Here is a 72,089-nt window from a genome sequence, read left to right as displayed (position 1 = left end):
TAGGGTCTTGGGATAATACAATACTTATCAAAAGTCCGATGATCAGCGCTGAAAGGGTTTGAGAGGGAGTTGGATTCATGATGTTCGGTCTTCTTGCTTATCTTCTGGAGCTTTCTTGACTCGAGAATAGTGAATCCATGTGGGCCGCTCCTTGATCCGAATCGCGGTGAAGGTGGTCAGCAGCACTTGGAAGGGTCCCTCCCACTTTTCTTGCAGGGGTTTTCCTAAAAGATTCTTAACATACACCCAATCACCGGGATTAAACGGATGTAGTTTACAGTTAGGTTGTTTGGGCTGATGTTCCATTACTGCTGTGGCATTTTTATCAAAATGTTTTCCTACTGCAATTATATAATCATATATATATTGATTACCTATTTGGTCTATAGCATCGCTATTTACAATTTGCATAGCATAAGGTCTACCATACAGGATTTCAAACGGGCTCAACTTTTCTTGTGATCGAGGTTTGACCCTCAATCTAATCAGAGCAATAGGCAAAGCTTGATATCATTGTAAACTAGTTTCTTGGCATATTTTAGCAATTTGTTGTTTGATAAGATGATTCATCTTTTCTACTTGCCCACTGGCTTGTGGTCTGTAGGGCGTATGCAACTGCCATTTAATCTACAATGCTTTGCTTATTGCTCTCACGACCTTTGTACAAAAATGTGAACCTCTGTCTGAAGAGATACTTTTTGGTACCCCAAACCGTGGTATGATTTCATTTAACAAAACTTTAGTTACCTTCCTCTCTTTATTTGTCCTGCAGGGGAATGCTTCAGGCCACCCAGAAAATGTGTCAGTTAATACTAACAAATATCGATACCCCCCTTTTCTTGGGAGTTCAGAGAAGTCAATTTGCCATACTTCACCTGGAAATTTGCCTCGATTTATTGCTCCTTGGTGTATTTTGGTTCCGGTATTTGGATTATTCTTCAAGCATCGTTCGCATTGGGATGTGACTTGCTTTATGGTAGTGAATAATTTTGGTCCTGTTATTCTAGTTTGCAAATACTGATAAAGTGGATCCAAACTCCAATGAGCCTTTTCATGTTCCGTTTTTACAAATTGCCACATTAATTTCCCTGGTATTATTAGCTGTCCCGTTTCTAATTGACCCCATCCATTGTCTAACAATTTGCCTCTGTTCCTTTGAATCCACCTATGATCTGATTCCTGATAGTCTGGTTGAAAATTAGTGTCTAGCTCCCCTGGTACTAAAGCTGTTATATTCACTTCTTCGGTCCTTACAGCAGCTAATTTAGCTTCTGCATCCGCTTTCCTATTTCCTATTTCCGGAACAGTGTTACCTTTCAGGTGTCCCTTGCAATGCATTATGGCCACTTGTGCAGGGAGTTGGACTGCTTCTAACAATTGTAGAATTTCTTCTGCATGCTTGACAGTTTTCCCTTGAGCAATTAGCAGTCCTCTTTCTTTCCAAATTGCTCCATGAGCGTGTACGACTGAGAAGGCATACTTAGAATCTGTCCAAATATTAATTCGTATGCCCTCTGCCAATTCCAAGGCTCGGATAAGAGCGATCAGTTCTGCCTTTTGGGCTGAGGTCCCTGCGGGTAAAGGATTTGATTCAATTACCTCCTCCGTTGTGGTCACCGCATAGTCTGCCATCCTTACTCCTTGTTTCATGAAGCTGCTGCCGTCGGAGAACCAGTTGTCCGCATCTTCAAATGGCTCTTCTTTGAGGTCCGGGCGGCTGGAGTAGACTGCTTCGATAGTTTCCAGGCAGTCGTGTTCGATTGGTTCTGCTGACACTCTTCCCTCTAGAAATGAGGCTGGATTCACAATGTTAATGACTTGAATGGTTATATCGTCTGACTCAACCAAGATTGCTTGGTACTTTAGGAATCTAGAAGGTGACAACCAATGGCCTCCCTTTTGTTGTAGTACTGCGGATACAGTGTGGGACACTAACACAGTCATTTTCTGGCCCAGCGTTAGTTTTCTGGCCTCTTCTATGTTTATGATTACCGTGGCCACTGCTTTTAGACAGCTGGGCCATCCTTTGCTTACTTCATCCAGCTGTTTGGAGAAATAGGCCACGGCTCTTTTGTGTGGTCCCAATTGTTGTGCCAGAACTCCTAAAGCCATCCCTTGCCGTTCATGAGAGAACGGCCAAAATGGTTTAGTTACATCTGGCAGGCCCAAAGCCGGGGCTCTCATGAGTTCTTGTTTCAGTCTCCTAAAAGCTCCCTCTGCTTCGGGAGTCCAGACTAGGATGCTCTTAGTTTCTTTTAGTAAATCATACAGTGGTTTGGCGAGTATTCCATATTGATAGATCCATAATCGGCACCAACCCGTCATCCCCAGGAAGGCTCGAAGATCTCTCACCATTTCTGGTTTAGGCATTTGGCAGATGGCTTCTTTTCTTGTTGTTCCTAAGGATCGTTGTCCTCTGGAAACTTTATATCCCAGGTATACTATTTCTTTTTGCACCAGCTGCGCTTTCTGTAGAGAGACTCGATATCCGCTTAAACCCAGGAAATTTAACAGAGAAATAGTCCATCTAACACACTCCTCTTCTGTCTCAGTTGCTATTAGTAGATCATCTACGTATTGTAGAAGAGTACCATCTCCCTGTGGCCTTTCCCATTGTTCTAATTCCTTGGCTAATTGGTTCCCAAAAATTGTTGGACTATTTTTATAGCCCTGAGGTAACACTGTCCAGGTTAATTGAGTCTTTCTCCCTTTGCTTACAGATTCCCATTCGAAGGCAAAAATCTTTTGGCTTTCCGGGGCTAAGGGAAGGCAGAAGAATGCATCTTTTAGATCTAACACTGTAAACCAAATTAAATTGTCTTTTAATTTAGTTAGGAGTGTATAAGGGTTGGCTACCACTGGATGTAGTGTTTTTGCTATCGCATTCACAGCTCTTAAATCTTGAACTAGCCTGTAAGTCCCATTTGGTTTCTTAACTGGCAAGATTAGTGTATTATAGTCTGATTCGCACTCTATTAATAACCCTAATTCTGAAAATTTCTGAATTATTGGTTCGATTCCTTTTCTATCTTCTAACCTCAGTGGGTATTGTTTTCTCACCACTGGTCTTGCTCCAGGTATAAGTTCAATAGTGATAGGTGTTGCCTGTTTTGATTTCCCAGGTACATCAGTAGCCCATACCAATGGGTATATTTCGCCCATGATTCGCTCGATATTATGACTTTCAGGTTTTGGTTCTACACAACTGATCGTCAAGCTTAAAGCCGTGATCAGTTGTTCTTCATTTATCTGGAATTCAAGTTTGTCTTTGTTGAATTTTATTACAGCTCCTAAATTTTCTAATAAATCTCTTCCCAAAAGTGGTCTACGAGCATCAGGCAGGTAGAGAAATTTATGAATTACTACATTTTATCCAATTTTGAATTCTAATGGTTTCAAAAGAAAGCTTTCTCAACCTGCCCAGCTGCTTCCACAATGTTAACATTTTGTTTGCTTATTGGCAATAAGGTCTGATTCAATACTGAAAATGTGGCACCTGTATCTACTAGAAATTCTACAGTTTTTCTCTCCTTTCCCTAGCTGCATTTTTACCAAGGGTTCTGCTAGGGAAGATTCCCCTCGTTCCAGTCAGTCAGCTCCTGTGTCAGTAACCATTACCGATTTCAGTTTGAGACAATCCTTTTTCCAATGCCCCATCTGTTTACAATACACACACTGATCTTTTCGGGAGGGGTGTATTTCCCCTCGGTGGGGCACTTGCACTTCGTCTCACGGCGTTAGTGTTATTTCCCGGTAACTTCCAAGAGGGTCTCTGGCCCTCTGCGGTGCGCAGAGCAGCCGCTGCAGCACCGGCAGCCGCTCCGCCCTCACTCTCCCTCCGAGTCTCCCTATTCCGATACGCCTGCCATGCAGTCTCCAGCAACCTCTCTAAATCTCTCGCATCCATTCCTTGCACTTTCTGCAGCTTTCTCCTAATATCATCTGCCGATTGTCCCAAAAACAGAGATCCACTGTTCCCAGCAGAATTCCAGCCAGAATCAGAGCCTGCACCTGGGTTCTGACTGCTTTCACAAACACCACATCCAACATTGCATCCACATCCTCCCAGTCAGGATCCTGGGTTTTCACAATTAGTTCAAATCCTTTCGCAACCTTTTCAGGATCATCCCAATAATTCCCCGCAGCATCTCCTTCTCTATCCCCTCCTCTAATCTTTCATTCTGTGCACCAACCTTTAAACGCTTTTGTACAATGCTACAAGCCAAACAACATCCTTTTAACCTCCCTTTTTTCCTTTTTTTTTTTTTTTTTTCCTATCACCAGGACCATAGGGTCCTGGGGTGCTAAATTAATTCCACATTCCTTTTGTCACCCTTTACTCTGGGTGATTCCAGAGAGTAAAGAACATATCTGCATAACCCACTTCATCCCATTTTCTTTCCCTTCTTAAAAATAACATAAGTTGTCAACTGTCGGATGTCGCTGCGAACTATAAAATACATCTTTTACAGAAAATGCAGTCAAGATGTTATGAATACCTCTCTGTGAGTGTGATAGCTGGTAAGGTATTATTCACTCCTTCTATATTGCAATCTCTCCCCATACAAAATTTTAAACATATTACAAGACGACACACAGCAAACAAGGAAGCGAAAGCGAGCTGAATTACACAGAGCAAAGTGCTATCTCACTGTTGAATAACCCAAAGTTTCACATAAAACACAAACAATACGGGCTCGTCTCACAGTTTTAACATACAGAGACTGTATTCTACAATCGTTATCTCTACCGCATTCCAAAGATTCCTCAGTAAAAACCGAGGCTTTCCTGGGTCCTAAAGACCCTTTGCCTTAGACCAAATACAGAAAAGCAAATACAAATATTGACAACACAGAGCAAAGCGCCTTTTACACTGCAGTGGTGGGACTCTAACCCACGGTTCGCAGGACTCTAACCTGCTTCGATGGGGGACTCTAACCCCTTTAGGGGACTAATGCAGAGGGCGTCCCCTCCTGCTTCCCCGGGCAACTGCGTCTGGTCCCCACCTTCTCTTTACCTCATGAGTTTAAACATAAAAATATATAAATACCTCTGAATGTAGCAGAAGGTCCTTGTCCACCGGCGTGTGAAGCCAAGGGGTTGGGGAGACTTTGCCGACAGAAGATCAGTCGGGGGGGCCCCACAAGTGTCCCCAGGCCCCCCGGATTACAGCACAGCGGAGCGGGAGCCTCCTGCCTGGCTCGCCAGAAATGGCGCCGAAATTATGCCCCAAAAGGCTCTATGGAACTGCTCAGAGACAAAGTTTAGTCTTTAAGCAGCGAGGTATTTATTTCAGGCAACGTTGGGGAACCCCCGGCTCGTGCCAGACAAAAGAGTTCCGAAGCAGTCTGTGAAAATCAGACTATTTATACAATTTGCATAAGAGATTACAACATCTTTACATGCATATTCATATTATTGCAACATCTAATTATAATATTCATAGCAGACGGAGTTAAGGCGGAGTTATAGGCGTGGTCTTCAATTTGGGGAGATTTTGAGGGGTCGTTCCGTTCTTCAGCTTCATGAACCCAGTGTCCTTTCATCATCATCTTCATAAACTCTTGAACTTTCCCTAATTTGGATGGTTTCCCTATGTATTTGGCAAGGATTCCTAGTGTCTTGGCAAGAATACTGATTTCTTGGCTCATCCTTTTTCTTATCTCCCCTTTTTATATATGGTAGCATTTTTCAGCTTTCTCTGTTCCTGCTTCATGTCATAGCGTCCTAGGCCATGTCATAGCGTCCTGTTCCTCAGTAAATTATTACCTCTGCTGTTAATACTAAGTTCTCTAAGTTTTTGCTTAAAGCCTACATTTAAACTTTAACTCTCTGATTCCTGTATTGCTACACTGTCTTCGCTTTCCTGGCTTCAGTACTGAGTTCCCTGGAATGGCAACCTAAGTCTGGGGACTGACAGCATTTCCTTAGTTTTTTTAGCCCTTGACCAGCTGCAGGTTGCTGGTTAAACAAAATCCTTTTGTTTTCTATTCCAGTTTCTTAATTACTTTTTTCCATTGTGCATATCCTCCCTATTATTTTCTTAACAATAAAATCTTATCTCCCGCTTTTTCTCACTAATTTTATTCTATTTTACTCTTTACTTACCCAAAATGTTTAAGAATGTGTAATATTTCTTTATGTTGAAGAACAGCAAGAAATGTACTTAGTTCTTTTCAAACAGGAAAGAAAACATACCCTTTTCTTGGTAAATCAAGTACTGAATTTATTTATTGATAGTATGAATGATGACGTTACAGAAATTTGTAATTTTATAACTTCTATTATGATAGCAAATAAAATATGAAGAATTGCCCACAGACATAAGAAACATAGAATCTTTGAACCAAAAGGATTAAAATGCAATACTTTAAATAATATTATTTAATATCAATATTTCCTCAAAAAAGTACTTTGCAAATGTTAAGTCTGGGGAATCAGTTGATGGAAAATATGAAGGAGTGTCACTTCAAAGATTGAGGACATTCTTATAACGTCACTAAATATCACCAAAAGGTAAAATTTTAGGCATAAATCTAAGAGAAATTATTCTCGAGAAATTATTCTCAAGAAATATCTCCATGCAACAGAAATGCAGATCTGTCTTCAAAATGAGTAAAATGAGGGTGAAATCTATAACTGTAACTGGAAACATATTTTCATCCCCTAGCAACTGAAATATCTATTAAATGTATTTAGCACTACACGGCCTTCTAAATCTAAGTTAGTACTGTTGGAAGCTGCATACCTTAGGAAGCAAAATGGGACTCAAATAGTCCAAGAAATCAACTACTTCATGCAATGAAACGTTAACTCATGAAACAAATCCATGCTTTCCCCTCCTCTGTTAGATTTTAAAAGATATCAGAGAGACAGATTTATTAACAGAATTTTTACAACACATTTCCTAGATGTAGTTTTAGGTTAAAAAATGGTGTCTTGGGGCCATTTGCTTCAGAAAACAGTATTTCTAATGCAGCCAGATACTTCAAGTACGTTTGTCTCATCCCCAAGTTTAGACCCAAAACAGGCTTATTTAGGAAACAATGTACAAATAAACAATTTTTAAAAGAATCCCACTTCATAAATCTGATGAAACACTAATACTTTTGTTCAAGCTTTAGCAACGTGGTATTAACATCCTGGTAGACTGATACAATGCCAAGAAAAACTGAAGCTGCAAGGAACACTTTATTGCAGATTATAATATTCTTTCCATGTCATAGGAAATAAAAATAAAAAAATAAAAAAAAAACACGCAACCTTTAAAAAGGGTAGTTTCATTACTATTCCATCCCCTGCTGAATTGGAAAACATTGAATAAACAACTTTATCAGAAACATTTTCTTTCTGCTTTGGTTCTTATTTGCCTCTTCAGTTTATTTTTCCTTTTGAAGCTGTTGCTATTCCACCTAAGCAACAAAAGATGAAAAGCTTAGGATGCCAAAACATAAATATTTTAAACAATTACTTTTATTCAGGAAGAGTATGGTCACAGTTCCTTGGAATCAGATGTGAAGTTATATATCCCTTGCTAAATTTTATCGTTGATATTTGATTTTTTTTAAAAAAAGTTTACAGATTGCATAGCCTGACATGCTAGATCTTGGGAAAAAAATGAGCAATTTAGCATTGTATGTGTTAGTACTGTATGTATTATTTTTGTCAATATGTTTAAGAATGCATTTAAGGACTTCTTATAAAATGTTGTGAAAAGTCTTATCTAAGCACAATTGCTTGGCAGATTTTTAATGTTATAGGGCTTTTCTGAATTGCCACTTGAAAAGCTCGAGACAGTGCTGCTGAAAATTATAATCTAATCGCTGTGCAGTTAGTTTCAATTCAGTGGGAACTGGTCACTTTAATTTTGCCTGAATACAGTAGAAGTGTGAAACTTATAATCATAAAAGGGCCAAAAATTAATTAAAATCTGTATCTTGACTATACAGAGGAATGTTTTCCTGAAACAAGGAATTGGGTAAAACGTTTATCTAAAGAATATGAAATTGTAAAGTGGGTTATTGAGTCTTGCCATGAGCATTAAATTTTCCCAAAATGAGTTTTTTATGTCTCTTCTAAAAATGTTGGTAAAATTTCAAATGAAATCTCTTGAACTAGTATTTTAAATATTAGTGTTAAAAATTGATTGTATCATAACTGCTTAAAGGAAAAATTCCCCCACACGTTCAGCTGAGAAAGTCATTGTTAGGTCCATAAACTATCATGTAATATGTGTTATCTTACTGATTTGATCCCCTTTGGTAAAGAATTATTTTATCAAAGTATTAAATGTTACTGGTGCTGATTAGCATTTATTACTACATTAGAAAAGTATTATCACAGAATCACAGAATCAACCAGGTTGGAAGAGACCTCTGGGATCATCGAGTCCAACCATTGCCCTGACACCACCATGTCAACTAGACCATGGCACTAAGTGCCATGTCCAGTCTTTTCTTAAACACAGCCAGAGATGGTGACTCCACCACCTCCCTGGGCAGCCCATTCCAATGTCTAATAACCCTTTCTGAAAAGAAATTCTTCCTAATGTCTAACCTGAACCTCCCCTGGCGAAGCTTGAGGCTATGTCCTCTTGTCCTATCGCTAGTTGCCTGGGAGGCCGACTCCCACTCTGCTACAACCTCCCTTCAGGTAGTTGTAGACTGCAATAAGGTCACCTCGGAGCCTCCTCTTCTCCAGGCTAAACAACCCCAGCTCCCTCAGCCATTCCTCAAAGGTCAGACCCTCCAGACCCTTCTCCAGCTTGGTCGCCCTCCTCTGGACTCACTCCAACACCTCAACATCTTTCTTGAAGTGCGGGGCCCAGAACGGGACACAGCATTCAAGATGCGGCCTCACCAGTGCCAAGTACAGAGGGACGATCACTTCCCTAGACCGGCTGGCTACACTATTCCTAATAGAGGCCAGGATGCCATTGGCCTTCTTGGCCACCTGGGCACACTGCTGGCTCATGTTTAGCCGGCTGTCGATCAGCACCCCCAGGTCTCTTTCCGCCGAGCCGCTTTCTAACCACTCTTCCCCCAGCCTGTAGCGCTGCATGGGGTTGTTGTGGCCAAAGTATAAGACCTGGCACTTGTTCTTGTTGAACCTCATGCCATTGGTCTCGGCCCATCTATCTAACCTGTCCAGATCCCTCTGTAGGGCCTTCCTACCCTCCAGCAGAGCGACACTCCCACCCAGCTTGGTGTCATCTGCAAATTTGCTGAGGGTGCATTCAATCCCTACGTCTAGATCATCTATAAAGATATTGAACAGCATCAGCCCCAGAACTGAGCCCTGGGGAACACTGCTAGTGACCGGCCGCCAGCTGGACTTTGCCCCATTCACCACCACTCTCTGGGCTCGGCCATCCAGCCAGTTTTTAACCCATTTAAGAATCCACCCATCCAAGCCCCGGGCAGCTAGTTTGTCTAGGAGGATGCTGTGGGAGACAGTGTCAAATGCCTTACTGAAGTCTAGATAGACTACATCCACAGCCCTGCCCTCATCTACTAAGCGAGTCACTTTGTCATAGAAGGAGACCAAGTTGGTCAAGCAGGACCTGCCTTTCATGAATCCATGTTGGCTGGCCCCGATGCCCTGATTGTCCTGCATGTGCCGTGTAATGGCACTCAGGATGATCTGTTCCATCACCTTGCCTGGCACCGAGGTCAGGCTGACAGGCCTATAGTTCCCTGGATCATCCTTCCGACCCTTCTTGTAGGTGGGCGTTACAGTTACGGAAGAAGTTATGTTACGTAAGAAGTTAAAAAATGACCAGAAACTCTGAAATGTAGTTATCACAGTTCTGGAAATTACACATAATATATAATTATATATTATTATATAATTATAAATTATGATATATTATTGGTTTTTAATTTCATCGTTGAGCTTCATTGAATCCACTAGTTTATTATTTATTTATTTTTTATATACTTTTTTCAGTCAAGTCATTGTTACATAACCTTTACATTGATTGGTTTCACCCATCACACGATCACATCAATATTCCAATCTTACTATAATCATTGGTTAGCTCTACTGGCCGATATCCTTGATATTTAAATCAAGATGGGAAGGGTAAGGGGATTTCCAAGTAGCATTACTGGTGTTCATTGTATTCAACTAGTGTCCATGACAGTCTCCTAACAAAACAAAATGTCCAGTAACTTACCTAGTGGGGTGTCTATGGTTACCTGTTTAAAATTTAACAATCCTATAGCTCACTCTATAGATTCTAAAGCAGAACACAGCACTCCTTCTATTATTATACCTATTCTATTAAACTTATCTTCTTATGATTTTATATTAAATTTCATTTAATTTCAAATATTTATAACATTTCCCCCCTTTGAAAGTTTTGAAAATCATTTCAAGACTTTCACCTTTATTTCTAGAGTTTAGCTATTAATACATTTTCAGGGTCAATTTTGAAGTTTCGGCATCCCTTTTAACAATCCTCCACGCTGGCGGAGCTTTCTTCACTCTGGTATAATGTATCCACGCATTCGATTCAGTAATTTTTATGGCGGTGAATGCAGTCAGTAACACCTGGAAAGGTCCTTTCCAACGTTCCTGAAGAGGTTCAGAAGTCCAGGTCTTTATATAAATGTAATCTCCCGGTTGAAAATCATGTACAGGATTTTCTAAAGACAGAGGTCTGTTTCACACAATCACACTCCGAAGCGCAGTTAGAGTTTTTCCTAAAGAAAGCAAATAGTTATATACATCTTGTTTCCCTTTTAAATACATATTTACATTTGGTTCAGGAGATTCATAAGGTTTTCCATACAATAGTTCATAAGGACTAATTGATGTCTCACTTTTTGGTTGTACCTGTATCCTTAAAAGGGCTAATGGAAGAGCTTGAGGCCATTTCAAATTGGTTTCTTGACATATTTTACTGATTTGTCTCTTTATTGTTTGATTCATTCTTTCTACCCTTCCACTAGATTGTGGCCTCCAAAGTGTATGTAAATCCCAAGTAATTCCCGACACCTTACTGATATTTTGCACTACCTCTGCAATAAAATGTGGACCTCTATCTGAGGAAATTCCAATAGGTACTCCAAATCTCAGAATGATTTCTTGTAACAACCATTTAATAACTTCTTTTGCTAGATTTGTCCGACAGGGAAATGCTTTTGGCCATCCTGAAAAAGTATCAACCCCTACCAGATTGTATCGATACTCATTTTGTCTAGGTAATTCTGAAAAATCTATTTGACAATAGTCTCCTGGTTCCATTCCTGATTTTAACATTCCCATTGGAAGTTTCTTTTTCACTAATGGATTGTTCTTTAAACAAACCTCACATTTAGCAATTGTTGTCTTTGTCATTTCTAGCATCTTTACTGATACAATTTGTCTCTTTAAGAAAGTTAGTAATGCTTCTGCTCCCCAATGACATTCCCTATGTTTTGTCTGTATTATTTCCCTCATCAAAAGTGGTGGAATCGCCACTTGACCTGTTGCTGTCACCCACCATCCAGATAAATTTTTCCTTGCATTCAATAAATTTGCTAACTTATCTTCTTGTGAATAGGTTCTTCTCTAGGTAGGGTAATAGTCTTAGTAGGAATTAATGCCATTTGAAAAGCATCTTTCTTTGCTACTCTTTTAGCTATCCTGTCAGCTAGTTTATTTCCTATTATTTCTTTTGAATTTCTTGTCTGGTGGGCTTTACAGTGCATGATTGCTACATTAGCTGGCTTCTGAACTGCTTGTATTAATTTCAAAATTTCTTCTTTGTATTTTACACTTGCTTCCTGGGAAGATAGTAATCCTCTTTCTTTCCACAGAATTCCATGGACATGTACTACACCAAAAGCATATTTTGAATCACTCTTTTTTCTTTGCTCAATTCTAACACCCTTGTCAAGGCTATCAATTCTGCCTTTTGAGCTGAGGTTGTGCAAGGTAAAGAATTTGCTTCTATGATAGAGTTTTCAGTTGTCACCGCATATCCTGCATATCGAATTCCATTTTCCACAAAGCTGCTGCCATCTGTATACAGTTCCCAGTCAGGATCCTCCAACGGTGTATCCTTTAGATCTTCCCGACTGGAGTATACATGTTCTATGGTCATTAGACAGTCATGTTTTAGTTGCCCTTCTTCCTGTACAGAATTCAAAAAGACTGCAGGATTGACAAGGTTAGTAGTTTTCAGAATCACATCATCCTGTTCTGTTAAAATCACTTGATACTTTATCATTCTGCTAGGGGATAGCCAGTGACCCCCCTTTTGTTCTGAAACGGTGATTATCATATGTGGTACATATACTGTTATCATTCTCCCCAAAGTCAATTTTCGCGCCTCTTGTATTAGCATTACTGTGGCTGCAACTGCTCGAAGGCAACTTGGCCATCCTTTACTTACAGTGTCCAGTTGTCTGGAGAAGTATCCTAGCGGTCTCTTCCAGCTTCCCATCCTCTGAGTTAACACTCCAAGTGCAAGGTGTTGTCTCTCATGAACAAACAGTTGGAAGTCCTTAGTCAAATCTGGAAGTCCTAGTGCTGATGCAGTCATCAGGGCCCGTTTTAAACCCCGAAAGGCTCTTTGTTGTTCTGGGCCCCACACAAATGGTACAATTTTCTGAGCTTCATATAACGGTTTTGCTAACAGACCGTAATTCATTATCCAAAGTCGACATCACCCCGTCATTCCTAGGAAAACTATCAGCTCATGCACATTTCTAGGTTCAGGGATACCACAAATTGCCTCTTTACGGTCTGTTTCCAATTGCCTCTGTCCTTGAGTGATCTCAAATCCTAAATAGATTACAGTCTGGCTCGTTATTTGAGCCTTATTTCTAGATACTTTGTACCCACTTAGTCCAAGAAAGTTTAAAAGGTCTATTGTTACCTTTACACAGGTGGATCTTGTCTCTGTAGCAATCAGGATGTCATCCACATATTGTAGAAGTAAATGTCCAGGTTTTAGTTCTGAATCATTTTGTTTCCACTGTTCAAGTTCCTTTGCTAACTGGTTACTAAAGATTGTCGGACTGTTTTTAAATCCTTGGGGTAACCTTGTCCATGTCAGCTGCATCTTCTGTCCTGTCTGTGGATTTTCCCATTCAAAAAACAGTTTTCGACTTTCCTTCTCCAAGGGTATGCAAAAGAAAGCATCTTTTAAATCAAGCACTGTAAACCACCGATAATTTTCTCTTAATGCCGTTAAGAGTGTGTACGGGTTTGCAACAACAGAATGTATGTCTTTAACTAACTGGTTTATAGCTCTCAAATCCTGAACTAACCTGTATTCACCTGAAGGTTTCTTTACTGGTAAGATTGGAGTGTTATATTCTGATTCACATTCTTCTAGAATCCCATATTTTAAAAACTTTTCAATTATTCTTTTAACTCCCTGTCTCAACTCTGGTTTAATTGGATATTGTTTAATCCTTACTGGTTTTGCTTGATCCTTTAATTCTATTTTTACAGGCTGTGCTACCTTAGACTTCCCAGGTATGTCTGTATTCCCAGACTGTCGGTATAACAGCCTCATCTGTTTCCTGGGGTATTTCTGATTCTTTTACCCTTTCTTGTATCATCAATATTTCTCCTGTCTTTGATTCTGGAATTTTCAGAAAGACTTCACCTTCCTCAAAAACTATTTGTGCATTTAATTTAGATAACAAATCTCGTCCTAGTAAAGTTATCGGACAATCTGGTATGTACAAGAATTCGTGTGTGACTATTTTACTTCCGAATTTTAAGTCTAGGGGTTGTAGGAATGGCCTGTTTTCTTCTTTCCCTGTGGCTCCAATTATTTTAGCAGATTTATTTCCCAACTTTCCTTTACAAACATTTAGAACAGAATATGTTTCCGCAGTATCAACCAGAAATTTGACTCCTTCATTTCCCAGCTTAATTGTAACCAGAGGTTCAGCTGGGTTCCCCTCCTGTCCTCCTCATTCATCTAAAGTCATCATTCTCCTTGCCTCTCTTTGATTTGCTCCTTGATCTTGTCTGGGACATTCTCTTTTCCAGTGCCCCTCCTCTTTGCAATATGCACACTGATTAATCCCGAGGGTATTTGACCCTCGTTCTCCAAAGTTCTAAAGCCTCCTCTTCCCCTAGCTCGATCTCTGCCTCTTGTAACATTTCCTGTTAATGCAGCTAACAGTCTGCTCTCTTTAATCCTTTCTTTCTTTTCCTTTCTCTGTTCTTCCTCTTTTTTCTCAGTTATTATATACCTTCCAAGCTGTTTCAAGCATTTTATTTAAATTCCTTGAATCCTCTCCCTCTAATTTTTGCAGTTTCCTCTTTATATCTGGCACTGATTGTCCCATGAATATTAAAGCCAATTGTTGTTGTTCTGCTTCTGTCTCTAATTTCAAATCAGTATATTTCCTGGCCGTTTCTTTCAGTCTCTCTAAAAACACTGAGGGTGATTCATTTTTGTCCTGTTTCACCTCATATAATTTAGACCAACTTAAAGCTCTTGGCATTGCATGTTTCGCCCCATACAGCACCTACTTTTGGTACTGACTTAACTTCCTCCTGTTCTCTGTTACATTTGGATCCCATTGAGGGTCTCCTGTAGGAAAATTTTGCTCCAGTGTTCCGGTAAGTAAACCGTTTGTGTGTGCAACTTCTGCCTGTGTCTTTCCAGTTTTTAACACCATCTGTTTTTCTGTACTATCCAATAAATTATCCAATATCACTTGTATATCATTCCAATCAGGATCCTGTGTCTTAATAATTGTTTCTACAACCCTGTCTACCCTTTCTGGATCCTCCCTATACATTCCTGCTGCCTGTTTCCATGCCATCAAATCCATAACAGAAAACGGTACCTTTACATACACTGGCCCCTGCTGCCCTACTCCCTGTCTTAAAGGAGCTATTTCTAATTCTAATTCCACTTCATCTTCTCTCAGTACAGTACACCTAATACATCCCTTGCCAATATTACAAGCAGAACAACAACTTTTAATTTTCCCTTTTTTTCTTAGGCTAATGTCATTACTAGATTGTCCCGATTAATTAATTTACGTTCATTTTGCCAATCAGTTCGTTGTCTCAAATAAAAGAACAAAACTACATATGGTACTTCACTTTCCTTCCCTCCTGCAAAACAGCATTAATTGTAGTATGGTGTTATATTTCAATGTTCCATTCATCGGCCACTTTTCCTGATCTTCCAAGACATACAATGGCCACGAATTATTACGATATTTTATCATTTGGCTTTTACGCAAGTCTTCATGTAACTCTCCCCAATGTGTTAGCAAACATCCTAACGGCGAGGTTTTTGGTATCTTTTCATCCAATGTTAAATTCCCTGCACTTTTACTCTTAAATAATTTTACAAATCCTGATGCCATTTTACCAATTTTTTCTTATTTTTTCTTTTTTTTCTTTTCTTTTTTTTGTAAACACCCAAATCAAACGCTTCGTCCTTCTCCGACCAAGCCCCTCGCGGGACGTTGGAACTGCGGATTGGGACTCTGCACTTGCTTCGTGCTTATATGCACGTCTCAGTCACACACTCACACACTCAATAAAATTCACAGTTACACAATCACCCAACAGAAAAAACAGAACTCGAGTTTCCCAAATTCCAAATGCCTAGGCAACCAAAACCAAAACCAAATGTCCAACCCTGCAATAGCTTTCGCTTGTGACTGACGGGCAGACTACCAATGTCTAATTCAGCAACAGCTGATTAGACCCAAAGCAGGCGCCCTGAGCCCCAACCCTGCGAAGCTTTCGCCGCGCCTTACAGGCAGGCTATCCAAAACCAAAACCAAACCAGAGTTTGTAAAGGTGTGCCTTACCTTTACAGGGGACGTTGCGAGGAGCTATCGTGAGTTGAGGGCAATGCTTCTCCTCTGAGAATTCCTTGGTGCCGGCTGGAGCTGGATCAGCACTCGAACTCCTTCAGTCTCACTCACAAGGTCCCGTCTGGGTCACCAAAACTGTCACCGAAATCGGGAATAAAACCTCTTAACACCAATGTAGTATTAAGAAGCAGGCACACCTTTATTGCAGCGCTGGGGACACGGGGGATAGCTCCACCTTACTTGTCCACCTTAGCATCAAAATTTAAGGATTTTTATACACATTTTCAGTCAAGTTATTGTTACATAACCTCTACATTGATTGGTTTCACCCATCATACGATCACATCAATATTCCAATCTTACTATAATCATTGGTTAGCTCTCCATCACACGATCACATCAATATTTTAATTTTATTATAATCATTGGTTAGCTCTACTGGCCAATATCCTTAATATTTAAATCAAGATAGGAAGGGTAAGGGGATTTCCAAGTAGCATTACTGGTGTTCATTGTATTTAACTAGCATCCATGTCGGTCTCCTAACAAAACAAAAAGTCCAGTAACTCCATTGTATTCAACTAGTGTCCATGACGGTCTCCTAACAAAACAAAAAGTCCAGTAACTTACCTAGTGGGGTGTCTATGGTTACCTGTTTAAAATTTAACAATCCTATAGCTCACTCTATAGATTCTAAAGCAGAACACAGCACTCCTTCTATTATTATACCTATTCTATTAAACTTATCTTCTTATGATTTTATATTAAATTTCATTTAATTTCAAATATTTATAACATTTCCCCCCTTTGAAAGTTTTGAAAATCATTTCAAGACTTTCACCTTTATTTCTAGAGTTTAGCTATTAATACATTTTCAGGGTCAATTTTGAAGTTTCGGCATCCCTTTTAACAATCCTCCACGCTGGCGGAGCTTTCTTCACTCTGGTATAATGTATCCACGCATTCGATTCAGTAATTTTTATGGCGGTGAATGCAGTCAGTAACACCTGGAAAGGTCCTTTCCAACGTTCCTGAAGAGGTTCAGAAGTCCAGGTCTTTATATAAATGTAATCTCCCGGTTGAAAATCATGTACAGGATTTTCTAAAGACAGAGGTCTGTTTCACACAATCACACTCCGAAGCGCAGTTAGAGTTTTTCCTAAAGAAAGCAAATAGTTATATACATCTTGTTTCCCTTTTAAATACATATTTACATTTGGTTCAGGAGATTCATAAGGTTTTCCATACAATAGTTCATAAGGACTAATTGATGTCTCACTTTTTGGTTGTACCTGTATCCGTAAAAGGGCTAATGGAAGAGCCTGAGGCCATTTCAAATTGGTTTCTTGACATATTTTACTGATTTGTCTCTTTATTGTTTGATTCATTCTTTCTACCCTTCCACTAGATTGTGGCCTCCAAAGTATATGTAAATCCCAAGTAATTCCCAACACAGGAAGAGGAGGAGGAGGAGGAGGAGGTTGTTTTTTTGATGCCAGGCAAAATCCCAAACATGTTATAGTCTACCTTTTCTCCACAGCCCTGTAGAGAAGGTAAAGCTGATATGAATGGAGCATAGCTGAATTTCCAGTGTGCATAGTTAAGGCGTACTTTGTAATGAAAAAGAAAAAAAAAATATTCTTAATGAATACTATGCCCTTTCATGTCGATATTTTTCAGTTTCTGAAAAGGTGTATATTTTCTCACGATTCTCAACTACTTTTGAATGCTCGTGTCAACATCATTTTCTAAAGAACAGAGCAGAAGTCTTTCCGTAAGTCATGGATACTTTTTTTTAATTAACCTAAATATGGGCTGCTAGCAAGCACCATTCTGTTAACTCCTCCTTGTAGACTCACATGCCATCTTCACGACATTCTCAGTACACCCAGGTTTGGGGGGGGGGGGGGGGAGAACTGATAATGGAAACCAGTTTTATTAGATAAGTTTGTGAGTAAAATAATCACTATTTTAGCCTCACTTATTAAATTGAAGACAACATACTTAAACAGAATTATCTTAAATCATATGCTTTTTTTCACTTTAAGCTTCTTCCCACAGAAGGAATATAAAATTGTATCATACTACAGTAACTGGAATAAATTGAATTTCTCTGTTGTTTTTTTTTTTTCCAAAGTATGAACAAGAAAAATTTCATTCCATCTAGTCATTTAAGATTCAAGTGCTCTGAACTATGTTATATTTGAAATAGAGTATGACTAGAAATAATGCACGATAATCTCCATATAGAATAGGTTGTGATTATTCACTGGAAGTGTATTTAATCTGACTTTGGTTTGTTATCACTGTATACATAAAAATTTGTTATCATTTTCTCAATGTTTCAGTTTTACAGTTCTGAAAAAAGAAAATTGGTTTTCTTAACATCTGCCAAACTGTTTTGGGGAATTTCAGTCATACCTAATATTTTCACTGAGGTGAAATTTTTAGATTTTGTGGTTACTGGATGCAAGTCACTTGCTGTTTCATAGCAGGTACACATCCAAACTGCTAATGTAGTGTCAGCCACATATTATGTAGCAATGACTTGAATAACATAGCTCCTTACAGAGAGCTCAAGCTCTGCTTCAGACAATAAATAAGATAGCTAGAACATAGGAGGCAAAATGACTTGATAATATGAGCTAAAACTAATGTCCATTTTAATGTTAAATCTATATTCTGTCAGCAAACTAGACTGGTTGCTTTTCTCTTTTCCCCTTCCTGCTTTTTTTAAGGAAAAGGAGTACTTGTGGGTCAGTAGGCAAGCAGGGAAAGGGGTCAAATGGGAAAAGAGAGAACAATGATCTGCAGTTTGTATTTACATTTCTTTAAAAGTTTATGTTTACATTTGTGGAATGATCTTTAAGGCATCTGAACCCTGCCTTATGCAATAGGGAAGACATGAGTCTGAGTGTAACCAGTGCTGCCTAATTCAGGGAGATAGGTTGCTATGCAAGACAGTTATTTTTCTTCAGGCATGACCAAACATAGAATTGTCTTGGTTGGAAAGGACCTTTAAGATCACCAAGTCCAACCATTAACCTAACACTGCCAAGTCCACCACTAAACCATGTCCCTAAGCACCACATGTACATGTCTTTTAAATACCTCCAGGGATGGTGACTCAACCACTTCCCTGGGCAGCCTGTTCCAATGCTTGATAACCCTTTCAGTGAAGAAATTTTTCCTGATATCCAATCTAAACCTCCCCTGGTGCAACTTCAGGCAGTTTCCTCTTGTCCTATCATTTCTTACTTGGGAGAAGAGACTAACACCTGCCTTGCTACAACCTCCTTTCAGGTAGTTGTAGAGAGCAATAAGGTCTCCCCTCAGCCTCCTTTTCTCCAGGCCAAACAGCCCCAGTTTCCTCAGCTGCTCCTCATAAGACTTCTTCTCCAGACCCTTCACCAGCTTCATTGCCCTTCTTTGGACTTGCTCAGCACCTCAATATCTTTCTTGTAGTGAGGGGCCTAAAACTGCACACACAGTTTTTGAGGTGCGGCCTCACCAGTGCCGAGTACAGGGGGACAATCACTTCCCTAGTCCTGCTGGCCACACTATTTCTGATACAAGCCAGGATGCTGTTGGCCTTCTTGGCCACCTGGGCACACTGCTGGCTCATATTCAGCTGGCCATTGACCGACACCCCAGGTCCTTTTCCACCAGGCAGCTTTCCAGCCACTCTTCCCCAAGCCTGTAGCGTTGCATGGGCTTGTTGTGACCCAAGTGCAGGACCTGACACTAAGCCTTGTTGAACCTCATACAGTTGGTCTCGGCCCATCAATCCAACCTGTCGAGATCCCTCTGCAGAGCCTTCCTACCCTCAGGCAGATCAACACTCCCGCCCAACTTGGTGTCGTCTGTGAACTTACTGAGGGTTCACTCGATCCCTTTGACCAGATCATTGATAAAAATATTAAAGAGAACTGGACCCAATACTGAGCCCTGGGGAACACCACTTGTGACTGGCCGCCAACTGGATTTAACTCCATTCACCACAACTCTTTGGGCCCAGCCATCCAGCTAGTTTTTTACCCATCCAAGCATACATCCATCCAAGCCATGAGCAGCTAGTTTCTCCAGGAGAATGCTGTGGGAGATGGTGTCAAAGGCTTTACTAAATTCCAGGTAGACAACATCCACAGCCTTTCCCTCATCCAGTAAGCGGGTCACCTTGTCATAGAAGGAGATCAGGTTAGTCAAGCAGGACCTGCCTTTCATAAACCCATGCTGACTGGGCCTGATCACCTGGTTGTCCTGTACGTGGCACGTGATGGCACTCAAGACGATCTGCTCCATAACCTCCCCTGGCACCGGCATTAGACTGACAGGCCTGTAGTTCCCCGGGATCCTCCTTCTGGCCCTTCTTGTAGATGGGTGTCACATTTGCTAATTTCCAGTCACCTGGGACCTCCCCAGTTAGCCAGGACTGCTGATAAATGATGGAAAGTGGCTTGGTGAGCACTTCTGCCAGCTCCCTCAGTACCCCTGGGTGGATCCCATCTGGCCTCATAGACTTGTGTGTGTCTAAGTGGTGTAGCAGGTCGCTAACCATTTCCCCTTGGATTGTGGGGGCTTCATTCTGCTCCCCGTCCCTGTCCTCCAGATCAGGAGGCTGGGTACCCAGAGAACAAGTGGTCTTACTACTAAAGACTGAGGCAAAGAAGGCATTAAGCACCTCAGCCTTTTTCTCATCCTTTGTTCCTATGTTTCCCCCTGCATCCAGTAAAGGATGGAGATTCTCCTTGGCCCTCCTCTTGTGGCTAATGTATTTATAAAAACATTTTTTATTGCCTTTTATGGCAGTGGCCAGATTAAGTTCTAGTTGGGCTTTGGCCCTTCTAATTTTTTCCCTGCTGTCCTGGTTTCGTGGGGATAAAATTTATAGAATCAAGTTTCTGTTACATTTTGTTTCAGTTTGTGGCCAGCTGTGGTATGGTGATCAAGGCCATTAGCAGTTAAATCCAGGGCAGCTGACCCAGGCTGGTCCACAGGTGTATTCTATAATATTAATGTCAGGTTCATTATAAAAGGGAAAGCTTGCTGGAGAGGGGTGGGGCTCTTTTTGCTCTGTTTGTTTCTCTGTCTTTCATCTTCTTCTCAACAACTGGTATCCCTGGAGTGACTTCCCAGCACTCTGTGGGCTAGGTATAATTTTGTGTGTTTTGTATTACCATTGATATTGGTTTTCTTATTTTATTAAATCTGTTTAAATTTTAACTTATGAGTCTCCCTCCTTTTCCCAATTCCCTTTTTTTGGTTGGGGAAGGGACATTGGGTGATAGAACAACTACTTATTATTTAGTCCTGGGTGCGGGCTGAATGAAGACACTTGTGTAGCCTCATGACATCTTTGTAGTCCTCCTGAGTTGCCTGTCCCTTCTTCCAAAGGTCGTAAACTCTCCTTTTTTTCCTGAGTTCTAGCCAAAGCTCTCTGTTCAGCCAGGCCGGTGGTCTTCCCTGCTGGCTCGTCTTTCAGCACATGGGGATGGCCTGCTCCTGTGCCTTTAAGATTTCTTTCTTGAAGAGTGTCTGCCTGCCTTGGACCCCTTTGCCCTTCAGGACTGCCTCCCAAGGGACTCTGTCAATCAGTCTCCTAAACAGGCTAAAGTCTGCCCTCTGGAAGTCCAAGGTGGTAGTTCTGCTGACTGTAGTATCAAGGAGAGCAGGACTCTTTCTCTTCAAATGAGTCAATGAATTTAGTCTTTCTGGGATGTACTGGCATTCCTTTCCACGCCACTCCATCTATCCCAGTTTAAATCTATGCAACTTTAATGATCTTTTTACATTAATTATAAGAAATAAACGGCATAGCAGAAGTCTAGCGAGAACTGAAGTTTACTGAGATGCAGAACAATAATTTTTTTATACAACTGAGCAGTCTTACATTTTAGAATGAGATTACCTAAAACCATCTCTTGCTCTAATTGAAAAGAGAGAGAGAACAAGCTAAGAAGTTAATAGAAGACACATAAAATATCAATTTTTCAAAGTTCTTGATCTGAAGTTTCTTTGGACTTCAAAAAGGGCTGAGGCTTGAATGAAGAATGTTCTGCTCAAATTACATTTGGAGTTGAACACATAATTTTCAGAACAAGAATATACTTGATAACTATGCTTTTTTTTTTCTTCTTAAGGGATAGACCCAAGCTCTTAGCAACATTACCTAATTCACGATTGTTGTTCAAATGTGAACTATATATTTTTTGAAATTTTCTATTTTAGTATTAATTTCAATGAGGTAATTATGGCTCTAAGATCTCAAGCCCTGAGGGCAAGTTATGTAGAGTGGGTTATATCCACACTGCATAGCACTCATTTAAACCTCATCTGGGTACAGAGAAACAATTTTTCTCGGTCATTTTTCAGTTCAAAGTGTCTGAAATCATGTGAGACTGTCAGAGCCCACCAGAATGGTGTTTCTATAGCATGACACCAAAATTCATGTTGCTTGCCTTATGATTTTTCATGAAGATACATGAAGACATTTGAGGGTGGAAGGCCTGCAGGGTTGCAAGAAAACTGTATAGAAAGAATAGAGACAAATAAACCTACCGTTATCTGGACTGCTTGTAGCAAAGTATAACAAAGATATAACATCCCTTAGACTTGATCTCAATGAACCCTCCTTGTCACTGACGGCGTATTTCAGGCTCCACAACCATTCATTTCTTGGAGGGCATTTTGAGACTTTTTATACAATTACCGAGTTTGATAAGGTTTTTTTTTTTTTTTGCCGATACTTGCCCATAATCTACTGGCTGAAGTCATTGGCTCATCTTGCATACTGTCTCAAAAAAGCTACCATTGGTCATTATCACTATTTAGCAGTGACACTGATGAAATTCTGTATAGTCTTATTAAGAGCTGGCTTTTCGGCATTAGCTTTACCTTTCTAGATACATGTTTTGTCCTGTATGTTACTGTATTGTCACCAAAACATTTGATTCAGTGCCTTTTTTTGTAAAAATCAAAAGATTTAGTAAGTTAAACTGATCTCTTCAGAAAATTTGTATTCATTCTTAGTATACAAATGGTAGTTCTATATGCCCTTGGTGCATTTTGTTTCTCATGATCTGTATGGTTTGTATTATATATTTTTATTCTTTTTATTGATTTTATATTAAAAATCTGACACTGGCAGAACAGCAGTTCTTGCCTATCTTAGCACTATCATCAGGACTAGAAATGTCACAAGGTAAACTATTCCTCTGGTGTCTGCTAGTGAATTTCCAGCTCTAAGAAGAGGCAAAGAAAATACTCTATAGAACTTCAGTTTAACAGACACAGATCTTAGTCAATTTTTAAGTGAATTTTCTGATATCACTGGTGATTGAAAAGCTGAGTGTTGTGGGAGGAAGAATATGTGGAAATTAAGAAATGGAGATGCAAATAATCCTCTCTTTGGTTCTCCTACCCCCAAAGATACAGAAGGTGTTCCCAATTTTGCACTCTTAATAGGCTGATTAAAAACAAGGTTTATAGAACACAATCTTCACTCCTCCCTGTTTAGATGTTTCACTGGGCAGTCAGGAATGTAAGATTCCCAAGACCAGTAAGAGAGAGAAAAGAGGATAGATCCTCACTCTATAGTCGAATGTGACTATTTATCTGGAAGTGAGAAGTGCTATAATCTGGTTCCTGCTACCAACATACTTTATCCATTACCTAATTAATTTTAGTGGAAAATTAGGAGACCTTGTAGAAGGGACTGGAATCTGGGACTCCTCCATCTCAGAGAAGTTATCACTTGCAGACTCCTGTTTGTCTCTCTGTCTTTCTCGTTCCAGCTTCTTTAAGCCTAGTCTAGATTCTGCACAAATGGGGAAGATGCACAAGACCTTCCTATAGCCTAAATTCTAATGGTCAGAGCACTGTCCTGGTAGCAGAACTGAGAAATCAAAGCAAAATCTGTTTTGAATTGCTTTTTTCTTTTTTTTTTTTTTAATTTCTTTTCTTTTCTTGAACTGAAATTGTGCTTGAGCTACTATTTCAAAGAACATGGTGAACCTGGATTGGAACTGACATAAGTGCTCTAGCCTCACCACCCAAGTTGCAGAAGGCAGAGGCAGGGACTGGAAGGATGCAGAACCACCCACCGTAGGAGAAGATCAGGGTCGAGACCATCTAAGGAACCTGAAGGTGCACAAGTCCATGGGACCTGATGAGGTGCATCCACGGGTCCTGAGGGAACTGTTGGATGAAGTTGCTAAGCCGCTATCCATCATTTTTGAGAAGTCGTGGCAGTCTGGGGAAGCTCCCACTGACTGGAAAAGGGGAAACATAACCCCCATCTTCAAGAAGGGAAAGAAGGAAGACCTGGGGAACTACAGGCCAGTCAGTCTCACCTCTGTGCCTGGCAAGATCATGGAGTAGATCCTCCTGGAAACTATGCTAAGGCACACGAAATCAAGGAGGTGGCTGGTGAAAGCCAACATGGCTTCACTAAGGGCAAATTGTGCCTGACAAATTTGGTGGCCTTCTATGACGGGGTGACAGCGCTGGTGGATAGGGGAAGAGTGACTGATGTCATCTACCTGGACTTGTGCAAAGCATTAGACACTGTCCCGCATGACATCCTTGTCTCTAAATTGGAGAGACATGGACTTGACAGATGGACCACTCGGTGGATAAGGAATTGTCTGGATGGTTGCACTCAAAGAGTCATGGTCAATGGCTCGATGTCCAAGTGGACACCAGTGACGAGTGGCATTCCTCAGGGGTCGGTATTGGGACCGGTCCTGTTTAACATCTTTGTCGGCAACATGGACAGTGGGATTGAGTGCGCCCTCAGCAAGTTTGCCGACGACACCAAGCTGTGTGCTGTGGTCGACACGCTGGAGGGAAGGGATGCCATCCAGAGGGACCTTGACAGGCTTGAGAGCTGGGCCCGTGTGAACCGCATGAAGTTCAACAAGGCCAAGTGCAAAGTCCTGCATGTGGGTCCGGGCAATCCCAAGCACAAATACAGGCTGAGTGGAGAATGGATTGAGAGCAGCCCTGAGGAGGGCCCAGAAGGCCAACCGTATCCTGGGCTGCATCAAAAGCAGCGTGGCCAGCAGGTCGAGAGGGGTAATTCTGTCCCTCTACTCTGCTCTCGTGAGACCCCACCTAGAGTACTGCATTCATTTCCGGGGCCCCCAACATAAGAAGGACATGGAGCTGTTGGAACGAGTCCAGAGGAGGCCACGAAGATGATCAGAGGGCTGGAGCACCTCTCCTATGAAGACAGGCTGAGAGAGTTGGGGCTGTTCAGCCTGGAGAAGAGAAGGCTCCCAGGAGACCTTCTAGCAGCCTTCCAGTATCTGAGGGGCACCTACAGGAAAGGTGGAGAGGGACTTTTTACAAGGGCATGTAGTGATAGGACGAGGGGTAATGGTTTTAAACTGAAAGAGGGTAGATTTAGATTAGATATTAGGAAGGCATTCTTTATTGTGAGGGTGGTGAGACCCTGGAACAGGTTGCCCAGAGAAGCTGTGGATGCCCTCTCCCTGGCAGTGTTTAAGGCCAGATTGGATGAGGCTTTGAGCAATCTAGTCTCGTGGAAAGGTGTCCCTGCCTGTGGCAGGGGGGTTGGAACTACATGATCTTTAAGGTCCCTTCCAACCCAAACCATTCTATGATTCTATGATACCAAAATGCCTATCTGGTCAAAAAAAATGATGGCACTAAAGTTATTGTCACTAAATGTTTTTAGATGTTGCATTTTCTTTCCAAGTGAACTGATTAGCAAACCATTATGGGCTTGAGCTGGAAGAATTTCACAAGTCCATCTATACTGGAAATGTAACAAAAATTCTTTATGGATAAGGTCTCTGGCTTTAATTTATCCCTGCTCTGGAAAGCCCATATATTGTGTATTCCACTTTATTGATGAGTTCTTCAACTGTTTTGTAATGCTATATGGTAACTTTCTATATGCCCACCCTCCTTCTGCAACTCTGCTTCTGAATGAAATGAGTTGAATCAATGGGTGCTATGCTTTGTGCAGAACTTAATACTAGAGAAAAACAGATAAATTGGCATATAGATGCAGAATAGACTCATTCATGGATTTCAAATGTGTTAGGTGCCAGGTCAGTGTTGAGAAGCTCTTTCTTAAGATAGTACAAGGCATTAAGTAATTCTAGTGTTGAAAATATCAGTGCCCATGGATGTTCAGGCAAGTATGCAGTTAGGTAAGTGCAATATGAAATAATAATGATGGTGCAGATTTGTGTAGCATTTGGTGTACTTAATATTTCATAATAAGTGGATCTAGCTTAGAGAAAGCAATAGACAACTGGATTAGTTAGAGGTACTGTTTTTTCATATTCGGATTAATCACACAACCTTGCAGTTTTCAGTTTTGTTTGTATTCTTTTCAAATGTCTCTGGTATAAATTCCCAAAGTAACTGAGGGGGGGAGGGGTTGCTTTTTACATAAAGCATGAACATATCATAAGAGTTACAATGGCTTACCTGGTCCTTTTAAAAGTTATACTGAATATTTATCTTTATTGAACATGATTATATACTTTGTTTTGTAACTTCTTAGTGGAAAAAAAGCTAATTTTCATTCTCACTGTTTGTAACTCCCAGTATCTGCTTTCTATCATAGCTGTATTTAAATGAAAAAAGAAAAACCCAACCTTTTCCATAGAATAGCAGGACATAAATAATGCTAGGGCCCCTTTAAATTTTGAAATCTATTGTATTTTGGTGCTTCAAGTCTTCAAAGTACAGTAATATACTGTCACAGTTTAAAGCTGGGCCGGCTATTAACCTGGTGGCAGACACTCTCTGTTAACCCTCTCCCCCCCCCAAGGGAAAGGGAAAAGGGAGAGAGACTTACGGGTTGGAAAGTTAAAACAGTTTTAATAAACTATAGTAATAAAAAAGAGTATAATAAGAATAATAGAAATAATCAAATATATACAAATATATACAAAACCAAGATCGAGAGCTTGGAAATCCTCCTCAGGCAGAGTTGCTCCCCACAGCATGGGGGGAGAAGAAAATGCAGTAGCTCTCCCTGCCATCATACCTGCAGGCTTTTAACTGGAGAATTGGCAAAGCTGGTACCAACCAGTGGGAGACAGGAGGGCCCCTCCCTCCTGGGCCCCACCTCCAGGAGGCAGTGGGTTAGTGATAAATAGGAAAGTGAGAATGACATGTATGGGATGGAATACCTTGTTGGTCAATCTTGGGTCACCTGCCCTGTCTGCTCCTCCCTGCAGGTGTGACCCCCCCTTCGGCTCTTCACTCGTAAGCAGTGAGGAATTTAGCAGTGACCTTGGTTTCTCTAAGACTAATTGGCCTGGTTTGGGCCAAACCAGGACATTCCACCCCTTATTCCATACCATTCACGTCATACTCAGATCACCACTATCTTTTAATTTTCAAATATATATACACATATCACTAGTTTATGATTCATCTTTATGCAAAAAGTTCATCAAGTTCATTTAGTTCAGGATTGTGGGTTTCCATCTGGCTAGCAGTCTCTCAGGGCAGGAGAGATGGTATGAGTTTTGTCACAGTTCATGCCCACGGGTTGCAGGTTCAAAATGTTAGTCTCGAGGAGGTTACTGGATGCCATTTATAGCTAGCTCTGGTCTCATCACCACTGTCTTAACCTGAAAGACACTTATGAACACTATTAGTATTATGCAGCAACAACATACAGTTCAGAATTAAGTAGTCTCACCCAGAATCAGATCACCTTCAGGGACACATCGGACTTTGCCATCTTGCAACATCACCCACCAAGTACATCCAGGTCCCTGAGCAAAAGCAATCCCACGAATGGGTTTACCTTTGCCCGTTGCAGGAAGAACCCAGACAGTTTTTCCCAATAGATTCCTTTCATGCACCACAGGGATTTTATCTCCTTCTACTGTATGTAGAAGGTCTGACTGAGCAGGGCCAGCTCGATTGATAGATCCCCTGGTGTTAACTAACCAGGTAGCTTGTGCCAGATGCTTATCCCAGTTTTTAAAGGTTTCACCCCCCATTGCTTTTAGGGTACTTTTTAACAGCCCATTGTATCGTTCAATTTTCCCAGAGGCTGGTGCATGATAGGGGATGTGATATACCCATTCGATGCCATGCTCTTTGGCCCAGTTGTCTATGAGACTGTTTTTGAAATGAGTCCCATTGTCCGACTCAATTCTCTCTGGCGTGCCATGTCGCCACAAGATTTGCTTTTCAAGGCCCAGAATAGTGTTCTGGGTAGTGGCATGGGGCACAGCGTATGTTTCCAGCCATCCGGTGGTCGCCTCCACCATGGTAAGCACATAGTGTTTACCCTGGCGGGTTTGAGGGAGTGTGATATAGTCAATTTGCCAGGCCTCCCCATATTTATATTTCAACCACCGCCCCCCATACCACAAAGGTTTTAACCGTTTGTCTTGCTTAATTGCGGCGCATGTTTCACAATCATGGATAACCTGTGCAATAGAGTCCATAGTTAAGTCCACCCCTCGGTCACGAGCCCATCTGTACGTTGCATCTCTCCCTTGATGACCTGAAGTGTCATGAGCCTACCGAGCTAAAAATAGTTCACCTTTATGTTCCCAGTCCAAATCTATTTGGAACACTTTAGCAGCCTGATCTGCTTGTTGGTTGTTTCGATGCTCCTCAGTTGCCCGACTTTTAGGTACGTGAGCATCTACATGACGTACCTTCACGACTAGTTTCTCTAGCCGAGCAGCAATATCTTGCCACAATTCAGCAGCCCAAATAGGTTTCCCTTTGCGCTGCCAGTTGTTTCACTTCCACTGCTTTAACGACTTCCACAAGGCATTTGCTACCATCCATGAGTCAGTATAAAGATACAGCCTTGGCCACTTTTCTCATTCAGCAATGTCTAAAGCCAGCTGGATGGCTTTTACCTCTGCGAATTGACTTGATTCACCTTGTCCTTCTGTGGCTTCTGTGACTCGTCGTATGGGACTCCATACAGCAGCTTTCCACTTCCGATGCTTTCCTACAAGACGGCAGGATCCATCGGTGAACAGGGCATACTGCTTCTCATCCTCTGGTAGTTCATTATATGGTGGGGCTTCTTCAGCACGTGTCACCTTCTTTTCTGGTGGCATTCCGAAGTCTTTGCCTTCTGGCCAGTCCATGATCACTTCTAAGATTCCTGGGCGATTAGGGTTTCCTATTCGAGCCCTCTGTGTAATTAATGCAATCCATTTACTCCATGTAGCATCAGTTGCATGATGGGTAGTGGGAACCTTACCCTTGAACATCCAGCCTAGTACTGGTAATCGAGGTGCGAGGAGAAGTTGTGCTTCAGTACCAATTACCTCTGAGGCAGCTCTAACTCCTTCATATGCTGCCAGTATCTCTTTTTCAGTTGGGGTGTAATTGGCCTCGGAGCCCTTGTATCCTCGACTCCAAAATCCTAGGGGTCGACCTCGAGTCTCCCCTGGTACTTTCTGCCAGAGGCTCCAGGTAGGACCATTGTCCCCAGCTGCAGTGTAGAGCACATTTTTAACATCTTGTCCCGTACGGACTGGTCCAAGGGTTACTGTATGTACAATCTCTTGTTTAATCTGTTCAAAAGCCTTTCGTTGTTCAGGGCCCCACTGAAAATCATTCTTCTTTCTGGTCACTTGATAAAGAGGGCGTACAATCTGGCTGTAATCTGGAATATGCATTCTCCAGAAACCCACAACGCCTAAGAAGGCTTGTGTTTCCTTTTTGTTAGTTGGTGCGGACATAGCTGTTATTTTGTTGATCACCTCTATCGGGATCTGGCGACGCCCATCTTGCCATTTAATCCCTAAAAACTGGATCTCCCGGGCAGGTCCCTTGACCTTGCCTCTTTTTATGGCAAAACCAGCTTTCAGAAGAATTTGGATTATTTTCTCCCCTTTGTCAAAAACTGTATTGCAAATGTTCTGGAGCTCCACCCTTTTCTAGTGCAGTCTGGATCAGTACGTGGCAAATAGTAGGACTGTGTTTCCACCCCTGGGGCAGTCGATTCCAGGTGTACTGGATACCTCTCCAGGTAAAAGCAAACTGTGGCCTGCACTTTGGTGCCAAAGGAATAGAGAAAAATGCATTAGCAATGTCTATGGTGGCGTACCACTTGGCTGCCTTTGACTCCAGTTCGTATTGAAGTTCTAGCATGTCTGGCACAGCAGCACTCAGAGGTGGCGTAACTTCATTTAGGCCACGATAGTCCACAGTTAATCTCCATTCTCCATCAGACTTTCGCACTGGCCATATAGGACTATTAAAGGGTGAGCGAGTCTTGCTAATCACTCCTTGATTTTCTAATTGTCTAATCAGTTTATGAATGGGGATCAGGGAGTCTCGATTGGTGCGATATTGTCGTCGGTGCACCGTGGTAGTAGCAATTGGCACCTGTTGTTCTTCAACCTTCAGCAACCCCACAACAGAAGGATCCTCTGAGAGGCCAGGCAAGGTAAACAGCTGTTTAATGTCCTCAGTCTCTACAGCTGCTATACCAAAGGCCCATCTATACCCTTTTGGGTCCTTAAAATACCCTCTCTTGAGGTAGTCTATGCCAAGGATGCACGGAGCATCTGGACCAGTCACAATGGGGTGCTTTTTCCATTCATTTTTAGTTAGGCTCACTTCGGCCTCCAATACAGATAACACTTGCGATCCTTCTGTTACTCCTGAAATACTGATAGATTCTGCCCCTTTATGATCCGATGGCATTAGGGTGCACTGTGCACCAGTGTCTACCAAGGCTCGATACCTTTGTGGTTTTGATGTGCCAGGCCATCGAATCCACACAGTCCAATAAACTCGGTTGTCCCTCTCCTCCACCTGGCTGGAGGCAGGGCCCCCCTAATTAAGAAATGGATTCGTGCTGTTCACAGGGACTGGACCTTCATTTCTCCTATTCACACTTGGGAAAAAGGGATTTGAGGCCCATCTACCCTGACTGGGGTCCTGCTCACTGGTAACTGGAGCAGCCATCCTTCTAGAAAAATTCTCTCTGGTATTTCTTTTAGCTTGCAACTCACGTACTCGTGCCTGTAGGGTACTGGTAGGTTGTCCATGCCATCTGCTCATGTCCTCCCCATAACCACGCAGGGCAAACCACAGGATACCTCGTGACGTGTTCCGTTTCCTTTGAGCCGGTCCTGTAGGAGGGCCTTTTCTCCTAACGGCTGCAACGCGGGCCTGTGTAGGTAGAGAGTCAAGTTTACTCTCGATCCTGGACAGTTTGTCTGACAGTTGTTTAAATGAGTCCTTGTTCTCCTTAGTCAGTTTTTCCACAGCCGAGACGCGGGTCTGCAGTGGGGAAGAAATACTATCTTCATACTGTCGCATGCAGTTAGCCATTTTACCCACACTAGGTCGTGCCATAACATCTCCCCAGACTAATATTGACTATATATGGGTATATGCCGGTGGAGCACTCTTCACAACCTTCCGGAACATGGATCGGTTGCATTCCACTTCATCAGGATCTACAGGATCTACAGGATCTACAATGTCCCGTGGGTGTCTATAAATGATCTCTTGCACAGCTAGTTCTCTAAGGTAGTTAATACCTTTTTCTGTAGTGGTCCATTTGCTTAGGTGGCTCATAATATCATCTTTATAGGGATACCTGCTCTTTACAGCTGACAAGAGTCACCTCCAGAGACTGATAGTGTTTGACTTTCTTGGAAGCATCTTATCAATACCACCGTCTCTGGACAGGGATCCCAACTGTCTGGCTTCTCTACCATCCAATTCCATGCTATCCACCCCATTATCCCAGCATCGGAGCAACCAGGTAATAATTGGCTCACCGTCATAACGACTAAAGTCTTTCCTTATATTTCGCAGTTCTTTCAGGGATAAGGAGTGGTAGGTTATCTCTACGTCCGAGTCCTCCTGTGATTGTTCTGCTTTAGAAGGACCTTTCTTGTGAGATGGGTCTGCTTTAAAAAGACGATCAAGGGAACCCCCATCTGTGTCAGGCCCTGACTCTGACTGAGAAGGGCCCTCATCTGGGTCATGTGATGGCTCTGCCTTAGAAGGCTCTGAGTCATCATCCTTCGCTTCATGAGCTGATTTCTTTCGGTGTTTTCTCCTGGTTACAGGGGCAGCATAATACCTACAGCTGTCCCTGCAACGACATTTAATCGTATACCACACCAGAAACACATTCAGGACACCCAAAAATAAAAGCATGCCCCGTTCGAATTTTGCAGAATCTACTGGAATCAGCTTGGCAAGAAAGGAGAAGATACTATCAAAATCAGCTAAAAGACACCCGGAGTGCGCAGCTATCGATTCGCGATTAAAGCTGCCCATCATTGTATCATAGAGATAAGAGATCGGAATAATAACTGCCCAGTTTATCACGACATAAATCAGTATCAAAACCCATACCAAAACGATACATTTCGACCAGCACCCACTATTAAACCACATGTAAACACTACCAAACAGCGCATACGGCAAGTAAGGTATTATTACACTTAACTCTGAAACAAGCTTTATAAAGAGAAGAGGTAACACAACGTTCAAAAATGACATTATCATCTTAGCTATCTGTTTTAATTTCCAACCCCTCGTAAATCTCAAAGGAAGAAATCTGATACTCTCTCAGCTGAGCTCTCCGGGTCTCCTCCCACCGGAGCTGGGATTCAACTTATCAGAGCAACCTGTTGGAGCTTCCCTCGAGCCCCACGTTGGGCGCCAATAAATCTGTCACGGTTTAAAGCTGGGCCAGCTATTAAACCTGTGGCAGACGCTCTCTGTTAACCCTCCCCCCCACCCCAGAAGGGAAAGGAAAAGGGAAAAGGGAGAGAGACTTCTGGGTTGGAAAGTTAAAACAGTTTTAATAAACTATAATAATTAAAAAGAGTATAATAATAATAATAATAATAGAAATAATCAAATATATACAAATATATATACAAAACCAAGATCAAGCTCCCCTGAAGTCAGCCACGTCACCACCGGCACTGCAGGGCAGGCTCTGGGAAGGCCCAGGCTGGGCCTAGCGACGGTCGAGAGCTGGATTCAGGAATGCACGGATCGGGATCGAGGGCAGCAGGAAAACAGACAGAGTCCTCTTTGGACACCGGCCATAGCAGAAAAGAGAGCGAGACCCTCGTGATCCCCCCACTTTATACTGAGAATGATGTGTATGGGATGGAATACCTTTGTTGGTCAATTTTGGGTCACCTGCCCTGTCCGCTCCTCCCTGCAGGTGCGACCCCCCCCCTTCGGCTCTTCACTCGTAAGCAGTGAGGAATTTAGCAGTGACCTTGGTTTCTCTAAGACTAAGTACAGCAAGAGCCTTTCTGCATAACATCCCTACCGGTGCCTCAGCGATAACTACAAACTTCGAGCGTTATCAGTCCTGGAAGCAGACACTGTCTGCAAAACATGCAGTTAGTTTCAGAAAGTGCAGTTACTTAGAGGAGACTTAGCTGAAAGGAAAAATAACTGAAAGGAAAATTGGTTCTGTTTTAGGCCAAACCAGAACAGAGCTGTTGACCATAACTCTGAGTGCAACCATCCAGGCAATTCTTTATCCACTGAGTGGTCCATCCGTCAAGTCCATGTCTCTCCAATTTAGAGACAAGGATGTCATGCGGGACAGTGTCAAATGCTTTGCCCAAGTCCAGGTAGATGACATCAGTTGCTCTTCCCCTATCCGCCAGCGCTGTAACCCCATCGTAAAAGGCCACCGAATTTGTCAGGCATGATTGGCCCTTAGTGAAGCCATGTTGGCTGTCACCAATCACCTCCTTGATTTCCGTGTGCCTCAGTATAGTTTCCAGGAGGATCTGCTCCACGATCTTGCTGGGCACAGAGGTGAGGCTGACTTCCAGTCAGTGGGGACTTCACCAGACTGCCACGACTTCTCAAAAAAAAGATGGATAGCAGCTTAGGAACTTCATCCACCAGTTCCCTCAGGACCCGTGGATGCACCTAATCAGGTCCTGCGGACTTGTGCACCTTCAGGTTCCTTAAATGGTCTCAAACCTGATCTTCTCCTACAGTGGGTGGTTCTGCATCCTTCCAGTCCCTGCCTCTGCCTTCTGCGACTTGGGTGGTGAGGCTAGAGGGCTTGCCGGTGAAGACGGAGGCAAAAAAGTCATTGAGTACCTCTGCCTTCTCCATATCCGTGGTAAACAGGTGTCCTGGTTTGGCCCAAACCAGGCCAATTAGTCTTAGAGAAACCAAGGTCACTGCTAAATTCCTCACTGCTTACGAGTGAAGAGCCGAAGGGGGGTCGCAGCTGCAGGGGGGAGCAGACAGGACAGGTGACCCAAGATTGACCAACAAGGTATTCCATCCCACACAGGTCATTCTCACTTTCCTATTTATCACTAACCCACTGCCTCCTGGAGGTGGGGCCCAGGAGGGAGGGGCCCTCCTGTCTCCCACTGATTGGTACCAGCTTTGCCAAATCTCCAGTTAAAAGCCTGCTGGTGTGATGGCAGGGGAGCTACTGCATTTTCCCCTCTGCCCGTGCTGGGGGAGCAACTTTGCCTGAGGAGGAATTCCAAGCTCTTGATCTTGGTTTTGTACATATTTATATATATTTGGTTATTTCTATTATTATTGTTATTATATTCTTTTTCATTATTATAGCTTATTAAAACTGTTTTAACTTTCCAACCCATAAGTCTCTCTCCCTTTTCCCTTTCCCTTAGGTGGGGGGGAGAGGGTTAACAGAGAGCATCTGCCACCTGGTTAATAGCTGGCCCAGCTTTAAACTGTGACAGATTTATTGGTGCCCAATGTGGGGCTTGAGAGAAGCTCCAACAGGTTGCTCTGATAAGTTGAATCCTGGCTCTGGTGGGAGGAGACCCGGAGAGCTCAGCTGAGAGAATAGCAGATTTCTTCCTTTGAGATTTATGAGGGGTTGGAAAGTTAAAACAGATAGTGAAGATGGTGATGTCATTTTTGAATGCTGTGTTATCTCATCTTTTTATGGAGTGTCTTTCACAATTGAGTATTGCAATGATGCCTTACCTGCCATGGGCACTGTGTTATTGCTTGCTTCTTATGAATGTTTACATGCAGTTTAGCAGTGGGCGCTGGTCGAAATGTATTGTTTTGGTATGGGGTTTGATACTGATTTATGCTGTGATAAACTGGGCAGTTAATATTCCGATCTCTTATCTCTATGACACAATGATGGGCAGCTTTAATCGCGAATCAGTAACAGCAACTTCATCTGCACGCTCCAGGCGTCCTTTAGCTGATTCTGTTAATGATTACACTTCCAGTTTTACTTTGGGAAATAGTACCTTCTCCTTTTCTGCCAAGCTGATTCCACTAGATTTTGCGAAATTAGGATGGTGCTGTCTAGGTGGCATGTTTTTATTTTTGGTTGTCCTGAATGTGTTTCTGATGTGGGATAAGATTAAATATCGGTGCAGGGACAGTTGTAGGTGTTATGCAGCCACCTCAGATCCTACAGCGTGTACTGCCGCTACAGCCACTAAACCCACTGAAGCCTCGGCAGCCTGTACCACAGCTGCTACACCCCCCAAGATGGCCACTGCAGCTACTCAGACTCTCAGCACTCCCACGACAGCCACTGCATCTACTCAGACTCCAGCATCTATCGAATCTGTACCAATTGCTCCTGTAACCAGGAAGAAATACCAAAAGAAATCAGCTCGTGAAGAGAAGGATGATGACTCAGAGCCTTCTAAGGCAGAGCCATCATATGACCCAGGTGAGGGCCCTTCTCAGGCAGAGATAGGGCCCGACACAGATGGGGGTTTCCTCGATCGTCCTTTTAAAGCAGACCCATCACAGAAGAAAGGTCCTTCTAAAGCAGAACTATCACAAGAGGAGGACTCGGACGTAGAGATAACCTACCACTCTTTATCCCTGAAGGACCTGAGAAATATAAGGAAAGACTTCAGCCGTTATGACGGTGAACCTATTATTACCTGGTTGCTCCGATGCTGGGATAATGGGGCAGACAGCATGCAATTGGATGGCAGAGAAGCCAGACAGTTGGGATCCCTGTCCAGAGATGGTGGTATTGATAAGGCGCTTGCAAGAAAGTCAAACACTATCAGTCTCTGGAGGCGACTCTTGTCAGCTGTAAAGAGCAGGTATCCCTATAAAGATGATGTTATGAGTCACCTAAGCAAATGGACCACTATAGAAAAAGGTATTAACTACCTTAGAGAACTGGCTGTGCAAGAGATCATTTATAGACACCCACGGGAAGTTGTAGATCCTGTAGATCCTGATGAAGTGGAATGCAACCGATCCATGTTCCGGAAGGTTGTGAAGAATGCTCCACCGACATATACCCACACATTGTCAATATTAGTATGGGGAGAAGATGCTATGGCACGTTCTACTGTGGGCGAAATGGCTAACTGTATGCGACAGTATGAAGATAGTATTTCTTCCCCACTGCAGGCACGCATCTCGGCTGTGGAAAAACTGACTAAGGAGAACAAGGACTCATTTAAACAACTGTCAGACAAACTGTCCAGGATCGAGAATAAACTTGACTCTCTACCTACACAGGCCCGCGTTGCAGCCGTTAGGAGAAAAGGCCCTCCTACAGGACCGGCTCAAAGGAAACGGAACACGTCACGAGGTATCCTGTGGTTTGCCCTGCGTGGTTATGGGGAGGACATGAGCAGATGGCATGGACAACCTACCAGTACCCTACAGGCACGAGTACGTGAGTTGCAAGCTAAAAGAAATACCAGAGAGAATTTTTCTAGAAGGATGGCTGCTCCAGTTACCAGTGAGCAGGACCCCAGTCAGGGTAGATGGGCCTCAAATCCCTTTTTCCCAAGTGTGAATAGGAGAAATGAAGGTCCAGTCCCTGTGAACAGCACGAATCCATTTCTTAATTAGGGGGGCCCTGCCTCCAGCCAGGTGGAGGAGAGGGACAACCGAGTTTATTGGACTGTGTGGATTCGATGGCCTGGCACATCAAAACCACAAAGGTATCGAGCCTTGGTAGACACTGGTGCACAGTGCACCCTAATGCCATCGGATCATAAAGGGGCAGAATCTATCAGTATTTCAGGAGTAACAGAAGGATCGCAAGTGTTATCTGTATTGGAGGCCGAAGTGAGCCTAACTAAAAATGAATGGAAAAAGCACCCCATTGTGACTGGTCCAGATGCTCCGTGCATCCTTGGCATAGACTACCTCAAGAGAGGGTATTTTAAGGACCCAAAAGGGTATAGATGGGCCTTTGGTATAGCAGCTGTAGAGACTGAGGACATTAAACAGCTGTTTACCTTGCCTGGCCTCTCAGAGGATCCTTCTGTTGTGGGGTTGCTGAAGGTTGAAGAACAACAGGTGCCAATTGCTACTACCACGGTGCACCGACGACAATATCGCACCAATCGAGACTCCCTGATCCCCATTCATAAACTGATTAGACAATTAGAAAATCAAGGAGTGATTAGCAAGACTCGCTCACCCTTTAATAGTCCTATATGGCCAGTGCGAAAGTCTGATGGAGAATGGAGATTAACTGTGGACTATCGTGGCCTAAATGAAGTTACGCCACCGCTGAGTGCTGCTGTGCCAGACATGCTAGAACTTCAATACGAACTGGAGTCAAAGGCAGCCAAGTGGTACGCCACCATAGACATTGCTAATGCATTTTTCTCTATTCCTTTGGCACCAAAGTGCAGGCCACAGTTTGCTTTTACCTGGAGAGGTATCCAGTACACCTGGAATCGACTGCCCCAGGGGTGGAAACACAGTCCTACTATTTGCCATGGACTGATCCAGACTGCACTAGAAAAGGGTGGCGCTCCAGAACATTTGCAATACATTGATGACACCATTGTGTGGGGTGATACAGCAGCAGAAGTTTTTGACAAAGGGGAGAAAATAATCCAAATTCTTCTGAAAGCTGGTTTTGCCATAAAAAGGGGCAAGGTCAAGGGACCTGCCCGGGAGATCCAGTTTTTAGGGATTAAATGGCAAGATGGGCGTCGCCAGATCCCGATAGAGGTGATCAACAAAATAACAGCTATGTCCGCACCAACTAACAAAAAGGAAACACAAGCCTTCTTAGGCGTTGTGGGTTTCTGGAGAATGCATATTCCAGATTACAGCCAGATTGTACGCCCTCTTTATCAAGTGACCAGAAAGAAGAATGATTTTCAGTGGGGCCCTGAACAACGACAGGCTTTTGAACAGATTAAACAAGAGATTGTGCATGCAGTAGCCCTTGGACCAGTCCGTACGGGACAAGATGTTAAAAATGTGCTCTACACCGCAGCTGGGGACAATGGTCCTACCTGGAGCCTCTGGCAGAAAGTACCAGGGGAGACTCGAGGTCGACCCCTAGGATTTTGGAGTCGAGGATACAAGGGCTCCGAGGCCAATTACACCCCAACTGAAAAAGAGATACTGGCAGCATATGAAGGAGTTAGAGCTGCTTCAGAGGTAATTGGTACTGAAGCACAACTTCTCCTCGCACCTCGATTACCAGTACTAGGCTGGATGTTCAAGGGTAAGGTTCCCACTACCCATCATGCAACTGATGCTACATGGAGTAAATGGATTGCATTAATTACACAGAGGGCTCGAATAGGAAACCCTAATCGCCCAGGAATCTTAGAAGTGATCATGGACTGGCCAGAAGGCAAAGACTTCGGAATGCCACCAGAAAAGGAGGTGACACGTACTGAAGAAGCCCCACCATATAATGAACTACCAGAGGATGAGAAGCAGTATGTCCTGTTCACCGATGGATCCTGCCGTCTTGTAGGAAAGCATCGGAAGTGGAAAGCTGCTGTATGGAGTCCCATACGACGAGTCACAGAAGCCACAGAAGGACAAGGTGAATCAAGTCAATTTGCAGAAGTAAAAGCCATCCAGCTGGCTTTAGACATTGCTAAACGAGAAAAGTGGCCAAGGCTGTATCTTTATACTGACTCATGGATGGTAGCAAATGCCTTGTGGGGGTGGTTAAAGCAGTGGAAGTGAAACAACTGGCAGCGCAAAGGGAAACCTATTTGGGCTGCTGAATTGTGGCAAGATATTGCTGCTCAGCTAGAGAAACGAGTCGTGAAGGTACGTCATGTAGATGCTCACGTACCTAAAAGTCGGGCAACTGAGGAACATCGAAACAACCAACAAGCAGATCAAGCTGCTAAAGTGTTCCAAATAGATTTGGACTGGGAACATAAAGGTGAACTATTTTTAGCTCGGTAGGCTCATGACACTTCAGGTCATCAAGGGAGAGACGCAACATACAGATGGGCTCGTGACCGAGGGGTGGACTTAACCATGGACTCTATTGCACAGGTTATCCATGATTGTGAAACATGCGCCGCAATTAAGCAAGCCAAATGGTTAAAACCTTTGTGGTATGGGGGGCGGTGGTTGAAATATAAATATGGGGAGGCCTGGCAAATTGACTATATCACACTCCCTCAAACCCGCCAGGGTAAACGCTATGGGCTTACCATGGTGGAGGCGACCACCGGATGGCTGGAAACATACTCTGTGCCCCATGCCACTGCCCGGAACACTATTCTGGGCCCTGAAAAGCATATCTTGTGGCGACATGGCACGCCAGAGAGAATTGAGTCGGACAATGGGACTCATTTCAAAAACAGTCTCATAGACAACTGGGCCAAAGAGCATGGCATCGAATGGGTATATCACATCCCCTATCATGCACCAGCCTCTGGGAAAATTGAACGGTATAATGGGCTGTTAAAAACTACCCTGAAAGCAATGGGGGGTGGAACCTTTAAAAACTGGGATAAACATTTGGCACAAGCTACCTGGTTAGTTAACACCAGGGGATCTATCAATCGAGCTGGCCCTGCTCAGTCAGACCTTCTACATACAGTAGAAGGAGATAAAGTCCCTGTGGTGCATGAAAGGAATCTGTTTGGAAAAACTGTCTGGATTCTTCCTGCAACGGGCAAAGGTAAACCCATTCGTGGGATTGCTTTTGCTCAGGGACCTGGATGTACTTGGTGGGTGATGTTGCAAGATGGTGCAGTCTGATGTGTCCCTGAAGGTGATCTGATTCTGGGTGAGACTACTTAAGTCTGAACTGTATGTTGTTGCTGCATAAGTGTCTTTCAGGTTAAGACAGTGGTGATGAGACCGGAGCTAGCTTCATCAAGTGGCGTCCAGTAACCTCCTCGAGTCTGACATCTTTAACCTGCAACCCGTGGGCACGAACCATGACGAAAGAGAGACTGCTAGCCAGAGAGACTGCTGAGAGACTGCTAGCCAGATGGAAACCCACAATCCTGAACCAAATGAACTTAATGAACTTTTTGTATAGAGATGAATCATAAACTAGTGATATGTGTATATATATTTGAAAATGAAAAGGTAGTGGTGATCTGAGTATGACGTGAATGGTATGGAATAAGGGGTGGAATGTCCTGGTTTGGCCCAAACCAGGCCAATTAGTCTTAGAGAAACCAAGGTCACTGCTAAATTCCTCACTGCTTACAAGTGAAGAGCCGAAGGGGGGTCGCAGCTGCAGGGGGGAGCAGACAGGGCAGGTGACCCAAGATTGACCAACGAGGTATTCCATCCCATACATGTCATTCTCACTTTCCTATTTATCACTAACCCACTGCCTCCTGTAGGTGGGGCCCAGGAGGGAGGGGCCCTCCTGTCTCCCACTGATTGGTACCAGCTTTGCCAAATCTCCAGTTAAAAGCCTGCTGGTGTGATGGCAGGGGAGCTACTGCATTTTCCCCTCTGCCCGTGCTGGGGGAGCAACTTTGCCTGAGGAGGAATTCCAAGCTCTTGATCTTGGTTTTGTACATATTTGTATATATTTGGTTATTTCTATTATTATTGTTATTATATTCTTTTTCATTATTATAGTTTATTAAAACTGTTTTAACTTTCCAACCCATAAGTCTCTCTCCCTTTTCCCTTTCCCTTTCCCTTAGGTGGGGGGGAGAGGGTTAACAGAGAGCATCTGCCACCTGGTTAATAGCTGGCCCAGCTTTAAACCGTGACAACAGGTCTCCTGTTTCCTTCTGGAGAGGGCCCACATTTTCCCTAGTCTTCCTTTTATCACTGACATACCTATAGAAGCATTTCTTGTTCTCCTTGACATCCCTGGCCAGATTTAATTCTATCAGGGCTTTAGCTTTCCTAACCTGGTCCCTGGCTGCTCGGACAATTTCCCTGTATTCCTCCCAGGCTACTTGCCCTTGCTTCCACCCTCTGTAGGCTTCCTTCTTGTGCCTGAGTTTATCCAGAAGCTCCTTGTTCATCCATGCAGGCCTCCTGGCATTTTTGCCTGCCTTCCTCTTTTTTGGGATGCATTGCTCCTGAGCCTGGAGGAGGTGGTCCTTGAATATTAACCAGCTTTCTTGGTCCCGTCTTCTCTCCAGGGCTTTATCCCAAGGGACCCTCCCAAGCAGGTCCCTGAAGAGGCCAAAGTCAGCTCTCCTGAAGTCCAGGGTGGTGAGCTGGCTGCACGCCCTCCTCGCTGCCCTAAAAGGTTCTTGAACTCCATCATTTCATGGTCACTGCAGCCAAGGCTGCCCTTGAGCTTCACATTCCCCACCAGCCCCTCCTTGTTGGTGAGAACAAGGTCCAGCATGGCACCTCTCCTCGTCGGCTCCTCTATCACTTGGAGAAGGTAGTTATATCATCCACGCATTCCAGGAACCTCCTGGATTGCTTGTTCCCTGCTGTGTTGTCCTTCCAACAGATATCGGAGTGGTTGAAGTCCCCCATGAGGACCAGGGCCTGTGAACGTGAGGCTACATCTATGTATGTAGAGGGACTCATCCGCTCGGTCTTTCTGGTCAGGTGGCCTATAGCAGACCCCCCACTATAATGTCTCCCGACCCTGCCCGCCCTTTAATCCTGACCCATAAGCTCTCCGTCAGCTCCTCCTCCATCTCCAGGCAGAGCTCCAGGCACTCCAGCTGGTCACTGACATAGAGCGCAACACCCCCTCCTCCTCTCCCTTGCCTGTCCTTCCTAAAAAGCCTGTATCCCTCCATTCCAATGCTCCAGTCATGAGTCATCCCACCATGTCTCTGTGATGCCAATAAGGTCGTAGCCTTTCAGGTATGCGCATGTCTCTAGCTCCTCTTTTTTTTTTGTTCCCCATGCTCTGTGCATTTGCATAGAGGCATTTCAGTTGGGCCCCCAACAAAGCTGCCTTAATGCCTGAAATTCCTTTCTGCTGCTCTTCCCACACTCTCCTGCTGACCTGCCATCCTTCTCCAGTCTCTGGGCACCTATTGCTGGCCCTTTCATCAGACTGGCTGAATTGGGATGGACTGAGGTTCCCCTCCCCCGACAAATATAGTTTAAAGCCCTCTTTACCAGCTTGGCAAGCCTATGACCCAAGATGATCTTCCTCTTCTCTGATAGATGGACCCCATTGGCTGCCAGAAGACCAGGTTTCTCGAAACGAGTCCCGTGGTCTAAGTAGCCAAAGCCCTGGCTGTGGCCCCAGTCCTGTAGCCATGTGTTGATTTGCCTAATTCAACTGTCCCTTTTAGTCCCCTTCCCTTTGACCAGGAGGATTGATGAGAAAACTACCTGGGCCCCAGAGTCCTTTACCACTGCTCCCAGGGCTCTGTAGTACTCCTTGATTTGCCTCGGACTGCTCTTAGCTGTATCACTGGTGCCCACATGCAACAGCAGCCGTGGGTAATAGTCCATGGGCTGTACTAGGCTCCGTAGTCTCTCCGTGACATCCCTGATGCGAGCCCCCGGTAAGCAGCCCAGTCGCTTTTTCTTGGTAGCACTGGTCTTTATATGGGGAGCACGCTGGGCTGCCTTACTGGGCTCCAGCATCTCTCCTGATGCAGCGGGTCTTTCCTCCTCAGACTGCAGAGGACTGAAGCGGTTCTGCAAGGGCACCTCAGGCTTCAGGGGAAGTCTCTTCCTCCTGCTAGTCCTTGCCTTTGCATCCTTCTGTTCCTATAGTAGAGCGATACCTCTAAGTCCCTGCCTAGAAGTGATAAACCGCACAAAACCAGTAACAAAAAGCAGCAAAGCCACACATTTGATTAGCCACCCCAAAAACAACTGTAAAAACAAACACCAGAGAATTCCACCCAGCAACCATGCTACTGACACCAACATAACGTATGCTCGTAACAAAAGCAGTCAAATCTGCGAAAACTTCAACCCTCCGAGACTCTTAGAGCAAAAAGTCTTAACGGTTCTCCTGGGTGAGTCCCAAGAAAGGGAATTGGGAAAATTTCTTAAAATGTCAGCTGCATTTTAACTTCAATTGATTACAATTAGTGATTCTTAAAGAAAAATTCTTAAAACTTGAAAACCTACAAAAATTAATCTGCAGTTAGAAACTACTGCTGGAATATAACCATTACAATAGATTTTCTTTCAATAGCAGATGGGACTTTTAGGCAGATATTTGATTAATGATTTTCAGATGAATGGAATACTTCTATTAAAAGATTTTATCATTTAATTATCTGCCTCAGTTTAACAAGCCACAGACAGAATAGGGAAGGGTAACACAATGACACATGTCCTGTGAACAGAAGCTGTGAAGTGAGGAGTGTTACACAAAACATTTTAATTCATTAGTAGATCTCAATTAGTACCAACACTCAAAAGCAACAAAACAATCCTCAGTTTAGGAAGATTTCTCATATCAAACATTCCATTATCATACTGTATCTATTTAAATACACAAATAATGCATACAGTTATAATATTGTGCTATTTTTCTTTCCAGCTATAACGAACATTTGAATGCATGGTTTTACAGGAGCTATCAACCTTCCTACTTTCTAATAAATCTCAGGACTACAAATCTTTTTCAATTTAACCCTAAATAAAACTTGCTGACACAAAGATTGGATACCTTTTTCCAAATTACTACAGGTAAATTCATTTTAACATCTCTAATGAGCTGCATTAGAAAATCATTATTTAATGAAAGATTCCTTCACTGTGTTGTAGCTGAGGGAGAAATACAGTAACAAAATTTACTAAAATCTCTTTATAGCCATAAGATGAAGTTAGTTAGCTTTAATATATAATATTCCCTCTGTGTAAATCCATTTCTGAAATATTCTACATAAACCACAGCTCAAGATACATTACAAGATTAAAAGCAAAGAAAACATCATCTGAATTGAGTATATTTTAGTATATTGTACTTTAGCTTCTAATAGTTGTATCAGTCTTTCAAAAGCAATACACTTTTCTAATCATTCATCTGACCACTCCTCAGTCTTTGGGGAAAAGAACAGGAGTACTCTAATGTATTTAGTCCCCACCAGTTTTTGACGAAAAATGACGTGCGGAAAACAGACTCCACAACCGGCAAGGCTGTAAAGTAGGTTTGTTTATTCAGCGCTGGGCAGCACGGGGGGCAGTCCCACCAAAATCGTGCGCGCCTTCGCTGTAATTCAGCTTGTATTTATGTACCAAAGTGTTACATATTCATCATTTCAAGGATGCCTATACATATTCATGACTTTCCCCGAGAAGGCAGTCTTTATTACAATAAGTTCCTCCTGGTGGTCGTGGGCCGGGGTCTCAGGGATGAAGGCCGTATGTCTTCCTCACTGTGCACTTCTCACCTTTTCTTCTTGCACGGGCGTGGTAACATCTTGGCTCAAACCGCAAGACCAGTTCTTACTGGGTTTTGTATAACCTTAATGTTCTGCAAGTTGTTCTATTGAGATATGCTTAGGCAGTTAATTTACGCATCAGGCTGATAAGAGAAAGAATTAAAGAATTCCTCAACCCCTAGGACAGCTCACAGGCAAAGAATTTCTAACCCCCAGGACAGCTCACACCCAGATCAAATAGCAAGAAAAAAAGGAAAAGGAGTTATGTCCCTTATCAATCCCCCCTTTTCTATAAAGTGAGTAAATTCTTTTACTATATCATTGAGACCTGTTCAAAATACTTATTCGATTCTAATTGTTGTCTCAGCTGGTGTTTTCTCCAGGTTGGTATTGATGCGCTCACAGTGGTGTACCTGTGGGGAGAGAATAAAATCTTTCCTAGAGAGATAACATATACTTTTAGATATTGTTTCCCATGATCTCAGGATCAACTCCTGTTTCTGTCATTTGATAGGGTTTATCATAAATGATTTTAAAAGGATTAACCTTTTCCTTAGTCCTATTCTTTTGTCTTTTTAGATTTTGATTCATTCTTTCTATTTTTCCATTTGATTGAGGTCTCCATGGGGTATGGAGATTCCATTTTATCTCTAATACTTTAGCCAAATTTTGAACAGCTTCCGATACAAAGTGTGGGTTCCTATTTGAAGATAGTTCCATAGGTACCCCAAACCTCAGTATTATTTTCTTAAGCAATATTTTGTTACTTCTTTTGTCTTGTTGGTGCGACAGGGGAAAGCTTCCGGCCAGCCTGAAAAAGTATTTATCATTATTAAAAGGTACCGATACCCATTTGCCACGGTTCCAAATGGTTCCATGAGCATGGATTACTCCAAAGGTAAATTTTGAAAAGTAATATGTGCATTCAATTTACTTAGCCTATCTCATCCTAACAGCGGCATGGGGCAATCTGGTATGTAGAGAAATTGATGGGTTAACACCCCTTTTCCCAATTCCAAATTTTAAAGGCTGGAAAAACGGTCCAGTTTCTTCCTGCCCTGTGGCACCAACAACTGACGCACTACGATCATTGAAATTACTCCTACATGTATTTAACACCGAATAGGTAGCTCCTGTATTTACTAAAATTTTATTTTCTCATTCCCCAACCTTATTATAATCAGGGGTTCTGTTGGGGAGGGTTTCGAATCTTCCCTAGCTTTATCGTGGCCAGGGGATCCGCTAGGGTAGATTCCCCAGAACAGCGATACCAATTGTTGTATTCCTACCTCTGAATCAGGACCCAGCGGTGTATTGTGGTGCATTACGTCCCTTAAGCGATCCAGGAATTCGGATGGTGACTCGGAGGGACCTTGTTTGATTGCATATAATGCTGACCAATTTATGGTTTTAGGAATGGCTCTCTCCATTCCCTTCGAGATCCACTCCTGATATGTCTTTAACCTTTCCACGTGTGTGCAGATCTATTGGGTTGCCAATTCGGATCTTGAAGGGGGAGGTGTTCCTTTATATCTCCTCCCGTAGTTTTATAATGATGCTCAGCTAAATCTCCTGCAGTTTTTAAGATTAACTGCTTCTCCGTTTCAGTCATGTAATCTAATAATAATTGCATGTCATTCCAATCAGGGTTATGCTGTTTCACAATAAATTGTAAATGTTTGCTTACACTTATCGGATCATTCCTGTAATCTTTGGCAACCCTTTTCCATGCCTCTAAATCAGTGGTAGAAAAAGGTACCTTTATTAGCATTGTCCCACCGTCAGATCCTACTGCCTCTCGAAGAGGTGCCTGTAAAGCTGTTGGGGCAGGCTTCCTCCTGGTGCGGGAGGATACAGGGCTGTCTGGGGGAATGGGGTATCCATCCGAGTCTGCATCCTGTTCCTGTGATCGAGGGGGAGGCTTAAACAAATCAGTTAGATCTTGTTCTGGTGGTTGGTGTATTTTGTTTATTTTAGTGCACCTTTGTCCAATACTGCATGCCGAACAACACCGCCTCAGTTTACCTTTAGACTCTTTATTATTTTCTCGCTCGAGGGCGAGTACCATAGGATCCTGTGGTGACACCATTCCACAGTCCCTTTGCCACTCCGGGTGGTTTCGGAGGGTGAAAAAAAACATGATTCACTCAGCCCTTCGTCTCCCAAACACACAGTACCACCTCTTTACAGGTCTTACAACTTAAAAGGATCCACACCGAATGTCATCCACCTTGTCTATTAAGTACCACAGTCCCACACACAAAACAAGGTATTGCCCCTGGGTATCTAGATTCGGGCAGGCGTTCTTGCGGATGTTGTTCCCAGCCCAAAGTTATTAACCATCCTGTGGGAGTTAAATAGGCTCCTTCAAGAGTTTAGTAAGAACTCTGATATTAAAGAAATTGACTAAGCACCACAGCAACTTAACTCACATATACAAATTTCTGCAAACATTTCCGGCGCTACGAATCAGGACTCTCACTCAGTTTACAGCGGCGCTGTGTCTCAGAAACACACACACACAGTCAAATACTCTTAACATAAAATACTCTCAGAAACACACACACAATTAAATACTTTTAACATAAAACATTCTTAACATAAAAGATTCTTTGCATAAAAGACACTTGATGTAAAATACCCGGGCACTTGTAAATAAGGTATACAGCAATCGCTCCAGTTATTATCTCTCCAGCAGCTGCAAATATTCATATCACAATTGTGAGAGGCCCGCTTACCCTTCTCCTGCTTCTTATACAGTCATTAGCAGGTCCGTCCTGGCTCTCGGTTAGAGATGCAGCAGTAACCTCGGATTCACTCGATCTACTCTCAAGATCGCTAGCGGCCGCTCTATCGGTCAGCGAATCCCCACATCGGGTACCCTCCTCCCATACGGGGAACTACACTGTACGCCAGACGTCTCTGCGCGGTTTACCAGCAGCCCCGGCCACGCGTGGGCGTCCCCAACGACTTACTGGCTTCCCGACCATACCATTTATCCGCGGCTTCAGGAGATTCTTGTCTGCTCCTGCGGTGAGCGGCTGGAATCGGAGGCCCCTTCCGAGAAAAGTGCTTGGGGCGCGCCTAGGGGCGTCCGCTTCCTCAGTCGATCCCGCAGCCGAGCAGAGTTCTCCTGCCTGGCTCGCCAAAATGACGTGCGGAAAACAGACTCCACAACCGGCAAGGTTCTAAAGTAGGTATGTTTATTCAGCGCTGGGCAGCACGGGGGGTAGTCCCACCAAAATCGTGCGCGCCTTCGCTGTAATTCAGCTTGTATTTATGTAGCAAAGTGTTACATATTCATCATAATTTCAAGGATCCCTATACATATTCATGACTTTCCCCGAGAAGGCAGTCTTTATTACAATAAGTTCCTCCTGGTGGTCGTGGGCCGGGGTCTCAGGGATGAAGGCCGTATGTCTTCCTCACTGTGCACTTCTCACCTTTTCTTCTTGCACGGGCGTGGTAACATCTTGGCTCAAACCGCAAGATCATTTCTTACTGGGTTTTGTATAACCTTAATGTTCTGCAAGTTGTTCTATTGAGATATGCTTAGGCAGTTAATTTACGCATCAGGCTGATAAGAGAAAGAATTAAAGAATTCCTCAACCCCTAGGACAGCTCACAGGCAAAGAATTTCTAACCCCCAGGACAGCTCACACCCAGATCAAATAGCAAGAAAAAAAGGAAAAGGAGTTATGTCCCTTATCATTTTCAAGTGGTTCTCTTTCAGACAGAAAACTAAAAAAAACCTTCCAGGTTTTTCTAAGGTATCAACAATATTTTGAGCACCCAACACATGGTTCAAAAACACTGGACACCAACCCCTCATAACTTAGGCATAAGAGAAATCCATGGTAACAATTATAGGAAAAATGAATGTATAAAAGAATATAACCAGTGATTTCTTACTGATTTAGCACCAATTTTAACAAAATCCAACTAAATGATATCTTAAAATTACACTCCATTGCACTTTTAGTCAATGCAGGTTTAAATTACTTAACAGATTCATACCACAGTTAAATATTTGTTGATGGAAACAAGGCAGGTAGGTGCTTTATTAGATGTTATTTGAACACCATATGCACATGCACACAGACTTAATTAAAAAGTGTCCAGTGACAGTTGTTATAGCAGGAAAATATTACCACATGAACACTCACGTTCCCTATGCTAACAAAACAAAAATGCTCTCACCATTGTCTCACCATTTAGAGTGCGCTGTCAGCAAGTTCGCTGATGACACAAAACTGGGAGGAGTGGCTGAGATGCCGGAAGGCTGTGCAGCCATTCAGAGAGACCTGGACAGGCTGGAGAGTTGGGCGGGGAGAAATTTAATGAAATATAACAAGGGCAAGTGTAGAGTCCTGCATCTGGGCAAGAACAACCCCATGTACCAGTACAAGTTGGGGACAGAGCTGTTGGAGAGCAGCGTAGGGGAAAGGGACCTGGGGGTCCTAGTGGACAACAGGATGACCATGAGCCAGCAGTGTGCCCTTGTGGCCAAGAAGGCCAATGGCATCCTGGGGTGTATTAGAAGGGGTGTGGTCAGCAGGTCGAGAGAGGTTCTCCTCCCCCTCTACTCTGCCCTGGTGAGGCCGCATCTGGAATATTGTGTCCAGTTCTGGGCCCCTCAGTTCAAGAAGGACAGGGAACTGCTAGAGAGAGTCCAGCGCAGAGCCACGAAGATGATTAAGGGGGTGGAACATCTCCCTTATGAGGAGAGGCTGAGGGAGCTGGGTCTCTTTAGCTTAGAGAAGAGGAGACTGAGGGGTGACCTCATTAATGTTTATAAATATGTAAAGGGCAAGTGTCATGAGGATGGAGCCAGGCTCTTCTCAGTGACATCCCTTGACAGGACAAGGGGCAATGGGTGCAAGCTGGAGCACAGGAGGTTCCACTTAAATTTGAGGAAAAACTTCTTTACTGTAAGGGTGACTGAACACTGGAACAGGCTGCCCAGAGAGGTTGTGGAGTCTCCTTCTCTGGAGACATTCAAAACCCGCCTGGACGCGTTCCTGTGTGATATGGTCTAGGCAATCCTGCCCCGGCAGGGGGATTGGACTAGATGATCTTTCGAGGTCCCTTCCAATCCCTAACATTCTGTGATTCTGTGATTCTGTGATTCTGTGATTGTCAGCCAAGATGCTTTAAACCTGGTAAAGTAGAGAAAGTAACACGTATGTACCGACTGCAACCAAAACATGCTTCCCTGCCCCCCAAAGCTTTGGCAGAATGAATCAATTGCCTCCATTTCAAACTAATGATGATGCTGCTTCTAATTTTATCTGGATGGCACTTCCTGCATTCTGTACTCATTGTAATGCTACTTTTGCCCGAAAGGAATTTTGCAAGATAGCTGGACATTTCCTACCTTGAGACCCTCGCATTCTTTCATCAGCGCTCATTTGCATTCTCATTAGAGATTTTTATCGAACTTTAAAACTCCTACTGGCACATAATGCACTGTAATGAGCATAAAAGTGAGCATGCAAATTAAGACTCCCATTAATCACTAAATGTCACCAGAAAAAAAAAAAACACAAAACAACTATGAATAGATGGGCAATAAAATGCTGCATGAAGCATGCAATCTCTTGGTAGGTAAAATTACTGATCTCCTCTCAGGAGCACTATTGACATGTCCGGAGGAGGTAAATTACACATTCTACAGTGCCGGGTCTTACACTTCGGCCACAACAACCCCATGCAGCGCTACAGGCTGGGGGAAGAGTGGTTAGAAAGCGGCCCGGCGGAAAGAGACCTGGGGGTGCTGATCGACAGCCGGCTAAACATGAGCCAGCAGTGTGCCCAGGTGGCCAAGAAGGCCAATGGCATCCTGGCCTCTATTAGGAATAGTGTAGCCAGCCGGTCTAGCGAAGTGATCGTCCCTCTCTACTCGGCACTGGTGAGGCCGCATCTTGAGTACTGTGTTCAGTTCTGGGCCCCGCACTTCAAGAAAGATGTTGAGGTGTTGGAGCGAGTCCAGAGGAGGGCGACCAAGCTGGTGAAGAGTCTGGAGAGTCTGACCTACGAGGAACGGCTGAGGGAGCTGGGGTTGTTTAGCCTGGAGAAGAGGAGGCTCCGAGGTGACCTTATTGCAGTCTACAACTACCTGAAGGGAGGTTGTAGTGAAGTGGGAGTTGGCCTCTTCTCCCAGGCAACTAGTGATAGGACAAGAGGACTGTGGGGATCTGTTCTGTGTCCCCCTTTTTTTTCCTTTCGGCATTGTCTCAGAAACCGTATGCCATGTGCTCAGACGCCATCTTGTGGAGGCCCGGACGACCTGACCTTGGCGACGTTTTATGACACAATAAGTTAGGCGCCAACTTGACCGGGAGGTCTCCGCCCTCCACGCCCTCCATCCGCCTCCGGAGACACACATCCGGAGACACATCCAGCGACAGCCTGACAATGGGCCAATCCTACGGCGCAGGAACCGGACATGTCCCGCCCTCGGACCTGTGATTGGTGCAAACTGTTGACTGGCAGCTCCAAGTCACATGACTCTGCCGAAAAACTCTATAAAAGAGGCTGGACCGCCCGACCACGCGGGACCCCACCGCCATCTTCCGAGAAGGAACAAAGGATTCCGCGGGACGCCGCTGGATCTCAGGGTGGCGACTATCCTTTCCCTCTCAGCTGTTCTCTTTTCCTCTTTCTTTTACTCCTCTCTCTCTCTCTTCCTTGCTCACTGAGTTGCCTCATTGTTGGACTTAATAAAGTCAGAGTTAAGTTTATTGATACCGTGCCTCGGTTGTGCTTTGTCCGAACTCAAGGATCACGAATCTATTTTATTTCGGGTCAGGATTTTGGGGGGGTGCTTTACCTGCAGGCAGGTTAAGCATACTGGGTGATTTATAATTTGGCGGGCCCCGCGTGGGGGCTGTCTGCATTGAACCAGGCATGCCGCACGTGGGCTGCACTGGAGTTACTAATTAGGCGGGTCCCTCTCGGGGACTGTCTGCATTGTATTTCTAGATTTACTCCTTTTTACTAATTAGGCAGGCCCACGTAGGCTGTCTGCATTTTATTTCTAGATTTGCTTTTGAGGCAGACCTTAATCCGGAACCCGACAAGGACATAGCCTCACGCTTTGCCAGGGGAGGTTCAGGTTGGATATTAGGAAGAATTTATTTTCAGAAAGGGTTATTAGACATTGGAATGGGCTGCCCAGGGAGGTGGTGGAGTCACCATCTCTGGCTGTGTTTAAGAAAAGACTGGACATGGCACTTAGTGCCATGGTCTAGTTGACAGGGTGGTGTCAGGGCAACGGTTGGACTCGATGATCCCAGAGGTCTCTTCCAACCTGGTTGATTCTGTGATAGAGTAGGTGAACATTCATAACTAACATTGCAGAAAGGTTATCTGTTGTCTGCATCCATATCACCTAGGGAAAAGAAAAGTATGCACTCCCACTTTGTAGTAAAATATAAGAGGTTTCATCTAAACAAAAAACAGGTAATATTTGTATTGTGCGCATGTATTACATTCTAAATTCAAAACTACAGTACAAATGGAAACACACTTTTGGATTTTTAAAACTAAAATCTGCGGCGGGCGGCAAGGAAGGCACAGACTCTGAGATCGAGGATGCAAGGGCCTGAAGCCGAAAGGCCTAAGGCCTTTTATTGTTATGCTACTACTCTATTTAACTGCTACAATGCAGGAGCCAGACTAGGCAGTTCAAGATAACATCAACATTCACACGCTAAGCACTCATCACCCATCCTGGGAAGAGCCCACAGTGTCCTGGGCTCAAAACATCAACAATCATTCCTGTTTTCAGCTCTGTGTTCAGAACTGACCTTCAACACATGTTTACTTGTTACATGCCTCAAAGAGCCCTGTGAACTGGTCTCGGCTCCTTTATCTCAGAAGCAAGCAAAAACTATTCTTAGTGCAGTGTTCCCAAGCAAATCTTATGCTCCCCAAGTAAAGCACAGCTCTTTGCAGGCTGAGGGTCTTCCACATTTCCCCCTTTTTTGTTTATTTGATGACAAGGGTGGTCATGATGTGGGCTTCGGCTTTTCAGAGTCCTCTGATTGCAGACCAGGTAAAGTGAAGAACTTGCAAACCGAGAGATCTCTGAAGCAGCACCCGGGGTAAAGGCACACAAGCAGGGACACAGGCATCGCGGAGTTCAGTTCCTGCTAGAGAGAGAGCGAGAGAGATTCCGGGCCCGCCACCCTCGCCTGTACACCAGGGATCTCTGGCAGGCGGCAGCCCTCCACTGCGCCCCGATCCCCCCCACAGCAGGGCAGGAATCCCAGGCATAAACCATCAGGTGCCCCTGAGCCTCACCACAGGCCCACGCCATCCGAATGCAGATGCTCTACTTGTCCAGCACACAAGACTAAACAAGTCAATAGCACGATATACGTGTTCCTCGACATCCCAGGTGCAAACCACCCGAGCGTGCCCACAATCCTCCTCACCAATCTTCCACTATATTCCCACATTCTACCCCCTCGCTCATGAGACTGCTTCTCCTGGGGAGTGCAAAGCTGGACGTGCACATTTGGCTTGCGGAGTGTAGAGCAGAGTAATCTACAGAGGCACGCAATAAATACATATAGAAAAAGGAATAAACATAGATATCTATACAATAATGCTGTAGCATCACTAATTACAAAGAAAGGTCAAAGATAAACAAGACTGTGAACAACATCCCTGTAGTGTCCAAATTTACTTGATTCACGCGCTCTAGAAGAGATAACTGCTGTGAGAACCAAAACAGCATCTTCTCCTCAGAGCCACCTGCATGTGTCAACAGAAAGGCCTTAACCACGCTTGCGTGGAAGTGAGGTCACACAGCAGACAGCACAACTATGGGGGGACCACGACCACCAGAGACCACCCAAGACCCCTCGCAGCATGCTACTTGCATGCTCATCCAGTCATTTCAGCATTCCCCAAGTAATGCCTGGTGTCGGGTTGACTGTTCTACGTCACTTGCGTGGTCCCTGTGCTTTCAGCGTCTGCATTTCTGGTACCGGGTTCTGGTTGTGGTTTCTCCAGCTCATGGTATGGCTTCACGCATCTCGCAGGTAGCCAAAGAGGACCTGTTGGGAGTAAAACACAAGCATATCCCCTCCCCCATGTCAACAATTCTACTGGTCCACGCCAATCAGTTGGGCCTGGCAGATCTTTATGACAAACCTTAGGATTTTGTGTAAAGGGAACTTTACCCTGAAAATGTCGTTCCACTGCCGTGGTATCTAATCGAGAAGATGACCGATTTAGAAAATTTAAAGTGAACACAGCCATATCTAATTGTTCTTGAGGAGCTGTGGCTACACTCCCTCTTTTTTGTTTTTGCAACATGTGTTTCAAGTTTTGATGTGTCCGTTCAATTATGGCTTGTCCGGTGGGGGTGTGCGGGATACCTGTAACGTGAGACACACCCCACTGTTGTAGGAATAAGGCCGCTGCTTGAGATACATAGGCGGGTCCATTGTCTGTTTTTATTTGTTTAGGGAGGCCCATAAGTGCAAAGCACCTTGTCCAATGTTTCTTGACATCCTGAGTCCGTTCCCCTGTAGCTGCAGAAGCAACAACATAACCAGAAAAGGTATCCACAGTAACATGAACATACTTTTGCCTGCCAAAAGGTGGATAATGTGTAACATCTGTTTGCCAAATTTCATTAGCCTTCAATCCCCTGACATTTACACCATCATGATAAGTTGCAGTATTATATAGTTGACAATCGTTACATGCCTGAATTACATCACGAGCCTGCGTTTTTGTCAGAGCAAATTCTTTCTGTAAACTGCGAGCATTTTGATGGAAAAAGGAGTGAGATAATTGTGCATGTTGAAATCGTTGAGTAAGGGAGGATGATGTTATGGGCAAAACAGTGTCCTTATCAGCTACTGCATTCCCTTCTACCAGAGGTCCTGGCAAGCAAGTGTGAGACCTAATATGAACAATAAAGCAAGGATGCTGTCGTTGCTGAAGCAGAGTTGCAATAGCAAGGAAAAGTTTATACAGCTCTTGATTGCTAATTTCTTTGATAAATGCAGCTTCTAAGCGGTTAATAGCGCCAACAGCATATAGTGAATCTGATACAATATTAATAGGTTCGCTTGCAAACAATGTCAGAGCTAAATGTATTGCAGACAATTCAACAATCTGAGTGGACGCTTCCACAGTAACTGATGTGTGTTGCCATTGCGCCTTTTCTTTCCAGGCTACTACGGCCTTCTTTGTTTTACCTGAGCCGTCTGTAAAAACCGTTTTTGCATTTGATATAGGGTGAGGCACCATCACTCTCTGTGGTTGTAAACAGAGGGAAGGTAAGGCTTGCAAGATTTTATTCCGTGGCAAAGTAAAATGGATATCATTCAAATAATCAGCCAGAGCAGCCTGAAATTCAAGGCTGTCCCTCATCAGAGTAATGTGCGTTTCCTTATGAAAGGGTAGGTAAATAATGTCAGGGTCTCGACCTGTCAGCTGCTGTATCCTGAACCGTCCTTTCTGAATCACCATAATGACCATCTCCAAAGGAGTCGTAATTGTTTTTGTAAAGGTGTGTGATAAGAAAATCCATTCCAGGGTAACTAATTGCTGTGATTCTGTCAATTGAGCAAATAGCCCATAAGGCTGGAATTTCGTGGGAATCACAAAAAATAGAAGAGGCAAGTGTAAGATCATACGTCCTGCTTGGGAAGTTGTAAGTTTTTGAATTAGCAATGCCAATTCCTGTTTTGCTTTGTCAGAAAGGATTCGAGGCAAAGTTAAATCTGAATCCCCCTTCAAGGTGTTAAACAGGGTACTTAACTCTTCAGTAGAAATACCCAGCACAGGACAAATCAAATTAATTGTCCCTAGTAGTTGCTGCAAATCATTTAATGTAGAGATATTGCTTACCAAATGAAGTTGTTGTGGCCGTAAGGTTCTGGTAAACAGTACCCATCCCAAATACTTCCAGGGCGGTTCTGTTTGTATTTTTTCTGGGGAAATATGAAGCCCAAATTGTTGTAAAGAGTCTTTTAGATGATTTACAGTTTTCATCAGTTCTGTCTGTGTCAAAGCTGCAATGAGAATGTCATCCATATAATGGTAAATAAGAGACTGTTTAAAAACACTTCGAGTCGGCTCTATTGCAGCAGAGACCACTAACTGACAAATTGTGGGACTGTTCATCTTTTTTCTTTACTGTTGGCTTTGGGCAGTTCTTTCTAATATGCCCCATTTGATTACACTCAAAACATTTCATTTCTGCTCGTCCCACAACGAGTTGCTGAGCCAAGGCACTTGCAAGTAAAGTAGCTTTATGCTCTTCAGAACCCACGTTCTGACAGGCTTTAATAAATGCTGCTATACTTTTGTAAGAGTTTTTTAGAGGGCCCAAAATTCTTTGACAATCTGCATTTGCTTTTTCATAAGCCAATTGTAATAACAGCGTTTCTACTGTATTTTCATCATCAATCTGCCTGCTCAGTGCTGTTTGTAAACGATCAATAAATGTAACATAGGGTTCTTGAGCTCCTTGCCTGACTGCCGCAAAAGAGGGTTGGCGTTTCCCTGCCTCCAGAACGCGTTTCAGGCACTTTAAAGCCAATGCAGAGATCTGTTGTAAACGCTGCCGAGGTAACCGTGCCTGTACCTCTGGTGTCGCATACTGATTAATTCCCAAATATTCTTGCCTATTTTCCAAAGTGTCTGCAGAAACAGCCTCCTGGTACTCTGCCAGCCACACTGAATATTGTGCAGGTGTTAAAATCATCCGTAAAAGCGACTTCCAATCATGTGGAGTCATAGTATAGGATTCCCCAATGACTGTTACTAAATTTAAAGTATAGTTACTGTGCAAACCATAGTCTCTCACCGCAGCCCGTACTTCCTTAATCATTTCATAACTAAGGTATTGATACTCAGGAGAATGATATGGACGATAGATTACCGGCATCGCCGTCAGCATGGCAAAATCTCCTTTACGAGCAGCTTCCTCTCTACAATTTTCTGCCAGCGTTTTGTATTTCGTTACATGAGACTCTGATGCCTTTTCAGCAAAGCCGATAGGTGGCTCGGCAGACGCAGGATTCGGAGGAGCTGTTGGTGTTAACTGTGCTCTAGCCGTAGCCGCTGCCGCTGCTGCTGCCGGCTGCGAGACCCCCCGTACAGAAGGGACGGCTGCAGCCGTTTCTTTTACCGATGTTAATGGTGGGTATAAATTGGACTGTATGTCTGGATCTGTGAAATCAAGATCGTAAGGATCGTCTGATTCTCCAGAGACTGTTTCATATACAGGCTCCTGTTGCTCCTTCACATCCACTAAGGTGTTAATAGGAGTGGATGCCAGAGATTGCAAATACTCCTCTGCAGGCTGGAGTGCAGAGAGTGCTGTAAAAACAACCCTCCACGTTGCTTCTAAATCCTTTAGAATATCAGACTGCAACGTGTTCCGTTTTTGTATTTCTACTCCCACTTTCGCCCAAATCTTTGCATCGTAAGTCCCTGATACAGGGAACCAGGTACAGTTGTCTTTGATCCATACTAATAACTGCACCAATTTCACTAATTGGACCTTATAGCCCTGTTTGTGTAATATACGCTGTAATACCTCAGTGTAGAGGTTATGCTCTTGGGAACTAGCCTGTCCCATGTTTATTGCGATCGCGGAACTCACTGATTCTGGGGACTCTCCGGTCCTGGGGACTCTCCGGTCCTGGGGACTCACTCTCTGGTCCTGGGGGCTCTCCGGTCCTGGGGATTCTCCGATCCTGGGGACTCTCAGGTCCTGGGGACTCACTCTCCGGTCCTGGGGACTCTCCGGTCCTGGGGATTCTCTGATCCTGGGGATTCTCCGATCCTGGGGACTCTCTGGTCCTGGGGACTCTCCGGTCCTGGAGACTCTCTGGTCCTGGGGATTCTCTGACCCTGGGGATTCTCCGATCCTGGGGACTCTCAGGTCCTGGGGACTCTCCGGTCCTGGGGACTCTCTGGTCCTGAGGACTCTCTGGTCCTGGGGATTCTCCGATCCTGGGGATTCTCCGATCCTGGGGACTCTCAGGTCCTGGGGACTCTCCGGTCCTGGGGACTCTCTGGTCCTGGGAATTCTCTGACCCTGGGGATTCTCCGATCCTGGGGATTCTCCGATCCTGGGGACTCTCAGGTCCTGGGGACTCTCCGGTCCTGAGGACTCTCTGGTCCTGGGGATTCTCCGATCCTGGAGATTCTCCGATCCTGGGGACTCTCCGATCCTGGGGACTCTCTGGTCCTGGGGATTCTCTGATCCTGGGGATTCTCCGATCCTGGGGACTCTCAGGTCCTGGGGACTCTCCGGTCCTGGCGCGCGCTAGCCCCTGACAATCCTTCGATCAGAGTCGCCACCGCTTCTTCGTCAATCTTCAACCTTGTTTGGGCTCCATTTGCGGCGGGCGGCAAGGAAGGCACAGACTCTGAGATCGAGGATGCAAGGGCCTGAAGCCGAAAGGCCTAAGGCCTTTTATTGTTATGCTACTACTCTATTTAACTGCTACAATGCAGGAGCCAGACTAGGCAGTTCAAGATAACATCAACATTCACACGCTAAGCACTCATCACCCATCCTGGGAAGAGCCCACAGTGTCCTGGGCTCAAAACATCAACAATCATTCCTGTTTTCAGCTCTGTGTTCAGAACTGACCTTCAACACATGTTTACTTGTTACATGCCTCAAAGAGCCCTGTGAACTGGTCTCGGCTCCTTTATCTCAGAAGCAAGCAAAAACTATTCTTAGTGCAGTGTTCCCAAGCAAATCTTATGCTCCCCAAGTAAAGCACAGCTCTTTGCAGGCTGAGGGTCTTCCACAAAAATCGACTTTTTTTTCTGTGTACAAATAGCTAACACTAAGACTAAGGAGAACACAAGGGATTATGATTCTATTTTTATAATATTGAGCATGTTTCAGTTTTACAAAAGCCTTAATGGACATTCAGAAGTTTTGTAAAATTCACAGGTCTGAGAAGTTAAGAAATTCAATCATGTGGAACACTTAAAACTAACATCTTCAGGAGAAAAATTCCAGGCAAATCCTTCAGGAGTAAGCTCTCAGCCCTGTATTCAGTAAACTCTCAGGACTAATACACAAACATCCTCCGAAGTCTGAGAAACAGCTTGCACAGATTGAGTCTGTAATCTGGATGATTGGTTTATTTACTTGCTTTATAGCTTTCTACTTGGTCTCAGTTACCCTATTTCATGTTTATAACTTGATAAACACAGTCTCAAAATCAGCCCCTTAGTTTACCAGCTGTCCAGGCTGTAGGTCTTAGATACACAAAGAGATTTAACTCAGATCCCTTCAAGTGTCACTACAGCCTGCTCCCACTCCCTAAACAATCCCTTGTCCTTGGTTTTGTTCAAGTTCTCCTCAGACAACTCACACCCTTAAATATTTCCAAGGACTACTTTTATTCATTTAGGTCACAAGAGGTTTCTTTTTCTAGCCTCACAGTGTGATGTAAGGAAACGGGGAGAAGGAAAGGGAACCGGGATGACTGCTTTTAAATCAGGTGGCCATTAAGGATTATCCACAAGTAAAAATGCTGAGTCCTGGTGGAAGAAAGACAGCACAGGTGAAAGCAGTTCTCTGCAGATCCCTAGAAATATAAGAGGAAATAAGGCAGCAGACAGTTTAGTACACTCCTTAAAGTGAAAAGCCCGAGAAGGCTAAGGAAGGAGATTGCTATTGCTGAACTAGCCAAAACTCAAGCAGAGAGGCTGCAGATATCAGAGAGCATAGGCAGGATTTGGAGAGAAGGCCCCTGGAGATGTAAGCATGTGCCCAGTAGAGAGGATTTAGAAGACTAAAAATAAAAAAAAAAAAAAAAACCAAGAGTAAAGAGAAAACAGAAGTAAGACATATTATACAGCCTTCTAACCTTCTATTCATCTTTTACTGTTCAGAGAAAAAAGTGTTTTAGACAGCCTTCTGCAAAGCCTCAGACTATTTGCTGGAATGATCAGTGTCCACGACAGCATGAATTATAAAGTAAACACCCACAGAAAGAATGCATTGGGAAATTTTCAAGAGTCTGGACAGAAGATAGAGTGAAAGTTTAGCACAGGTCTTGTGGGCCTGGGAAACTTCTAGACCAATTTTAAATAGGAAAAAATAGGGACAGAATTATAATGAGACTTTCAGCAACTGTGTCTAAAAACCTTGTATTATACTGTTCCCACTCAGTTAGCTGGTTTCTATAGTATTATTTGAACTCTACTCTTTCCATTCTTTCCCATTTCTTACTCATAGAGAATTTTTCATTTTACAGGAGGCAGAAAAGTAGTGATGAACTGAACTTCAGAGCATCCCACATCCCTAATTCACCCAATATGTAGCGAAGGTATAATAGTTCTCTGAACAGCCTCTATACCCACAGCAGAAGCACCAGTTTTGGCTTTTTAAAATTATGTTAAGCTTCCACAAAACTGTTTGTAATGTTTAAATTGGCATTGAACAAAAAAATATGGGTTAGCCTTTTTTGTGGAATTCCCATACTTTGTCTGTCAGAAACACGTACTACACACCCATTCTGCTTAAGGAATGCACGGGGGGAAAAAAATGTATGTATCCTTTCTTTCTGTTTCTAGAGAAATTCAGTACTTAAGAGAAAAAGACTGTTACCTATCTGTATATCATAAATTTTCCTTTTCTCCATGAATTCTCTCTGTTTGGTGCTGGCAGAATCACACAGAAAAAAAAAATCAGTTACAAAGATGAAGAAAAGTGTTAAAAATGTAAATGCAGCTCATAAAAATGGGACTGGCCAATTGTCTTTTCTTTAAAGCAAGCCCAAATAAAATGACTTGACTTGTGAAAGTGCATTTCAGTTTTGGCAGTTGCATCTTCTTAGGCAAGGCCATCCTGCAGGGTACCTGACCCTTGACTCCAAGGTCCCTGTACTGGTGTTTGCCAAAAGCATCCTTCCAAACAGCTGTACCCTCTCATGCAGCACACTGTCAAGTCAAATGGATTTGCGCTAAGATTTCTGAAGAGAGATATAGTGCAGGCTTATTAGTGTCACACTGATTCCAGCAATACTAAGGAACAGGTTCATATAGCAAGTTGGTTGAAACGGTCTAAGATCCTTTGTGAAAAGATGATTAGCTCACACCCATCTGAGACAGTTTGACTGTCCGAGTTCCTTGTTTCCTGTTAATTCCAGCCAAGTGCAGGTGGAGACTATTGGATTGCATTTTTTGACTCTCAAAAGGCAGCAGCAGGTCCTAGATGAGAACTTATTCAGAGCAGAGTTATCTGAGGCTTTATATATGCTTCTCAGTGTTTGTGGTGAAGAGTCATTGCATGACAGTCACACAGACCTAAGGTGGTCCAGCAATGGCTGGAGAACTTTTGGATGAGGAAGTAGATCTTCAGAAAGTTGGATTAGGTAGACACCTGTCCAGGTTTCATTGGGATTTGGTTTCAGTTTGTGGCCAGCCATGTTGATCAAGGCCCTTAGTTAAATCCAGGGCAGCTGACCCTGACTGGCCCACAGGTATATTCTATATCATTGACATCAAGCTCACTATAAAAGAGAGGGTTTGGTGGGAAGAAAGGGAGGGGGTTTTCTTCCTGTTCTCTTTCCTTTTTTTCTTTTTTTCTTTTTTTTTCTTTTTTTTCTTTTTTCTTCTCCTTCTCTCCTCTCCCTCATTGTGATTTCTGGAACAACTTGCCAGTGATCTGTGGACGAGTATACTTTTTTTCTGTTTTGTGTTGTCATTTGGATTGATTTCTTCATTTCATTTAAATCTGGTTAACTTAAATGTATGAGTCTCCCTCTCCTTTTCCCCATTCCCTTCCTCATTTGGGGAAGGGACATTGGGTGAGAGAAAAACTACTATTATTTAGCCCTGGATGCAGGCTAAATGAAGACAGTTTATTTGGCACCCAACATAAATAGATCACCTGGGAAAACCATAGACTTGGTCTAAGAGTCTCTGAGGGTTGAAGCTTTCACAGATTTGACTGGTTTTGGTACAAGCATTCATCATGTTGCTGTTGGTAGAAGGGGTGCTGGGTGGAGTTCTCTGGTGTTTGGTTTTACAGTTGCTTTTGGGATGGCTAATCAAATGTGTGGTTTGGCCATTGTTTGTTACTGGTTTTGTGTGGTTTGTCACTTCTGGGCATGGACTTAAAAGCATCAGTCTGCTATGTGGTTTGGCATTGGTTTATGGTATTATAAATTTATTTAGAACTGTGCCCATTTCTGATTTCTAGGGAATGTGAATGGGTGACATGTATGTTCTCTTTCCCTTGAAGCAGATCTCACTGGCTTTTGAAAACTTTGAATACCTGTGGGATGTTTCAACCACCATACTCATATTGTCAGGCCTTTTGAATGTTTTTCAGTTCTTGCTCTTGCTTCAACATCAGTATAAGAGCAAATATGGCACAGCTGCTGCTACCACTGTAACAGACACTGCAGCTGCCCTGGCACCCCCAACTGGAATCGCAGAGACTCAGACTCTACCAGTCCCTACAGCAGACACCCTGACTACCCCAGAGGCTATTCAGATCTCTGCACTGGGCACTGTGATTACTCAACTCCAGGCAGCACTTGCTCCAATGACCCAGACTTTAGCAACAAGGGCTGCAGCTAATCAGCCCCCAGTGATGGGTGATGCAGCTAACCTAGGGACTCAACCAGTGCCTGTATCAGTCGCCCCTGGACAGAAGATGAAAACCACAAAAAGAGCAGGTAGTGATGGCCTACCAGGGACATCACAGGAGGACGAGCCAGAGGTAACCACTTGAGCCCTATACCTGAGTGAGCTGTGAGACATAGGTAGAGATTACAGCTGCCATGAAGGTGAGTACTTGTTACTTGGCTGCTTTGCTGCTGGGGAAATGGAGCCGATGGTCTCAAGTTAGATGGTAGTGAAGCCAAGCAGCTGGGACCAATGGCTAGAGAAGTGGGCATTGATAGGGGTCTTGCAAGTGGTGCACAGCCCCTCACCCTCTGGTGGTGACTCCTGCAAAGCATGAAGAACAGGTATCCCTTTAGGGATGATGTCATATACCACCCAGGCAAGTGGACAACCATTGAGAGAGGGGTTAAGAATCTCAAGAAAATAGCTGTGCAGGAGCTGATGTTTTGCTGACCTGGATGACCCGCAGACACCAGTAGATCCAGATGCACTCAAAGTTACCGGACCCATGTGGCGCAAGTGGGTACAGACCACGCCACCATCATATGGCAACTCATTAGCGTTATTTAGCTGGGCAGATGCCGATGCACCAACAGTGGGTGACATAGATACTTGGATGCGGCAATATGCAGACAATCTCTTTTCCTCCACATGGGCCAGCGTCTCTGCTGTGGAAAAACCGTCTGACAAATCCTCAGAACTGCTCGGTAAGGTGTTGGACAAATTGTCCCGGATGGAGGACAGACCCCGCTCCCCACCTGCACCGAAGAATGTCTCAGCCATCAGGAGACAGCACTCCCCTGCAGGACCTACTCGGGAGAGACGGTACATGTCACAAGGCACCCTGTGGTTTTTCCTGCGTGGCCATGGAGAAGATATGAGGAAATGGGATGGAAAACCTACCTTGGCTTTACGGACACGCGTAAAAGAGTTACAAGGTGCACCGACTAGGAATGGGGCTTCTTCCAGGAAACTTGTTGCTCCAGTTTCCAATGGGAAGCTCTCCAGACAGTGTAGATGGGCTTCGGATCCCTATTTACCCGATGTGAATAATGGGGATCAAATCTACGTGAGCCGCTCGAACCAAGATGTCGATAACGAACACTATGTTCAGGATTAGAGGGGCCCTGCCTCCAGCCAGGTGGAGGATAGGGACAACCGTGTTTTTTGGACTGTGTGGGCTCAATGGCCTGGGACATCACAGATACAGCAGTATAAGGCTCTAGTAGACACTGGTGCACAATGCACCATAATACCGTCAAACTATAAAGGGACAGAATCAATTTGTATCTCTGGTGTGACAGGGGGCTCCCAAGAGCTGACTCTACTGGAAGCTGAAGTGAGTCTGACTGGGACTGAGTGGCAGATGCACCCTATTGTGACTGGCCCAGATGCCCCATGCATTCTTGGTATAGATTACCTGAGCAGAGGGTATTTCAAGGACCCGAGGGGGTACTGGTGGGTGTTTGGTGTAGAGGCTGTGGAGATGGAAGAAATTAAACACCTGTCTCCCCTGCCCGGTCTATCAGAGGACCCTTCTATTGTGGGGCTGCTGAGGGTCGAGGAGCAAATGGTGCCTATTGCTACTACAATGGTCAACTGATGGCAATATTGGACTAACGGACTCACTGATCCCCATCCATGAGCTGATCAGTCAACTGGAGAACCAAGGTGTGATCAGCAAAACATGCTCCCCCTTCAACAGTCCCATATGGCCAGTGTGAAAGTCCAATGGGGAATGGAGACTCACTGTGGACTATTGTGGCCTGAATAAAGTCACACCACCGCTGGGTGCTGCAGTACTGGATATGTTAGAACTCCATTATGAACTGGACTCAAAGGCAGCCAAGTGGTATGCCATGACTGACATTACTAATGCATTTTTCTCCATTCCTTTGGCAGTGGAGTGAAGGCAACAGTTTGCCTTCACCTGGAGGGGCATCCAGTACACCTGGAATCGATTGACCCAGGGGTGGAAACATAGCCTGATGATTTGCCATGGACTGGTCCAGACTGCACTGGAGAAGGGTGGAGCTCTGGAACACTTGCAGTACATTGATAACATCATTGTATGGGGTGATACAGTGTAGAGGGCTTTTTGGAGGAGAATGGTCATGTAATAAGCCAGAAGTATGAGAGTATGGAGTGAAGGCCTAGCTGCGTGAGAAGATTCATGTAGCTAGTGTCAACAAGCCGACCTTGGAGAGATGAGGAAAGACAGCAGCTGAGCAAACAAGAATTGAGGGAGTAGCCTGTGGGAGCCGAACACGGAGGAGAAGAAACAAGAACTGATGGAGCCAATTAAGGAAGGACCAGTGGCAGAGCAGTGACCAATCAACATATCAAAGAAGAGTATGTTTAGTAATATTAACGAATAGCAATGCACATGCTTACAGCCAGGGAAAGTACAAAATGTATAAAAGGGACAGCTTATGCTTAATAAACGTCTTCACTTTGATTCACATTGGATTTTGTGGAGGCGTGTTCCTTCTCCTCAGATGGTGACCCTGATGAGACGCTGATCGACGGCAAGTTCGGGGAATAGCCCAGAAGGAGGTACACCGGATGGAGTACGGCTCAGCAGGTCTGAAGACCGGGGCGAGACGGAGGACGACTCGCAAGAAAAGAAAAGAACGTTGCAACGGGACACTTAGTGAGGTGAGCAGCCGGGGGAAAAAGGAGATGGGCCAAAATATTTCTAAAGAAGAAAGTGCGATAGTAAGGCTTCTCCTACATATCCTCTCTAAGAGAGGAGTGAAACATGATGAGCATTTGCTCCGGAGACTGTTAGTTTGGTGTCGAGAGCATGGGTTCCCTTCGGACCCCCAGAGCGCTTTTAAGGTGGACACTTGGGAAGATATCGGAAAGGGTTTATGGGACGCGATAAGCAGTGGGGAAAAGGAGGCAATAGAACTGGCAACTGCATGGAGGGCTGTTCTTACTGCTCTTCAAGAAATGAAAGCAGAGAGGGCTGTTGCAGCAGGGGCTTTTACGGCTCTGCGTCCAACAGAGGTTAACCCCGGGGCGAGAGGTCTTCGTGTTTTTGGTCAGCCGCCAATACCGGTTTTTTCAACCCCCTCCGCACCACCAGAAGAGCAGGAGAAAATTGAAATACCCCCTAAACCAACAGGGGAGCCCCCTAAACCGGAGGAAATGGAGGTTGATGAGCATCAGCCCGAGCCCACCCCCCCACCCTTCAAGCCTCCGCGAGCCGCCAATCTCGCAAATCGCGCCGAATACGAATATCCCCCTCTGCCCCCGTCGTCTCCCCCATCGCCTGCCAGCGGTCCAGGGAAATTTAAGGATCCGGTGGCTTGGGCGGAAAAATTGTTAGCAAAATTACAAGACCTGGAAAGACAGACGACCTTAACTGAGCGACAACATAAGGAGGAGCAGAGGAGAGAAGAAGAAAGGGAACGCCTACGCGGGGGGGCCAGGGGGGCCGGGGGGGGTGCTGAGGCGGCTGGGACTAGCCGCATGAGAAACATGGATGGGAATGTTGGTATGCACTCTGTCATGGGGGACGGGGGAGGAGACGATCCGCGATTACGGTGGCGAGGAGTTATACAGAATGTGCTAGTGGAGGGGGAGATTCTGCCCACAGCTTTCCCAGTTATTTTGGGAAATCGGAGAGAACCACCGCGCTGGGTAGGATTACAGTGGGAGATTGTTAAGGAGGCACGGAAAGCGGTACAACAAAATGGGTTGCATGCACCTTATACCCAAGCATTTATAAATAGTATCTTTATGTCTACGCTTTTAACACCCTTTGATTTTAAGCAATTGATGGCGATGATTTTAACCCCGATGCAGGAACTCTTGTGGCGGACGAGGTGGCATGACGCAGCACAGGCTGCAGCGGTGGAAAACCTGGGGAGGGGAGATAATGATCCACTTTTAGGGATAACATTTCACCAACTGGTGGGAGAAGGGCAGTTTAGCGATCCACAACGACAGGCACGACTTAGACCAGAAGCCTTGGCACTTACTGCCACCTTAGCCCGAGAGGCTTTTAAAACCCTCCCAGAAGATGGGAAAGTAATTCCTGCCTATACAAAAATAAGGCAAGGTCCATCTGAGCCCTATATGACATTTTTAGAAAGATTGCGTGAAGCATTGGAAAGGGCATCGCTGACCGATGTAGCTCGAGAGGCGTTGCTAATGTCGTTGGCAGTCGACAATGCTAATCCTACTTGTAAGCGCATTTTACAGACATTACCCAAAAATTCTAGCCTGGCAGAAATGATGGATGCGTGTGAGCGCGTAGGAACAACGGAAGAAACAGCAGGATACATGGCGTCAGCCTTTGCGGCTGCGGTGAAACCTCTAGTACGATCAGGGAGAGGCGATCAGGGACCAAAATGTTACAACTGTGGCAAACCGGGACACCTTAAGGCTCAATGCCGAGTAAAAAGTCACGGGTTTGCAGGGACCTGCAATCGCTGCCGGAAATACGGTCACCGTGCAGATGAATGCCGATCTAGATTCACTAAGCAGGGAACTCGGCTGGGAAACGGGGGGGCGAGCGCGAGGAGACCCAGCGCGATGACACAAAACAGGTCTTCCACCCGGGCTGCCTGGATGGCGTCGCCGCCGCCACAAGAGGGAGTGCTGGGGTCGACATTGCCACAGCAGTAGAGGTGACTCTGATAGACCCGCAAGTACAATGTATACCCACCGATATGAAAGGCCCACTGGGTCACGGGTTGAGTGCCTTACTTATCGGGCGATCCTCTACGACCCGAAAAGGTCTTTTCGTTTTACCCGGTATAATCGATGCCGATTTTACAGGGGTCATATCTATTATGGTATGGACCCCCCTGCCACCAATTCATATACCCAAAGGAGAAAAAATTGGACAACTGGTCCCCTTTAAATCAGCTGTGCCCACAGCTGGGAATCAGATAAGAGGGGCTGGGGGTTTTGGATCAACAGGCCAGGCTGACATTTATCTGGCAATGGATATCAGCAAGGCAAAACCAACAGAACGGGTAACACTAAAAGAACCTGGTGGGAAAACTTGCGTGGTCATTATGCTGATTGATACTGGAGCAGACGTTACAATAATCAGTCAAGCAGCGTGGCCTCATTCGTGGCCATTGGAGATCCCCCTTACGCCCATTTTGGGGGTCGGGGGAATACAGACCACTAAAATCAGTACAAATGTGATTTGTTGCAAATTGCAGGATGGGAGTACCTGTACAGTGAGACCATATGTGATGCCTGTCCCCATTTGTTTACTGGGAAGAGATGCATTAAGTCAATTAGGGGCACGTTTGGTAACTAACAGTGAGGGTTTTTAGAGGCGGCCATTGATGAAGGGCGACCAATCCTAAAACTAACCTGGAAAACAGAAACCCCAGTTTGGGTTGATCAATGGCCGCTGTCTGCAGAAAAAATCGCCCACCTTGAAAGCTTGGTACAGGAGCAACTGGAAAAAGGTCATATTGAGCCCACAACAAGCCCATGGAACACCCCAATATTTACTATTCCGAAAAAGAGTGGCAAATGGCGTTTGTTACATGACCTTCGAAAAATCAATGAGGTCATGGATGATATGGGAACCCTACAACCAGGGCTCCCATCCCCCAATATGATCCCTAAAGACTGGGACATTTTAATCATTGACTTAAAAGTTTGTTTCTTCACCATCCCTTTGCACCCTGATGGCTATCAGAAATTTGCTTTTTCGGTGCCATCAGTGAACAAAGCTGCACCTATGAAACGCTATCATTGGGTTGTGTTACCACAGGGAATGAAAAATTCACCGACAATGCGTCAAATGTATGTGGCCTGGGCACTTGCTCCTGTGCGAAGGAATTTTCCAAATTTGATTATATACCATTATATGGATGACATTCTAATAGCAGGGAAACAATTGGATAAAAAACAACTGATTAATACACTGCAGACTGAACTAGCAAAAGGTGGATTGCAAATAGCCCCAGAAAAGGTACAACAGGAGGAAAACTGGAAGTACCTTGGGTGGGAAATTACCAAAACAACTGTTAGACCCCAAAAACTAGAAATTCGTGTGAATATCAGTACTTTAAATGATGTACAAAAACTGTTGGGAGACCTCAATTGGGTGCGAACCCTGTGTGGTCTCACCAATGCTGAATTGGCACCTTTGATGCAATTGCTAAAGGGAGGAGGCGGTGCAGATGCCCCCCGCACATTGACACAGGAAGCTGAGCAGGCATTGAAACACCTGAGTACCAAAATAGCTATGGCATACACTCACCGTTGGGACCCAGATTACAGTATTGGAGTATTGGTTATCAATCATGATCGCCACCCCCTGGCATTAATTATGCAGTGGGTGACTGACAAGGATCCTCTACATGTGCTGGAATGGATCTTTTTGCCTATGCAACCAAAACGTACCATCACTACGAAAGTAGAGGCCATAGCACAACTTGTAATGAAAGGAAGGCAGAGGGTTGTAGAGATAGCAGGCGTCGAACCTGCTTTTTTGGTTATTCCACTGGTTGCAGAGTATCTACAATGGGCATTACAAAATTCCATACCATTACAAGTTGCGTTATTGGATTATAGGGGCGAGTTGAAGGTACATCTACCCCCTCACAAATACTTCTCCGTGCTGCAATTGGGTCAATGGAAGAATTACCAAAAAGGTCAGAACGTCCGGTCAGTGGTGTCACCGTTTTTACAGATGCTGGAGGCAAAGCTCAAAAAGCAGCACTAACATGGTTAGACAATGGGAAGTGGCATGATGTAATTTTATCTGACATTCAAGGGTCTACACAACAATTAGAATTGCGAGCTGTGGTGGAGGTCTTCCGGCGATGGAACACAGCACCTGTTAATGTGGTATGTGACTCTTTATATGTCGTAGGGATTGTCCAGAGGATGGAGCGTGCTCTGCTCAAAGAGATAGCTAATGAACAACTATACCAACTTTTTCATGAATTATGGCTTTTGCTGACAGAGCGACTGCATCCATATTTCATCACCCATATCCGTAGTCACACAGGACTCCTGGAAGGCTTAGCTGAAGGCAATGCTCGGGCAGACAAACTTGTCACACCTGCCTGGGCTGCGCCTTCAATTGATCGCTTCGCTCAAGCACAACGATCTCATGCCTTTTTCCATCAATCTGCTAAGGTATTGCGGCGTCAGTTTGGGCTACGCAGTGCAGATGCACGTGGGATAGTCCAGTCCTGTCCAGACTGTCAACATCTTGGGGGTGGTTTAGCACCTGGTGTCAACCCCCGCGGTACTGGACCGTTGGAGATATGGCAAATGGATGTAACACACATCCCCGAATTTGGACGGCTGAAATATGTCCACGTGAGTGTTGACTGTTTCTCCCTTGCTACCTGGGCTACAGCACAAACAGGCGAATCCAGCAAACACGTTCAACGACACAGGCGTTCTGCTATTGCAGCCCTGGGCATTCCACAGACGATTAAAACGGACAATGGCCCAGGCTATGTGGCACGTGCCACACAGGACTTTTTCCAACTGTGGGGTATAACACATATAACAGGTGTCCCACATTCACCAACGGGACAAGCTGTTGTGGAGCACATGAATCAAACTCTGAAACACCTTTTACAAAAACAAAAAGGGGGAGAGCCAGGGCTATCTCCTCCTGACAGGTTGTGTAAAGCGCTTTATGTACTAAACTTTTTACGCTTGCCACAGGACTACTCTGTACCTCCAGCAGTAAAACATGGTGCAGGGTTAAAGGGAGGTATGGAGGCTTTTCAGAAAGAACAGGAACAAGCCAAAGTGATGGTAAAAAATGGGGTGACTGGTGTGTGGGAAGGTCCAATGAAATTAATAACGTTGGGTCGAGGGTATGCACGTGTCGTTACAGATACAGGAGCCAAATGGGTACCAGCTAAGTGGGTGAAGCCGTGGCTACAAAAACAACCCGAACTACAGGAGCCAACTCAGGATCTGCCTCGGAACACTGACCTCTCGAGAGATCCAGTGCCCTGACTGCGGGAAGTGTGAAAAAAGGTTTGCGTGGGACGTATAGAAAAGGGAGCAAAAGGCGCAGTCATGATGAAGCCAGGGGTTGTTTTTTCTGTGTTAAGCCTGCTTTGGATCCTGGACCTGACAAAAGGTCATCAACCGATAGTCCTTCCACCGACACCATGGAAGGGGAGTCACAACGTTTGGGTGACTCTGATGCGGAGCTTGAACCAGACGCAGTTTTGTGCCTCCTTAGCTCAGCCTGAACAACCCTTTCATACATTTCTAGTGGGGGTCCCCTTAAACAGATCTGAAAGTAAGGAGATAGTGGCAGGGTTGAATGTGCTGAAACAGAGCCTCTGTGAGAATGCAATGAAATGTGGCGAACATTGGGATTTATGGGACGATAGCTTGCCTGTCAGTCCCTTAGAGCCCCAAGAACTTGACATCCTAGGAACTTTAGAGGCAGAATCCTGTGTGTTTTTCAATTACACAGAGGGATCAACCATTTATCAGAACGACATAAAGAGATTACAAAATGTCACACCCAGTAATCCATTGTGGCAAAATGAATCTATCTGGTGTGCAAACGTAGGGCGCAGTCGAACAGAGCCAGCACCGGATTTGGCCATGCCTAGAAAGTTACCAGAAGGTTTATTCCTAATTTGTGGGGATAGGGCTTGGCCAGGGCTGCCCAGTAAAAAACTGGGAGGTCCGTGTACCATAGGTAAATTAAGCTTACTAATGCCTACACGAAAGGTCATATTAAACCACACTAACCTACACAAGATTAAAAGAAGTGTCACTACCTTAGGGAAAGAATGTAAAGATGAGGTAGAACTATGGTCTAGGACCAAAGTAGTTCTTTCTTCTATTTTTGCACCGGGTGTTGCTGCTGCACAAGGACTAACACAATTGCGAAATTTAGCTTGCTGGGTTGCAAAAAGAGCTGATCAAACTTCTAGAATTTTAGGAACATTAGCCAATGATGTAGATAGTATCCGACATGCTACCTTACAAAATAGAGCTGCTATAGATTTTTTATTATTAGTGCACGGTCACGGATGTCAGGAGTTTGATGGGATGTGTTGCATGGATCTGAACGATCATTCCAGGTCAATTCATAAGCAGATCAAAGAGCTCATGGATGCCACACAGAAAATACGGGAACAGCATGGGTTCCTGGATGACTGGTTGGGTAATTTGGGAATTGGAGGGTGGCTGGTCGGATTGATTAAAATGCTATTGATGGGATTGTTTGTGATTTGTATTATCATCCTTGTATTACCGTGTTTATTCTCCTGCTTGCAAAGGGCCCTGCAGCGGACAATAAACACGGCCTTTCTGGCTCAAGAAAAGAAAGGGGGAATTGTAGAGGGGTTTTTGGAGCAGAATGGTCATGTAATGAGCCAGAAGTATGAGAGTATGGAGTGAAGGCCTAGCTGCGTGAGAAGATTCATGTAGCTAGTGTCAACAAGCCGACCTTCGAGAGATGAGGAAAAACAGCAGCTGAGCAAACAAGAATTGAGGGAGTAGCCCATGGGAACCGAACACGGAGGAGAAGAAACAAGAACTGATGGAGCCAATTAAGGAAGGACCAGTGGCAGAGCAGTGACCAATCAACATATCAAAGAAGAGTATGTTTAGTAATATTAACGAATAGCAATGCACATGCTTACAGCCAGGGAAAGTACAAAATGTATAAAAGGGACAGCTTATGCTTAATAAACGTCTTCACTTTGATTCACATTGGATTTTGTGGAGGCGTGTTCCTTCTCCTCAATACAGCAGGAGGAGTTTTTGAGAAAGGGAAAAAAGTAATTAGAATCCTTCTAGAAGCTGGTTTTGCCATCAAATACAGTAAGGTCAAGGGACCTGCAAAAGAGATCCAGGTTTTAGGGATCAAGTGGCAAGATGGCTGCTGTCAGATCCCAATGGGCATGAAAAACAAAATAACAGCCATGTCTCTGCCAACTAACAAAAGGAGACACAATCTTTCCTAGGCGTAGTAGGCTTCTGGAGGATGCACATTCCCCATTACAGTCAGATTGTGAGCCCTCTCTATGAAGTGACTTGGAAGAAGAATGACTTTAAATGGGGCCCTGAGCAACAACAGGCTTTTGAGCAAATTAAACAAGAGATAGTCCATGCAGTGGCCCTTGGACCAGTCTGGATGGGACCAGATGTAAAT

This window comes from Nyctibius grandis, chromosome W (genome assembly GCF_013368605.1).
Source record: "Nyctibius grandis isolate bNycGra1 chromosome W, bNycGra1.pri, whole genome shotgun sequence".
Classification (NCBI taxonomy): domain Eukaryota; kingdom Metazoa; phylum Chordata; class Aves; order Nyctibiiformes; family Nyctibiidae; genus Nyctibius; species Nyctibius grandis.
The sequence above is the reverse complement of the archived record's forward strand: the minus strand, read 5'-3'. Positions refer to the sequence as shown.